This window comes from Scyliorhinus canicula, chromosome 26 (genome assembly GCF_902713615.1).
Source record: "Scyliorhinus canicula chromosome 26, sScyCan1.1, whole genome shotgun sequence".
Taxonomy (NCBI): domain Eukaryota; kingdom Metazoa; phylum Chordata; class Chondrichthyes; order Carcharhiniformes; family Scyliorhinidae; genus Scyliorhinus; species Scyliorhinus canicula.
Window position 1 is genome coordinate 10,805,578 of NC_052171.1, and position 62,585 is coordinate 10,868,162.

The window sequence follows — 62,585 nt, forward strand, 5'->3', positions numbered from 1 at the left end:
ATTGACTTCTCAAGCTAGCTACTTTGCGAAAGTCGGAAGCCCTTCCAGGATGGTGGAGCTTCAGGCAGCGTCGTTCTCGCTCTCTCGTCGTCTTGGCGAGGAATCCTCCAAAATACCTCGCTGTCCGTGTTCCGGGGAAATTCGATCCGGTCGCGCCTCTGCTGCAGTTATTGTTTCAGAACGTGCAATTGCGTTTTGTCCCAGAAAGTCCCAGGTTGTGTGTGTCAAAGTGTTTCCTAATATTAGTTCTGAGAGACTTGGCTCTTGTCAGACATCTTTGAAAAGTGGCGGAACCCCCCCCCCCCCCCCCCCACTCCCGCAAGGGGGTTGAGTGGCTTATTTTTCGTCCCATTTGGTGCAATGTGAACCGGCGTGTGTTGCAGCGGTGTCCGGGGAGTTTACCATCGTCTCCTGGGGGCGTCAAGCCCCTCCTCCTCACAATGGCCACCGCGAGGCCAACCTTGTGTCGGTTTGACGGACGTCGGCAAAGTGTGCGATGGGATGAAAGCCGCGGAGCGCGGACGCAACGCGAGCGGGAAAGCGATTCAAGGAATTGGAGAGTGCCGATGACGAAGGCTCAAATGACGACTAGCACCTGACGGAAGCAGGCAATATCTTCCAGGTTGGAGCGGACAAGGAGCGGAGGAGTGCAGGAGCACGTTAAAGAGGTTTCAAATGGTCTCACTACATGGGTTTATCAAACGCTGTTAGACAAGATACACCATGAGTGAGATACAGAATAAAGTTCCTTCTATTTTGTTCAGAAGGGAAGCAGCTAGGTAGATAGAGAGAAGTATTTTCCATCCTTGAAGGGTCAAGGATGAAGGTCATGGTCATAAAAAAAGAGCCAAGTCTTTCAGAACTAATATTAGGAATCACTTTGACACACAAAACCTGGGACTTTCTGGACCTGCCAATTAATTTTAAAACTGCGATTGATAGATGTCTATAGACTAAATAGATTTCGGGCCATTTGGTAAACTCCCTTTATAAATAGGGCGCCCATCAAACACGATCTACCTCAATGGCAAAATAGGGTTGTGGGGCTAAATGGCCTTTCCCTGTCCTTATGTTCCTATGTCCCATCAAACACTCCCAGGACAGGTACAGCACGGGGTTAGATACAGAGTAAAGCTCCCTCTACACTGTCCCCATCAACCACTCGCAGGACAGGTACAGCATGGAGTTAGATACAGAGTAAAGCTCACTCTACACTGTCCCCATCAAATACTCCCAGGACAGGTACAGCACGGGGTTAGATACAGAGTAAAGCTCCCTCTACACTGTCCCCATCAAACACTCCCAGGACAGGTACAGCACGGGGTTAGATACAGGGTAAAGCTCCCTCTACACTGTCCCAATTAAACACTCCCAGGACAGGTACAGCACGGGGTTAGATACAGAGTAAAGCTCCCTCTACACTGCCCCCATCAAACACTCCCAGGACAGGTACAGCACTGTGTTAGATACAGAGTAAAGCTTCCTCTACACTGTCCCCATCAAACACTCCCAGGACAGGTACAGCACGGGGTTAGATACAGAGTAAAGCTCCCTCTACACTGTCCCCATCAAACACTCCCAGGATAGGTACAGCACGGGGTTAGATACAGAGTAACGCTCCCTCTACACTGTCCCCATCAAACACTCCCAGGACAGGTACAGCACGGGGTTAGATACAGAGTAAAACTCCCTCTACACTGTCCCCATGAAACACTCCCAGGACAGGTACAGCACGGGGTTAGATACAGAGTAACGCTCCCTCTACACTGTCCCCCATCAAACACTCCCAGGACAGGTACAGCACGGGGTTAGATACAGAGTAAAGTTCCCTCTACACTGTCCCCATCAAACACTCCCAGGACAGGTACAGCACGGGGTTAGATACAGAGTAAAGTTCCCTCTACACTGTCCCCATCAAACACTCCCAGGACAGGTACAGCACGAGGTTAGATACAGAGTAAAGCTCCCTCTACACTGTCCCCATCAAACACTCCCAGGATAGGTACAGCACGGGGTTAGATACAGAGTAAAGCTCCCTCTACACTGTCCCCATCAAACACTCCCAGGACAGGTACAGCACGGGGTTAGATACAGAGTAACGCTCCCTCTACACTGTCCCCATCAAACACTCCCAGGACAGGTACAGCACGGGGTTAGATACAGAGTAACGCTCCCTCTACACTGCCTGGTGAAACACTGCCAGTTCATAACTGTACACAGTGAGTTCGACTGCAGGCCAGCCAATGTTGCTGTTCACCCTCCCTACTGAAAGTAGACTTAATCCTATAAACTCAAACTGCTCCCCTATCAGTTTAGCCCCGGTTCAGACACAGCATTCGGCAGCTATACTGTTAAATTTGTCTGTGGAACAGACGTGTTCAGTAGTTTCTCGACCAGTTTATGCCCCGGGGACTGGGAGCGTAAACCTGCCAGCCGGGTTGTTGCTAGGTGTGTACGGCTGGCAAGATGCTGCCGTGAATTATTTGCAAATGTACTCAGCTTCAGCCCTCATTAAAATGGTGGCCAAGGCAGCTGACGAACACACGAGCTCACAGAGACCAAAGGTCACAGTGCTCTCAATCACCCCCGTGACGGTTCACCCAAAATTGGCGGATGACAATGTTCTGGTCCAGTAAATGCGCGTGTTTGAAAACAGCTGCCCAGTCTCTGCTGGGAGCTGGAGGCACTAAAGTTAGGTGACTGGTTAGGGAGAGTGTCTGGTGACAGGCCGAAGCCTTGGGTTGCCTAGAGAGTCCCTTCAGAAGTGACATTCTTATTGAATTCGCCCTCCCTTTAGGGCAGGGAGTCTTTGGCACCCGGCCATTCTTTACCTGTGAGCCTAGACAGCGAGAATAGCACCTGTTTCAGAATCACCGGCAGGGTTCTCTAGCAATCGTGAATCACGATGGGGCGGGGAACAGCGCGCCGGCCGAAAATCGAGGCTGGGCGCTGGGGGTCCACTGGAATGCCATGCTCCAACGCCTCAATATCAGGGTGAATGCGCTCCGCGCTGCCCACCCCCCCCCCCCCCCCCCCCCCGCCAGTGTGGGCATGTAAATTGTACAGGAACGCCCGTCAGCGTATCAGAACCAGGCCCGACCCCGTATTCCCCGGCCTCCCGCAACCCTCCGCCTTCGCCAGGTGGGAGCGACGAAGCCACGGTCCACCTGTGGTGTTTAAAATCGAGAAACTTGGCCAACGAGGGAGCAATTCGAGGTAAGGCAAGAGACCGAAGGAGCAACGGTGGGGTGGCAGGAGTGGCAGGGTGGGGGTTGGGGGGCGATCGGCGGATGGGCCTGGGGTCAGGGTGCCCAGGTATGAACCGCCATTGCTACGGCCTGCAAGGCAGCCATCTGGCTGTGCGCCCCACTGACTGCCCCACTGTGGCTCGTGCACGTGGAACAAAGAACAAAGAAAAGTACAGCACAGGAACAGGCCCTTCGGCCCTCCAAGCCTGCGCCGACCATGCTGCCCATCTAAACTAAGATCTTCAACACTTCCGGGGTCCGTATCCCTCTATTCCCATCCTATTCATGTATTTGTCAAGATGCCCCTTAAACGTCACTATCGTCCCTGCTTCCACCACCACCTCCGGCAGCGAGTTCCAGGCACCCACTACCCTCTGTGTGAAAAAAACTTGCCTCGTACATTGTGACGCTAACAATTGCACACAAAGACTCGAGACATGTACAATCGAGGCTTTATTGCTGTGTGATGCTATTCCTCCGGCAGCAGCTGTAGAATAGGATCTCAGTGACTCACACGCATATTTATACACAAGCTCCCTGTGGGCGGAGCTAGCCGGCAGGGGCTTATGGGAGGAACCTGTATTACAGGTACAGCCATACATCCCCCTACTGCAAGTATGCATATCTACAGTGGTTATATCACCACATACATCTCCTCTAAACCTTGCCCCTTGCACCTTAAAGCTGTGCCCCCTAGTAATTGACCCCTCTACCCTGGGGAAAGGCCTCTGACTATCCACTCTGTCTATTCCCCTGATAATTTTGTAGACCTCGCCCCTCATCCTCCGTCGTTCCAGTGAGAACAAACCGAGTTTATTCAACCGCTCCTCATAGCTAATGCCCTCCATACCAGGCAAAATCCTGGTCAATCCCTTCTCGAAGGCCTCCACATCCTTCTGGTAGTGTGGCGACCAAGTGTGGCCTAACTGAGGTTCTATACAGCAGCAACATGGAGCCGCGCAGCGTGCCGCTGGCATGGGTAGTGCCAGCCACACTGGTACCCCTGCCAGCAGGGACAGGTGGCGGGGGTCTAAAGCACCCCCTTCCCGGGTGCCAGGCACCAACACAGGTGAGTTGCGGAGTGCTGTCAGGGGGCACGGCCGGGGGGGGGGAATCCGTTGGGGGGGGTATCCGTGGGAGAGAGGTTCGGGTGAAGGGGGGGTAACATGCGAGGGTAGAGGCACGGCCTCATGGGGGTACCCACCATGCCAACATGTCCGCCCTTTACCCCATTGCAGAGAATGGATATGGGCGTCGAGCCGGGAGTGGTTGGCCCCCGCCTGGCCCCCCGCCGCAGCTCTGGGGCCTACACGGAGGCCGGACAAGCAGGAGCTGCTCAGGGGGAGGCGCCTGCAGAACAGTAGCCTGCCCCAGAGGGTAGCCAGCTGGGGAGGATGGAGATCCGGCTGCCCGGGCAGGCCGAGGAGGAGGTGGGACTGAAAGACTTCGCTTCAGGGCCTCGTGTACACCCGTCGGGCAAGCGTGCCTCCGTCGACTGCGGCTGGGCAGGGAGACAGTGAGACGCCTGTGCCCAGATCGTGGCGGATCCGGAGCGGCGGGGCTATGGGTGGGCAGGCGGGGGGAGGACACCCGCACCCGGTGGTCGTCAAGGTAACGGTTGCCCTCAACCTGTTTGCAATGGGATTCTGCACACATGCGGCTGGGGCAACCTTTCGCCGGGTCCGGGACACACAGAGGTCATCCGAGGAAAGCATCGCAGCGCGCGCGGGTCTCCCCGCCTCCGTCTCCTGCTGAAACCACTGCGGTTACCTCAGCGAGCCGTGAACGTTGGAGCCCCGCGTGACGTGACGGTTGGTCGGCTGCAGGACTGAGGCAAGCCGGGGGGGGAAGTGACTGTGCACGAGAGCGACTGGTCAAACCGAACGGAACCTTGCGACAGCGAGGGCGTTCTGGGCATCTGAGATAACAGCGCTCACCGTTGCTGGGGGAGGGGGTTTCCACATGTCCCTCCCTCCCTCCTCCTCCTCCTCGGAAGACGCTCCGTGCCTTTGCCCTCCGACAGAACAAAACAAAATGAAAATGGCTTATTGTCACGAGTCGGCTTCAAATGAAGTTTCTGTGAAAAGCCCCTAGTCGCCACATTCTGGCGCCTGTTCGGGGAGGCCGGTACGGGAATTGAACCCGTGCTGCTGGCCTGCCTTGATTTAACCCTGTGCTAAACCAGCCCCGTAGGTTGTGCAGCCTTGCAACGTGCGCAGCACACCACGCCCATTCTTTTAAAAAAAAATGTATATTGTTACCAACATTTATCAAAACCAGTTACAACACATTGACATACTTCCCAGCAATCAATTAGACAGTCTGCACAATTTTTTTCCCTTTTCACCCCCCCCTCTCCTCCCCTGCGACAAACAGCTCCTCAAATATGGTCACAGCCATCCTCCACCTTTTCTCAAACCCCTCTGCTGAGACCCTTAACTCGTACTTTATCTTCTCTAACCGCAGGGAGTCGTACAGGCCACCCAACCATGCTGCCACCCCCCCGTGGCGATGCCGACCCGCCACTCCAGCAACATTCATCGCCGTGCAGTCAGAGAGGCGAAGGCCAAGACATCGGCCTTCTTCCTCTCCATGAGCTCCGGCTTCTCTGGTAGGGTGTTCTTTTGGTGGGTCAGTGCAGACTCGATGGGCCGATTGGCCTTCTTCTACACAGTAGGGATTCTATGGATACTATGTGTCCCCTGTCACCCCATCAGGCTCCTTGTAGCTTTCAATAAGATCGCTTCCAATTCTGCTAAACCTCACAGAATCCTTGGCCAGTCTATAATAATAATAATCTTTATTGTCACAAGTAGGCTGACATTAACACTGCAATGAAGTTACTGTGAAAAGCCCCTGGTCGCCACATTCCGGCGCCTGTTCGGGTCACAGAGGGAGAATTCAGGATGTCCAATTCATCCCAACAAGCACGTCTTTCGGGACTTGTGGGAGGAAACCGGAGCACCCGGGGGAAACCCACGCAGACACGGGGGAGAACGTGCAGACTCCGCACAGGCAGTGACCCAAGCCGGGAATCGAACCTGGGATCCTGAAACTGTGGAGCAACAGTGTTAACCACTGTGCCACCCATAGGACTACCCTCCCATGGACCAATCCAGCGAGCCACCTCTGCATCGCCTCCGAGACTATGTTGCAGTTGTACAAAACTCTGGTGCGGCCGCATTTGGAGTATTGCGTGCAATTCTGGTCGCCGCATGATAGGAAGGATGTGGAAGCATTGGAGAGGGTGCAGAGGAGATTTACCAGGATGTTGCCTGGTATGGAGGGAAGATCTTACGAGGAAAGGCTGAGGGACTTGAGGCTGTTTTCATTAGAGAGAAGAAGGTTATGAGGTGATTTAATTGAGGCATACAAGATGATCAGAGGGTTAGACATTGAGAGCCTTTTTCCTCGGATGGTGATGTCCAGCACGAGGGGACATAGCTTTAAATTGAGGGGAGATAGATATAGGGCAGATGTCAGAGGTAGGTTCTTTATTCAGAGAGTAGTAAGGGCGTGGAATGCCCTGCCTGCAACAGCAGTGGACTCGCCAACACTAAACGCATTCAAATGGTCATTGGATAGACATATGGACGACAAGGGAATAGTGTAGATGGGCTTTAGAGGGGTTTCACAGGTCGGCGCAACATCGAGGGCCGAAGGGCCTGTACTGCGCTGTAATGTTCTATGAGACAAGTATGTCTTCTTCAGATGTGGAGAGCAAAACTAAACACAGTACTCCAGATGTGGTGTCAATAAAGTCCTGTAACCACTGCAGTAAGACTTATTTTTCTAGCACTCCAAGCCCCACGCACTGAGGGCAATCTTTCATTTCCCTTCCTCATTGATTTAGAGAACAAAGAAGAATACAGCACAGGAACAGGCCCTTCGGCCCTCCAAGCCTCTCAACCTCCGTCGTTCCAGTGAGAACAGACCGGGTTAATCTACCCTCTCCTCCTAGCTGATGCCCTCCATACCAGGCAACATCCTAGTCAACCGCTTCTGTCCCCTCTCCAAAGCCTCCACATCCTTCTGGTCGCGCGGCGAGCAGAATTGGGCGCAATATTCCAAATGAGGCCTAACTCAGGTCCTGTCCAGGCAACATCCTAGTAAACCACTCCTGCACCCTTTCTAAAGCATCCACATCCTTCTGGTCGTGTGGCGACCAGAATTGGGCGCAATATTCCAAATGAGGCCTAACTAAGGATGATCCTTCTCTGCTTTGAACAGTGCCACATGCTTAACACCCCTCCTCCTCCCCCCCCCCCCCCCCCCCCCCTCCCCCACCACCACCGCTTTCAACAGGCAGGAAAGAAGTCTGGACTCACCAAACAGGAATCGGAAGACCCCCCAGAATGTGGCGACGAGGGGCTTTTCACAGTAACTTCATTGCAGTGTTAATGTAAGCCTACTTACATGGAGAAATATAGCGCAGAACAGGCCCTTCGGCCCACGATGTTGTGCCGAACTTTTGTCCGAGGTTAATCATAGATTATCATAGAATTTTGGACACTAAGGGCAATTTAACATGGCCAATCCACCCAACCGGCACATCTTTGGACTGTGGGAGGAAACCGGAGCACCCGGAGGAAACCCACGCACACACGGGGAGGATGTGCAGACTCCGCACAGACAGTGACCCAAGCCGGAATCGAACCTGGGACCCTGGAGCTGTGAAGCAATTGTGCTATCCACAATGCTACCGTGCTGCCCTTAAGAACAAATTAATCTACACTCCATTATTCTACCCTAATCCATGTACCTATCCAATAGCTGCTTGAAGGCCCCTAACGTTTCCGACTCAACTACTTCCACAGGCAGTGCATTCCATGCCCCCACTACTTATGTGCAGCACGGTAGCACAGTGGCCAGCACAATTGCTTCACAGCTCCAGGGTCCCAGGTCGGTGGGCCGGTTCAGCAGGCAGACAAATCGATGCCAGCTTTGCAGATGTGACAGCTCCTGTACCTAATGTTAACTTCCCATCCTCCTTGTATGAGTGCGCTCAAATTCCTCAGAGCGTCAGCATTTAGAAGTTTCATTCCTTTTAAAATGTCCTCTACTTGGTTATTCTCGTCACATGACTGATCGGACACCCTTTTTCCACTTGATGCCCACTCACTTAACCTGTTCGTATCTCTTTGCCACGTCTTTGTGTCCTCCACACAGCTTATATTCCCACCTACCTTTGTATCACCATTAAACTTAGATGGTTGTTTCCATGTCTCTTAATTCATCAGCGGCACAATGGTTAGCACTGTTGCTTCACAGCACCAGGGACCCGGGATCGATTCCCGACTCGGGTAACTGTCTGTCTGGAGTCATAGAATTTACAGTGCAGAAGGAGGCCATTCGGCCCATCGAGTCTGCACCGGCTCTTGGAAAGAACACCCTACCTAAACCCACGCCTCCACTCTATCCCCGTAACCCAGTAATCCCACCTGACCTTTTTTTTGGGGCACGAAGGGCAATTTAGCACGGCCAATCCACCTAACCCGCACATCTTTGGACTTGTGGGAGGAAACCGGAGCACCCGGAGGAAACCCATGCAGACACGGGGGGAGAACGCGCAGACTCCCCACAGGCAGTGACCCAAGCCGGGAATGGAACCTGGGACCCTGGCGCTGTTAAGCAACTGTGCTAGCCACTGCACTACCGTGTTGCACGTAAGTAGGCTTACGTTAACACGGCAATGAAGTTACTGTGAAAAGCCCCTCGTCGCCACATTCCGGCGCCTGTTCGGGTACACAGAGGGAGAATTCAGAATGTCCAATTCACCCAACAAGCACGTCTTTCAGGACTTGTGGGAGGAAACCGGAGCACCCGGAGGAAACCCAAGCAGGAATGGAACCCGGAACCCTGCTATTACAAAGCGACAGAGCTAACCACTATGCTACCATACCGCCCTGGGACATCTGAGCAGCTACACTCCTCAAAGAGGCGTCAATGTTTTCTTAAACAAATTCCTGCCCTTTGAACTCTTCAACGTCTATTTTTTTCACATTGTTTCTCAGACACGCCCTTTCCCCAGAACTTTTCAAACTCCTTTCTACCCTTTAGCTCTGATATTTAAAAAATAAAACTTACCCTATCAATTCGTACAACGAAAATAACCTAATCCTTTTATTGTGCCTGTAAATTGTTATTGAAGTTCCTCCTGGTTAATTAACATATTAAAACCACTTACGGGTGTTTTAGACTCCTAAATTTATCCAGTCTCCTAATCCACTGACAACAACAACACGCCCAACCAAACTGTTTTCAGTACATGACAGAAATGACAGTAACGTTACCAAAAGAAAAATATTATAATTCCTTGTCAAACAGGATAAAACCATGTTTTGTAAAATTATGTTGACTTGTTCTAATCATACTGTGCCTTTCTACGTTCAGTATTAAAGCTTCATTGATTCCCGTAGAATCCCTACAGTGCATAAGGACGCCATTGAGCCCATCGAGTCTCCACCGACCTTATCCCTGTAACCCCTGACCCCACCTAACCTGCACATCTTTGATCACTAATGGGTCATTTAGCACGGCCAATCCACCTAACCTGCACATCTTTGGACACTAAGGGACAATTTAGCACGGCCAATCCACCTAACCTGCACATCTTTGGACACTAAGGGGCAATTTAGCACGGCCAATCCACCTAACCTGCACATCTTTGGACACTAAGAGACAATTTAGCATGGCCAATCCACCTAACCTGCACATCTTTGGACACTAAGGGGAAATTTAGCACGGCCAATCCACCTAACCTGCATATCTTTGGACACTAAGGGGCAATTTAGCATGGCCAATTCACCTAATCTTTGGACTGTGGGAGGAAACCGGAGCACCCGGAGGAAACCCACGCAGACACGGGGAGGGAGAACGTGCAAACTCTACATAGACAGTCACCCGAGGCCGGAATCGAACCCGGGTTCCCCCCCCCCCGCCGTTCCAGCGTTTCCATGACACCTGCTGTTCGGCTAATTGGCCGATAGTTTCCCGTTTCTTTCTCCGTTCTTTACACCTACAAACTCCCTCATCCGCTGATAGTTCTCCGGAAGCTCGGGAATTTTGGGAAACCATCTCTCTCTGAAGCTTCCTGCTTTCCGGACGCCAGGATGGATGTCACCGGTCTGTGAGGATTTGATGGCTTTTGATAACCTTATGGGGTCCAGATTTGACAGGTCTCCCAGTCCATATACCAGCGTGCCATCACCTCCGGCATATACCAGGGGGTGGTGATGGTGGCGTGTGGGACTAGGTTCGTAAGGTATGATTCCGTCAGTATGACTGTCGCTTGACCAATCTGGGGGACGCCCCAGTTGTTAGCGAGGAGCAGGTGACAGAGACGCCAATTGCTGTAGACATTCCGAAGCCCGGTACTCCACCCCGTCTCCTCCCTTCGAGACCATTTCCCGGCTCATACAGCTGGGCGACTCGCCAGGCCACTTGAGGGGGCATTTCAGAGTTCACGCACCTCCGCCGCGTGTAGGCCAGGTAAGAGTAGTGAAACAGGCGGCTTTTTACCGCCATCGATAACCTTCTCCCCGTCATCTCCAGATTTTAAATTCTAGATTTCCCATTGAATTCCAATTCCATCACCTGCTGTGGTGGGATTCGAACCAGCAACAATACCATTGCGCCTTGATGTGACTGAAAAGGTAAACCAAGATTGAACATTGGAACATTGCACAACACACCTATGTGCACAGCATTGTGCAACTGGAGGAAATTACTCTTAGGATACCAGAAGTCTTGCGCAAACTTGCATAATTATTTTTTCCAATTACGGGGCAATTTAGCGTGTCCAATCCACCTACCCTGCACATCTTTGGGTTGTGGGGGTGAAACCCACGGAGACACGGGGAGAATGTGCAAACTCCATGCGGACAGTGACCCAGAGCCGGGATCGGACCCGGGTCCTCGGCGCCTTGAGGCAGCAGTGCTAACCCACTGTGCCACCAAGCCACACTAAACATCTTTTTTTTCCAACGGCCTTTCACTAAATTCTGCCCACTTTGTCGATCGCCAACATCACTCCTGAACGCTGGAACGACCCCCATATTTCTTCGTTTCCTCATCGAACCCCGCTTCCTTAAGGCTCAGAGGCTGCCTTGGCGTCGGACGTCGAAACGATTTTCCCAAATTTTCGGACCCGCTTTTGCAGGCTTTATCACAGCCCACTCAAAAACATCGGGTTACCGTGCAGAAAGGACCCTTGTACCCCTACCCGTGAAGATGAATTCCCCCAGCCCCCCCCGCTTGCCCACCCACCCAGCAGGACCATTTAGACGCATCATCATTCATCGTCCAGCTAATATTCATTTATAGGATGTGTCCGTCGCTGGTTACGCCAGCATTTATTGCCCATCCCTAATTGCCCTTCAGGTGGTGAGCCACCTTTTTGAGCCGCTGCAGACCTTGAGGTGTAGGTACCCCCACACTGCTGTTAGGGAGGGAGTGCCAGGATTTTGCCCCAGCGACAGTGAAGGAACGGCCGGTATATTTCCAAGTCGGGGTGGTGAGTGACTTGGAGGGGAACCTCCAGGTGGTGGGGTCCCCAGGTATCTGCTGCCCTTGTCCTTCTAGATGGTAGAGGCCGTGGGTTTGGAAGGTGCTGCCTAAGGAGCCTTGGTGAGTTGCTGCAGTGCATCTTGTAGATGGTACACACGGCTGCCACTGTGCGTCGGTGGTGGAGGGAGTGAGTGTTTGTGGATGGGGTGCCGATCAAGCGGGGCTGCTTTGTCCTGGATGGTGCGGGGCTTCTTGAGTGTTGTTGGGAGCTGCACTCATCCAGGCAAGTGGAGGGTATTCCCTCACACTCCTGACTTGTGCCTTGTAGATGGTGGACAGGCTTTGGGGGGAGTCAGGAGGTGAGTTACTCTCCGCAGGATTCCCAGCCTCTGACCTGCTCTGGTAGCCACAGTATTTATATGGCTGGGTCTAGTTCAGTTTCTGATCAATGGTAACCCCCAGGATGTTGATGGGGATTCAGCAATGGTAATGCCATTGAATGTGAAGGGGTGATGGTTAGATCCTCTCTTGTTGGAGATGGCCATTGCCTGGCACTTGTGTGGTGCGAATGTAACTTGTCAGCCCCAAGCCTGGATATTGTCCAGGTCTTGCTGCATTTGGACATGGACTGCTTCAGTATCTGAGGAGTCGCGAATGGTGCTGATCATTGTGCAGTTTTCAGCGAACATCCCCACTTCTGACCTTATGATGGAGGGACGGTCATTGATGAAGCAGCTGAAGATGGGTGGGCTTTTTGACTAGGTCTGTAGCTGGTACAGAGCTAGTGGAAACACTATGCTGTTGGAGGAGGTATGAGTTCTTCAGTCAGAAAGGGATGTGTGCTGGGTGGATTGAAAAGTCTCCGAGTCTGGGGGCTCTATCTCTCCTTATCTTGAACCGCAGAAGGACGGGGAGTTGGAGCGGAGGTGAAGCAGTTCATAGATTATTCGTAGACTGAAGAGAAGAAAGCCTTAACCATGGGTGCTCAGGGCTCAGTTCTCCTCCCTGATCCTCAGCTAGTGTCTGAGGTGGGCGCGCTTCACCGAGGAGGTCGTCACAAAACTCTGCCACCCCGTGGAAATAGGCCTAGAGTCTCAGAGTAGAGTGAGTATGGCACTGTTGCCCTGAATTCCTACCCGCACCCACTGTCGCAGCTTCCAAAGTCAGATCGGCCTACTTGAAAGGCCTCGGAAGGCAACGGGCCCGGACGGGATCCCGGGTCGTGCTCTCAGAGCCTGGGTGGACCAGCTGGCAGATGTGTTGTGGACATCTTTAACCTGTCCCTACTCCATTCCGAGAATCCACTACAATTCGTATACCGCCACAACCGGTCCACAGCAGACACCATTTCCCTGGCCCTACACTCATCCCTGGATCATCTCAACAACAAGGACTCCTACATCAGACTCCTATTTATTGACTACAGCTCCGCCTTCACCACCATAACCCCAGCCAAGCTCATATCAAAGCTCCAAAACCTAGGACTTGGCTCCTCCCTCTGCAACTGGATCCTCGACTTCCTGTCCCACAGACCCACAATCAGTAAGGATGAACAACAACACTTCCTCCACAATAGTCCTCAATACCGGGGCCCCGCAAGGCTGCGTACTTAGCCCCCTACTCTACTCCCTGTACACACACGACTGGGTGGCAAAATTTGGTTCCAACTCCATCTACAGATTTGCTGACAACACGACCATAGTGGGTCGGATCACGAACAACGACGAGTCAGAATACAGGAGGGAGATAGAGAACCTAGTGGAAGTGGTGCAGCGACAACAATCTCTTCCTCAACGCCAGAAAAACTAAAGAGCTGGTCACTGACGTCAGGAAGCAGAGTATCGTACACACTCCCGTCTGTATCAATGCTGCTGAGGTGGAGGTGGTTAACAGCTTCAAATTCCGAGGTAATAGCAAATTACTGCGGAGGCTGGAATCAGAAACCAAAAGAGAAAATGCTGGAAAATCTCAGCAGGTCTGGCAGCGTCTGTAGGGAGAGAAAAGAGCCAACGTTTCGAGTCCAGATCACCCTTTGTCAAAGCTAACAGACAGAGAAAGTGGGAGATATTAATACCACGGGGTGAGGGAATGAAAGATGAGTCATAGCCACAGAAACCCAGGGAAACGGGGTGCTAATGGCCACAGAAACCAAGGGGACAGAGTGTTAATGGCAGTCCCCAGAGAGAACAAAAGATGTGAAAGGCCAAACTGCAGAGAAACTAACATCAGAGGGTAAACTGTGACAGATGGACATGTGGGGGGAGGGGAAGGGGGAAGCAAAGGGGAGAAGGGGTAAGGAAAGGGGGGAATGAGATAGGGCGGAAAATTATGGGCGAAATTCTCCCCCCCCCACGACGGGTGGGAGAATAGCGGGAGGGCCTTCCCGACTTTTTTGACGCCCTCCCGCTATTCTCCCCCCCCCCCGCCGAAATCCCGACACGAATCGCTGCCGCCGTTTTTTTACGGCCGGCAGCGATTCACAGCTGTTAGAAGGGCCGAAGTCCCAGCCCTTTACGACCTTTTTACGAACGGCAAACACACCTGGTCCTGCCGTTCGTAAAAACGTCGTGACCACCTGGAAAAAAATAACCATGGCACCGATTGGCACGGCAGTACCACGGCCGTGCCAAGGGTGCCATGGGCCCGCGATCAGTGCCCACCGATCGCGGGCAGCGGGCCCGATGCCCGCGCACTATTTGTCCTTCCGCCGCCCCGCAGTATCAATACGCGGGGCGGCTGAGGGGCAACCCGGACCGCGCATGCGTGGGTTTAGCGCAAAAACGCGATGACGTCACCCGCGCATGCGCGGGTGGGGTCTTCCCACCTGCGCATGCGCGGCTGACGTCATATGACGCGTCAGCCGGCGCTAAGTCCGACAAGCGGGCTTAACGATTTTCGTTAAGCCCGTCTTGCCGGAGCCTCCGACGTCGGGCTGCTAGCCCCGACGGGGGACCAGAATCGGTCCCCCGTCGGGAAGGGGCGCGCTGCCGTAAAACCCGCCTGGGTTTTACGGCAGTTTGACGATTTCTCCCGTTTTGGGAGAATTTCGCCCTATATCTATATAAAAAAGGCAAGAAAGAAAGAAATGGTAGAAGACAGTTGAAATAAAATGGGATGAAAACAAAGGGGTCGAGGTGGGGCTGATCATCTGAAGTTGTTGAACTGGATGTTCAGGCCTGAAGGCTGTGGCGTGCCAGAAGATGAGATGTTGTTCCTCCAGTTTGCGTTGAGCTTCACTGGAACGTTGCAGCAGGCCAAGAACAGACACGTGGGCACGGGAGCAGGGTCTTGCGTTAAAATGGCAAGCAACAGGAAGGTCAGGGTCCTGAATGCGCACAGACCGAAGATGCTCAGCAAAGCGATCACCCAGTCGCCGTTTGGTCTCTCCGATATAGAGGAGACCACATTGGGAGCAGCGAATGCAGTAGACCAGATTGGAAGAGATGCAAGTGAAACGCTGCTTAACCTGGAATGAGTGTTTTGGGCCTGGGATGTTAGGCATGGACGAGGTAAAGGGGCGATGTATTTGAGGACATCTTCAACCTCCCCCAACACCGTTCCGGGGTTCCCACCCGCTTCAAGAAGACCACCATCATGCTGGTGCCAAAGAAGAACCAGGCACCATTATGACGTGCTTCGAGAGGTTGTCCATGTGACACATCATACTCCCAGAATCCATTGCAATTCACATACCGCCAGAACGGGTGACAGCAGAAGCGCTCTCCCTGGCCCTACACTCATCCCTAGAACAGCTCGACAACAAGGACTCCTACCTCAGACTCCTATTTATTGACTACCGCTCCCCCTTCAACACCATAATCCCATCCAAGCTCATATCAAAGCTCCAAAATCTAGGACTTGGCTCCCCAGTCTGCAACTGGATCCTCGACTTCCTGACCCACAGGCCACAATCAGTAAGAATGAACAACAACACCTCCTCCACAATAGTCCTCAATACCGGGGCCCCGCAAGGCTGCCTACTGAGCCCCCTACTCTACTCCCTGGACACACATTTTTTTAAAAAAAATTTTTTTAAATTTAGAGTACCCAATTATTTTTTCCAATTAAGGGGCAATTTAGAGTGGCCAATCTACCTATCTTGCACATCTTTGGGTTGTGGGGGTGAAACCCACGCAGACACGGGGAGAATGTGCAAACTCCACACGGACAGTGACCCAGGGCCGGGATTCGAACCCGGGTCCTCAGCGCCGTAGGCAGCAATGCTAACCACTGTGCCACCGTGATGCCCAGTCCCTGGACACACATGACTGCTGACGCCACGACCATAGTGCGTCAGATCTTGAACAATGATGGGCTGGATTCTCCGATTTGCAGACTAAATGCTGACGCTGGCGTGGGAACAGTGATGTTTTACGCCAGGAGAAAACGGCGCCAAAGCTGCATCGATCCCCCATCTGGTGGGGTGGGGGCTACCAGACATGCAGCGTAGCTGCGGATACGTCTGGAGAATGACCGGGTCCGTGGCCGCGCATGCGCAGAGCGGCGGCCGCGCTGTGCAACATGGCGGCGGCCGCTCGTGGTCCAGGCCTGCCTAAAAACTGCCACCCTGTAACCAGCCTCGCCATTGGCGGACCACCCCCCCCACCAGTGCCCACAACCGCCCCCCTGATGAAGGCGCCCTGCCCGCGGAACGGCTCCCCCCCGCCCCGACTGAGGCGACACTGCCAAACGTGATCCACTAAAAAAAAAGAGGACACGTGTTCCACACCGTCAGGTACTCGGCCCATCGGGCACGGAGTATCGGGGGAGGGTCTCAGGTGACGTCCTGAGGCCTACCCAAACGGCGTGCGGCGTAATCCTTGAGTACGCCGTTTCCGAGGGGGGGGTGGAGCATCGCGAAAGCATCACCGCCTCCGATTTGGCAGCAAACGGGGAATCTCCGGCTGATCGCCGAACGTAATTTCGTCTTCGGTTACCAGAGAATCCGGCCCCGTAAGTCGAAATCCAGGAGGGAAATGGAGAACCTAGTAGAGTGTAACAATCTCTCCCTCAATGTTGGCAGCACCGCAGCACAGTGATTAGCACAGTGGCTTCACAGCTCCAGGGTCCCGGGTTCGATTCCCGGCTTGGGTCACTGTCTGTGCGGAGTCTGCACGTCCTCCCCCCGTGTGTGCGTGGGTTTCCTCCGGGTGCTCCGGTTTCCTCCCACAGTCCAAAGATGTGCGGGTTAGGTGGATTGGCCGCGATAAATTGCCCTTCGAGTCCAAAAAATATTAACTGGGGGTTACTGGGATAGGGTGGAGGCGTGGGCTTCAATCGGGTGCTCTTTGTAAGGGCCGGTGCAGATTCAATGGGCCGAATGGCCTCCTTCTGCACCTATGTGCATAGCATTTTGCAACAGCAGGAAATTACTCTTAACGTACTAGACGACTTGCACAAACTTGCGTCACCATCTTGTTTCCTTTTACCAAATATTTTACGCAAGACATTTTCACATGAACACTCAAATGCAGAAGAACAACTAACACCCACTCCTCCCCCCTGTTCCCTTTATGACGCCCTCCTCCACAGAGGCCAAAACGTCGGCCTCCCTCGTAACACCTCCGGATTTCGTTACCTCTGGACTCGCGGCCACCTCCACCCTCAGCACCTTGGCATCACGCCCACGAACCCCGTCAGCTTCGGACAGGCCCAAAACATGTGGACGTGATTAGCTGACCTCCCCGGGCATTGCTCACTTGTCCTCTACCCTCTTAAAGACCCTACCCGTCCTTGCTACCGTCATTTGTGTCCCATGGACTGCTTTATACTGAATGAAGCTCAACCTCGTACAGGACGAGGATGCATCCACCGTCTGCAGGCCCGCATCCCGGCCTCCACCTCCCCCCCCAGCTCCTCCTCCCACTTACCCTTTAAGTCCACCACCTCCCAATCCACCAGCTCCTTGTCGACCTCGGACAACCTATCCCTCCCCCTGCGACAGTGCCCTATCCTGCCACCCCAGGGGTGGCAGCCCAGGCAAGGACGGTGTCTCTCTCTTCACCAAATCCCCGACCCGCAGGTACCTAAAACTGTTCCCCCCCCCCCCCCGGGCAGCTCGCCCTCTTCCTCCAGGGTCCTCCAACCTCGCAAACCTCTCCCCTACGAACAGGTCATCAAATCGCTCGATCCCTGCTCGTCGCCATCCAACCCCTCCTTGGCGCAAACCTACGATTGCCGCAGATCGGTGCCTACGCCCTCCAGCCAGAAATGCCACCTCCACTGCCCCCACGCCCGTTGGGCCGACACCACCACTCACGGAGCACCTGGCCGGAGAGAACGGCAGAGGCGCCGTCAACAAAGCCCTTCGCACCCGTCCCCCTCCACCGGTGATTTTCAAAGTGGGGGTCGAGACCTGCGGATGGGTCGCGGGATGGTGTAGAACGGGTTCGCACCGAAAATGATCCCCAAAGATGGCCTGCCCATTTTCTCCCTGGGTCACCTCTCTGCAGTACAGTGTATGGCCACATCAGGCCGGTGTAGACGCCGGGTGGCGTGGACTTCCTTGCTTCTCTGGGCCAGAGCAGCAGGGTAGCATGGTGGTTAGCATAAATGCTTCACAGCTCCAGGGCCCCAGGTTCGATTCCCGGCTGGGTCACTGTCTGTGCGGAGTCTGCACGTCCTCCCCGTGTGCGTGGGTTTCCTTCGGGTGCTCCGGTTTCCTCCCACAGTCCAAAGATGTGCGGGTTAGGTGGATTGGCCATGCTAAATTGCCCGTAGTGTCCTAATAAAAGTAAGGTTAAGGGGGGGTTGTTGGGTTACGGGTATAGGGTGGATACGTGGGTTTGAGTAGGGTGATCATGGCTCGGCACAACATTGAGGGCCGAAGGGCCTGTTCTGTGCTGTACTGTTCTATGTTCTATGTAGAGTGTGGTTGGGTCAGTTTGCAGTTAATGACCTGTAAAATTCTCTTTGGGTGGCATTTCTTGCTACCGTGTTCAGTGTCGGGGTCTGTATTTTTTCTCGAGTTCACTAACAAACCCCGTGTGTCTTGGATAAGTGTGAGGTTATTCATTTTGGAAGCAGAAACAGGAAGGCCGATTACTACCTGAATGGTTGTAAATTGGGAGAGGGGACTGTGCAGCGGGACCTGGGTGTCCTTGTGCACCATTCGCTGAAGGTAAGCATGCAGGTGTAGCAGACGGTAAAGAAGGCTAATGGTATGTTGGCCTTCATTGCGAGAGGTTTCGAGTATAGAAGCAGGGATGTGTTGCTGCAATTGTACAGGGCCTTGGTGAGGCCACACCTGGAGTATTGTGGGCAGTTTTGGTCTCCTTCTCTGAGGAAGGATGTTCTTGCTCTCGAGGGAGTGCAGCGAACATTTACCAGACTGATTCCAGGGATGGCGGGACTGTCATATGAGGAGAGATTGACTCGGTTGGGATTCTTCTCGCTGGAGTTCAGAAGAATGAGGGGGGGGGGATCTCACAGAGACTTATAAAATTCTAACAGGACTAGACAGGGTAGATGCAGGGAAGATGTTACCAATGATGGGTGTGTCCAGAACCAGGGGTCACAGTCTGAGGATTCAGGGTAAACCATTTTGGACAGAGATAAGGAGACATTTCTTCACACAAAGAGTGGTGAGCCTGTGGACTTCATTACCACAGGAAGTAGCTGATGCTAAATCATTGAATATATTCAAGAGGCGGCTGGATATAGCACTTGGGGAGAATGGGATTAAAGGCTATGGGGAGGAAGCAGGATTAGGCTATTGAGTTGGATGATCAGCCATGTTCGTGATGAATGGTGGAGCAGGCTCGAAGGGCCAAAAGGCCTCCTCCTGCTCCTATCTTCTATACGTATATATGTATGTGTCCTTTATCATTCTCCTATACAGAAGGCGGTGAATGTTGCAGGTGTATGGAATGGAATGTGTCTGCATGTTTTGCATATTGGTCAGCTGAGTTGTGCCCAGCATTGTTTCTTTCAGCATATTTTAAGCCTGTTACACATTTACCTGAGAAATGGTGCTGGCACACGCCCAGTAACACTCTCTCTGTGCTGTTAGTTCAGCCATTCGTGCTCCTGTTTCTGAAGTGGACGTTTCGAGTTTAATCTCCCAACCAAGGTCGTGTTAGGTTTCAAATGACGTTGATAAATCTGAGCAATTTTGGGGCCAGCGCGGCGGCGCAGTGGTTAGCACTGCTGCCTCACGGCGCCGAGGACCCGGGTTCGATCCCGGCTCCGGGTCACTGTCCGTGTGGAGTTTGCACATTCCCCCCCCGTGGGTCTCACCCTCACAACCCAAAGATGTGCAGGGTAGGTGGATTGGCCGCGCTAAATTGGCCCTCAATTGAAAAAGACGATAATTGGGTGCTCTAAATTTATTTAAAAAACTGATAAAACTGCAATATTGAGACGTCTGGTCGTGATGATTGATGGATGGGTTATTGGGAGTCGCTGCATTGAACCGTTTGTGAGGCGATGCATTTTGGTCAATCAAATTGAGGGCAGGATCTACTCAGTTAATGGGAGGGAGTTGGGGAGAGTTACAGAACAAAGAGGGGTACAGGTTCATCGCTCCGTGAAGGTGGAGTTGCAGGTGGACAGGGTGGTGAAGAAGCCATTCACCATGCGAGATTTCATGGGTCAGAATATTGAATACAGGAGTTGGGACGTCTTGTTGAAGTTGTACAAGACATTGGTCAGACCACACATGGAATACTGTGTTCAGTTCTGGTCACCCTATTATAGGAAGGATATTGTTAAACTAGAAAGAGTGCAGAAGAGATTTACGAGGATGCTACCAGGACTTGATGGTCTGAGTTATAAGGAGAGGCTGGGACTTTTTTCCCTGGAGCGTCGGAGGCTTAGGGGTGAACTTATAGAGTCTATAAGATAATTGTATTGATCTTTGCATGTACATAAGGGGTTAATGTGTAATCAGTAGCACCACATGACCACTAGAGGGCCGGACCTACAGGGGTATAAAAGCAACCGCATTTTGCCTCTCTCCCTCTCTTTTTTGATGTACTGTGACCAGGACAGGAGTATAATAGGCAGGTAAATATTGGTCCTTCAGAGGATGAGAAGGGAGATTTAATAATGGGAGATGAGGAAATGGCTGAGGAACTGAACAGGTTTTTTGGGTCGGTCTTCACAGTGGAAGACACAAATAACATGCCAGTGACTGATGGAAATGAGGCTATGATAGGTGAGGACCTTGAGATGATTGTTATCACTAAGGAAGTAGTGATGGGCAAGCTAATGGGTCTAAAGGTAGACAAGGCTCCTGGCCCTGATGGAATGCATCCCAGAGTGCTAACACAGATGGCTAGGGAAATTGCACTAGTGATAATTTACCAAAATTCACTAGACTCTGGGGTGGTCCCGGTGGATTGGAAATTAGCAAATGTGACACCACTGTTTAAAAAAGGAGGTAGGCAGAAAACGGGTAATTATAGGCCAGTGAGTTTAACTTCGGTAATAGGGAAGATGCTGGAATCTATCATCAAGGAAGAAATAGTGAGGCATCTGGATGGAAATTGTCCCATTGGGCAGACGCAGCATGGGTTCATAAAGGACAGGTCATGCCTAACTAATTTAGTGGAATTTTTTGAGGACATTATCAGTGCGGTAGGCAATGGGGAGCCAATGGATGTGGTATATCTGGATTTCCAGAAAGCCTTTGACAAGGTGCCACACAAAAGGTTGCTGCGTAAGATAAAGATGCATGGCATTAAGGGTAAAGTAGTAGTATGGATAGAGGATTGGTTAATTAATGGAAAGCAAAGAGTGGGGATTTATGGGTGTTTCTCTGGTTGGCAATCAGTAGCTAGTGGTGTTCCTCAGGGATCCGTGTTGGGCCCACAATTGTTCACAATTCACATAGATGATTTGGAGTTGGGGACCAAGGGCAGAGGATACTGGAAGTCTGCAGAGGGATTTGGATAGGTTAAGTGAATGGGCTCGGGTCTGGCAGATGGAATACAATGTTGAAAAATGTGTGGTTATCCATTTTGGTAGGAATAACAGCAAAAGGGATTATTATTTAAATGATAAAATATTAAAACATGCTGCTGTGCAGAGAGACCTGGGTGTGCTAGTGCATGAGTCACAGAAAGTTGGTTTACAGGTGCAACAGGTGATTAAGGAGGCAGATGGAATTTTGTTCTTCATTGCTGGAGGGATGGAGTTTAAGACTAGGGAGGTTATGCTGCAACTGTATAAGGTGTTAGTGACACCTGGAATATTGTGTTCAGTTTTGGTCTCCTTACCTGAGAAAGGACGTACTGGCACTGGAGGGTGTGCAGAGGAGATTCACTAGGCTAATCCCAGAGCTGAAGGGGTTGGATTATGAGGAGAGGTTGAGTAGACTGGGACTGCACTCGTTGGAATTTAGAAGGATGAGGGGGGATCTTATAGAAACATATAAAATTATGAAGGGAATAGATAGGATAGATGCGGGCAGGTTGTTTCCACTGGCGGGTGAAAGCAGAACTAGGGGGCATAGCCTCAAAATAAGGGGAAGTAGATTTAGGACTGAGTTTAGGAGGAACTTCTTCACCCAAAGGGTTGTGAATCTATGGAATTCCTTGCCCAGTGAAGCAGTTGAGGCTCCTTCATTAAATGTTTTTAAGATAAAGATAGATAGTTTTTTTGAAGAATAAAGGGATTAAGGGTTATGGTGTTCGGGCCGGAAAGTGGAGCTGAGTCCACAAAAGATCAGCCATGATCTCATTGAATGGCGGAGCAGGCTCGAGGGGCCAGATGGCCTACTCCTGCTCCTAGTTCTTATATTCTATCAGATTAGCTCAGATAGTTACTGTAATTAGATCGTGTTGCCCTTATCACTAATATCAATGTTAAAGTAAAGAACTCATGCAATTATTGTGGTAGTTACTCAATAAACCTTTAGTTACTACTGGATGAATTCGAGTCTTCTTCATCGAGATTCAGATGACCTCATCAGCAACCAAGGTTTGAGTAATACATATTACACTCCGTAGTATATGAAAACACGCAAAGAAGTGTAACAAAAGATGATACAGGAGTGTAATAAAAGAATAATGAAGGGCATAGATAAGGTAGATAGTCGATATCTTTTCCCAAAGATGGAGGGCAAAGGTTAAAGGTGAGAGGGGAGATGAGACCAGAGGGGTCATGTCTTCACACAGAGGGTGGTGAGTATCTGGAACGGGCTGCCAGAGGCAGTGGTAGAGGCGGGTACAACGGGCAGGGTGGGTATAGAGGGATATGGGCCAAATGCGGGCAAGTGGGATTAGCTTAGTGATAGAAACTGGGCAGCATGGACAACCTGGGCCGAAGGGCCTGTTTCCAAGCTGTAAACATCTATTTTAAAAAAAATACATTTAGAGAATCCAATTCTTTCTTTTTCCCAATTAAGGGGCAACTTAGCGTGGCCAATCCACCTAACCTGCACATCTTTGGGTTGTGGGGAAACCCACGCAAACACGGGGAGAATATGCAAACTCCACACGGACAGTGACCCAGGGCCGGGATCGAACCTGGGACCTCAGTGCCGCAGTCCCAGCGCTAACCCACTGTCCCACGTGCCTCCCTTGCTGTAAACATCTATGACTCTGTGACTAGTGGTGTGCTATTTGAAGGTGCAATGCACTGACCTTAACTGTTCTTGTCGTGTCATTAAACTTCTTCCAGTGTTATATTGCGATCCTTAGGGCTAGAAGCCCGGGCATTGACCTCTATGGCTATCTGTCTCATTGCTTTCCATGTGCTTGTCTGTACGGTCTCCTGCACGGCACCCCCCCCCCCCCCCCCCACCCTCCCCTCCGCCCGCTCCCCCACCACTGCCTCACCATTCCCTGTAGAAAGATAAACTCTCTCCACTTTTCGACCTCTACACTAAGTGCCTGCAATGCTGCCTCTCTGGTCTGCTGCTCCATTGTTCTGGGTCCGCCCTCTCAGATACTCACGGCAGCACAATGGTTAGCACTGTTGCCTCACAGTGCCGGGGACCCAGGTTCGATTCCCGACTTGGGTCACCGTCTGTGTGGAGTCTGCACCTTCTCCCCCTCCCCCCCCCCCCCCCCCCCGTGTCTGCGTGGGTTTCCTCCGGGTGCTCCGGTTTCCTCCCACAAGTCCCGGAAGACGTGCTTGTTAGGTGAATTGGACATTCTGAATTCTCCCTCTGTGTACCCAAACAGGGTATGTGGCGACGAGGGGATTTTCACAGTAACTTCATTGCAAAGTAAGCCTACTTGCGACAATAAACCTCTTCCAGCGCCGGAATGCACCTCCCTTTTAAGAGATGCACTTTATCTTTAAGGAATGTAGGCCAACTTTAATCGAGTGTTTGCCTCGCATGAGCCAACATGTTTAGTGCACAGCTGCATGTTGCAATCAGGGAGATGTGCGGTCGGCATTGAGCTGGTACCACTCCCATTGCTGCATGGGGTATATTGCGATCCCCTCCTTGTCTGAACAGCCCCCTGCATTCAATTTAGTTTAAAAAATAAATTTAGAGTCCCCATTTATTTTTGTCCAATTAAGGGGCAATTTAGCGCGGCCAATCCACCTACCCTGCACATAGAATATAGAACACTACAGCGCAGTACGGGCCCTTCGGCCCTCGATGTTGCGCCGACCTGTGAAACCATCTGAAGCCAATCTGACCTACACTATTCCATATTCATCCATATGTCTATCCAGTGACCACTTAAATGCCCTTAAAGTTGGCGAGTCTACTACTATTGCAGGCAGGGCGTTCCACACCCCTACTACTCTCTGAGTAAAGAAACTGCCTCTGACATCTGTCCTATATCTATCACCCCTCAATTTAAAACTATGTCCCCTCGTGTTGGTCATCACCATCTGAGGAAAAAGACTCACACTGTCCACCCTATCTAACCCTCTGAGTATCTTATATGTCTCTATTAAGTCACCTCTCAGCCTTCTCCTCTCTAACGAAAACAACCTCAATTCCCTGAGCCTTTCCTCGTAAGACCTTCCCTCCATACCAGGCAACATCCTAGTAAATCTCCTCTGAACCCTTTCCAAAGCTTCCACATCCTTCCTATAATGTGGTGACCAGAACTGCACGCAGTACTCCAGGTGTGGCCGCACCAGAGTTATGTACAGCTGCAGCATGACCTTGTGGTTCCGAAACTCAATCCCCCTGCTTATAAAGGCTAGCACACCATATGCCTTCTTAACAGCCCTATTAACCTGGGTGGCAACTTTCAGGGATTTATGTACCTGGATGCCGAGATCTCTCTGTTCATCTACACTACCAAGAATCTTGCCATTAGCCCAGTACTCTGCATTCCTGTTACTCCTTCCAAAGTGAACCACCTCACACTTTTCCGCATTAAACTCCATCTGCCACCTCTCAGCCCAGCTCTGCAGCTTATCTATGTCCCTCTGTATCCTATAACATCCTTCAGCACTATCCACAACTCCACCGACCTTCGTGTCATCTGCAAATTTACTAACCCATCCTTCTACACCCTCTTCCAGGTCATTTATAAAAATGACAAACAGCAGTTGCCCCAAAACAGATCCTTGCGGTACACCACTAGTAACTGAACTCCAGGATGAACATTTGCCATCAACCACCACCCTTTGTCTTCTTTCAGCTAGCCAATTACTGATCCAAACCGCTAAATCACCTTCAATTCCATACTTCCTTATTTTCTGCAATAGCCTACCGTGGGGAACCTTATTAAACGCCTTACTGAAATCCATATACACCACATCAACAGCTTTACCCTGATCCACCTGTTTGGTCACCTTCTCAAAAAACTCAATAAGGTTTGTGAGACATGACCTACCCTTCACAAAACCTTTGGGTTGTGGGGGCGAGACCCACGCAGACACGGGGAGAATGTGCAAACTCCATCGATTGCGAATAGATAGTCACACACAATGCAATCCAGACTTATTAAACTTGTTGTGAACTATTTCCCACACGCAAGCACACACACACAAACCCACTCACACACTTGTGACGATGGTTTGGCTCATAAAGGAATTATGTTATCACTTTAGTCCCAGCTAGGGATGTGAGGGGCACGAACAGGTGAAATTATCCCACCTAAAGTCACCCTTTCGGAGGGCATTAGGAATGTAGAGGACACTGGCAGACACAGTGTGGACACTGACACACACAGTGTGGACACTGGCACACACAGTGTAGACACTGGCACACACAGTGAGGACACTGGCACACAGTGTGGACACTGACACACACAGTGTGGACACTGGCACACACAGTGTAGACACTGGCACACACAGTGAGGACACTGGCACACAGTGTGGACACTGGCACACAGTGAGGACACTGGCAACAGAGAGGACACTGGCTCACACAGTGAGGACACTGGCACACAGTGAGGACACTGGCACACACAGTGTGGACACTGGCACACACAGTGAGGACACTGGCACACAGTGAGGACACTGGCACACAGTGTGGACACTGGCACACACAGTGTGGACACTGGCACACACAGTGAGGACACTGGCACACAGTGAGGACACTGGCACACAGTGTGGACACTGGCACACACAGTGTGGACACTGGCACACACAGTGGGGACACTGGCACACAGTGAGGACACTGGCACACAGTGTGGACACTGGCAGACACAGTGTAGACACTGGCACACAGTGAGGACACTGGCACACAGTGAGGACACTGGCTCACACAGTGAGGACACTGGCTCACACAGTGAGGACACTGGCACACACAGTGAAGACACTGGCACACAGTGTGGACACTGGCACACAGTGAGGACACTGGCACACACAGTGTGGACACTGGCACACAGTGAGGACACTGGCTCACACAGTGAGGACACTGGCTCACACAGTGAGGACACTGGCTCACACAGTGAGGACACTGGCAGACACAGTGTGGACACTGGCACACAATGTGGACACTGGCAGACACAGTGAGGACACTGGCACACAGTGAGGACACTGGCACACAGTGAGGACACTGGCTCACAATGTGGACACTGGCTCACACAGTGAGGACACTGGCACACACAGCGAGGACACTGGCACACACAGTGAGGACACTGGCTCACACAGTGAGGACACTGGCACATACAGTGAGGACACTGGCACACACAGTGTGGACACTGGCTCACACAGTGAGGACACTGGCACACACAGTGAGGACACTGGCACACACAGTGTGGACACTGGCTCACACAGTGAGGACACTGGCACACACAGTGAGGACACTGGCTCACACAGTGAGGACACTGGCACACAGTGAGGACACTGGCACACAGTGAGGACACTGGCTCACACAGTGAGGACACTGGCACACAGTGAGGACACTGGCACACAGTGAGGACACTGGCAGACACAGTGAGGACACTGGCACACAGTGAGGACACTGGCACACACAGTGAGGACACTGGCACACACAGTGTGGACACTGGCACACAGTGAGGACACTGGCACACACAGTGGGGACACTGGCTCACACAGTGAGGACACTGGCACACACAGTGAGGACACTGGCACACACAGTGTGGACACTGGCTCACAGTGAGGACACTGGCTCACACAGTGAGGACACTGGCACACAGTGGGGACACTGGCACACAGTGAGGACACTGGCACACAGTGAGGACACTGGCTCACACAGTGAGGACACTGGCACACACAGTGAGGACACTGGCACACACAGTGTGGACACTGGCTCACACAGTGTGGACACTGGCACACAGTGAGGACACTGGCACACACAGTGAGGACACTGGCACACACAGTGAAGACACTGGCACACAGTGTGGACACTGGCACACAGTGAGGACACTGGCACACACAGTGAGGACACTGGCACACACAGTGAGGACACTGGCTCACACAGTGAGGACACTGGCACATACAGTGAGGACACTGGCACACAGTGAGGACACTGGCACACACAGTGAGGACACTGGCACACAGTGAGGACACTGGCAGACACAGTGTGGACACTGGCACACAGTGTAGACACTGGCACACACAGTGAGGACACTGGCTCACACAGTGAGGACACTGGCTCACACAGTGAGGACACTGGCACACAGTGAGGACACTGGCTCACACAGTGAGGACACTGGCACACAGTGAGGACACTGGCACACAGTGTGGACACTGGCACACAGTGTGGACACTGGCACACAGTGAGGACACTGGCTCACACAGTGAGGACACTGGCACACAGTGAGGACACTGGCACACAGTGAGGACACTGGCACACAGTGTGGACACTGGCACACAGTGAGGACACTGGCAGACACAGTGAGGACACTGGCACACAGTGAGGACACTGGCACACAGTGAGGACACTGGCACACAGTGTGGACACTGGCTCACACAGTGAGGACACTGGCACACAGTGAGGACACTGGCACACAGTGAGGACACTGGCTCACACAGTGAGGACACTGACAGACACAGTGAGGACACTGGCACACAGTGAGGACACTGGCACACAGTGAGGACACTGGCACACAGTGAGGACACTGGCACACACAGTGGGGACACTGGCACACAGTGAGGACACTGGCACACAGTGAGGACACTGGCACACACAGTGAGGACACTGGCACACACAGTGAGGACACTGGCACACAGTGTGGACACTGGCACACACAGTGAGGACACTGGCACACAGTGAGGACACTGGCACACAGTGAGGACACTGGCACACAGTGAGGACACTGGCACACACAGTGAGGACACTGGCACACACAGTGAGGACACTGGCACACAGTGAGGACACTGGCACACAGTGAGGACACTGGCTCATACAGTGAGGACACTGGCACACACAGTGAGGACACTGGCACACAGTGAGGACACTGGCACACACAGTGAGGACACTGGCACACAGTGAGGACACTGGCAGACACAGTGTAGACACTGGCACACAGTGAGGACACTGGCACATACAGTGAGGACACTGGCACACAGTGAGGACACTGGCACACACAGTGAGCACACTGGCACACAGTGAGGACACTGGCACACACAGTGAGGACACTGGCACACAGTGAGGACACTGGCTCACACAGTGAGGACACTGGCACACACAGTGAGGACACTGGCACACAGTGAGGACACTGGCTCACACAGTGAGGACACTGGCAGACAGTGAGGACACTGGCACACACAGTGTGGACACTGGCACACAGTGAGGACACTGGCACACACAGTGTGGACACTGGCACACAGTGAGGACACTGGCACACACAGTGAGGACACTGGCACACAGTGTGGACACTGGCACACACAGTGAGGACACTGGCAGACAGTGAGGACACTGGCTCACGCAGTGAGGACACTGGCACACACAGTGAGGACACTGGCACACAGTGTGGACACTGGCACACAGTGAGGACACTGGCACACAGTGAGGACACTGGCACACACAGTGAGGACACTGGCTCACACAGTGTAGACACTGGCACACAGTGAGGACACTGGCACACACAGTGAGGACACTGGCACACAGTGAGGACACTGGCTCACACAGTGAGGACATTGGCTCACAGTGAGGACACTGGCACACACAGTGTGAACACTGGCACACACAGTGAGGACACTGGCACACACAGTGAGGACACTGGCAGACAGTGAGGACACTGGCACACAGTGAGGACACTGGCACACAGTGTGGACACTGGCACACAGTGAGGACACTGGCACACACAATGTGGACACTGGCTCACACAGTGAGGACACTGGCTCACACAGTGAGGACACTGGCACACACAGTGAGGACACTGGCACACACAGTGTGGACACTGGCAAATACAGTGTGGACACTGGCACACACAGTGAGGACACTGGCACACAGTGTGGACACTGGCACACACAGTGAGGACACTGGCACACAGTGAGGACACTGGCACACAATGTGGACACTGGCAGACACAGTGTGGACACTGGCACATACAGTGTGGACACTGGCACACACAGTGAGGACACTGGCACATACAGTGAGGACACTGGCACACACAGTGTGGACACTGGCACACACAGTGAGGACACTGGCTCACACAGTGAGGACACTGGCTCACACAGTGAGGACACTGGCACAGACAGTGAGGACACTGGCACACACAGTGAGGACACTGGCTCACACAGTGAGGACACTGGCTCACACAGTGAGGACACTGGCACACACAGTGAGGACACTGGCTCACACAGTGAGGACACTGGCACACACAGTGAGCACACTGGCACACAGTGAGGACACTGGCTCACACAGTGAGGACACTGGCACACAGTGAGGACACTGGCTCACACAGTGAGGACACTGGCACACAGTGTGGACACTGGCACACAGTGAGGACACTGGCAGACATAGTGTGGACACTGGCACACAGTGAGGACACTGGCACACAGTGAGGGCACTGGCAGACACAGTGAGGACACTGGCAGACATAGTGTGGACACTGGCACACACAGTGAGGACACTGGCACACACAGTGAGGACACTGGCACACAGTGAGGACACTGGCTCACACAGTGAGGACACTGGCACACACAGTGAGGACACTGGCACACAGTGAGGACACTGGCACACAGTGAGGACACTGGCTCACACAGTGAGGACACTGGCACACACAGTGAGGACACTGGCACACAGTGAGGACACTGGCACACACAGTGTGGACACTGGCACACAGAGAGGACACTGGCACACAGTGAGGACACTGGCACACAGTGAGGACACTGACACACACAGTGAGGACACTGGCACACAGTGAGGACACTGGCACACACAGTGAGGACACTGGCACACACAGTGAGGACACTGGCACACAGTGAGGACACTGGCAGACACAGTGACGACACTGGCACACACAGTGAGGACACTGGCACACAGTGAGGACACTGGCTCACACAGTGGAGACACTGGCACACAGTGTGGACACTGGCACACACAGTGAGGACACTGGCACAGTGTGGACAATGGCACACACAGTGAGGACACTGGCTCACACAGTGTGGACACTGGCACACACAGTGTGGACACTGGCACACAGTGAGGACACTGGCACACAGTGTGGACACTGGCACACACAGTGAGGACACTGGCACACACAGTGAGGACACTGGCACACAGTGAGGACACTGGCTCACACAGTGTGGACACTGGCACACAGTGAGGACACTGGCACACACAGTGAGGACACTGGCACACACAGTGAGGACACTGGCTCACACAGTGAGGACACTGGCACACACAGTGAGGACACTGGCTCACACAGTGAGGACACTGGCACACACAGTGAGGACACTGGCTCACACAGTGAGGACACTGGCACACAGTGAGGACACTGGCTCACACAGTGTGGACACTGGCACACAGTGAGGACACTGGCACACAGTGTAGACACTGGCACACACAGTGAGGACACTGGCTCACACAGTGAGGACACTGGCTCACACAGTGAGGACACTGGCACACAGTGAGGACACTGGCTCACACAGTGAGGACACTGGCACACAGTGAGGACACTGGCACACAGTGTGGACACTGGCACACAGTGTGGACACTGGCACAGAGTGAGGACACTGGCTCACACAGTGAGGACACTGGCACACAGTGAGGACACTGGCACACAGTGAGGACACTGGCACACAGTGTGGACACTGGCACACAGTGAGGACACTGGCACACACAGTGAGGACACTGGCTCACACAGTGTAGACACTGGCACAGAGTGAGGACACTGGCTCACACAGTGAGGACACTGGCACACACAGTGAGGACACTGGCACACAGTGAGGACACTGGCTCACACAGTGAGGACACTGGCTCACACAGTGAGGACACTGGCTCACACAGTGTGGACACTGGCACACAGTGAGGACACTGGCACACAGTGTGGACACTGGCTCACACAGTGAGGACACTGGCTCACACAGTGAGGACACTGGCACACAGTGAGGACACTGGCTCACACAGTGAGGACACTGGCACACAGTGAGGACACTGGCACACAGTGAGGACAGTGGCTCACACAGTGGGGACACTGGCACACACAGTGAGGACACTGGCACACACAGTGAGGACACTGGCACAGTGAGGACACTGGCTCACACAGTGAGGACACTGGCACACAGTGAGGACACTGGCTCACACAGTGAGGACACTGGCACACAGTGAGGACACTGGCAGACACAGTGAGGACACTGGCACACACAGTGAGGACACTGGCTCACACAGTGAGGACACTGGCACACACAGTGAGGACACTGGCACAGTGAGGACACTGGCTCACACAGTGAGGACACTGGCACAGTGAGGACACTGGCTCACACAGTGAGGACACTGGCACACACAGTGGGGACACTGGCACACACAGTGAGGACACTGGCACACACAGTGAGGACACTGGCACACACAGTGAGGACACTGGCTCACACAGTGAGGACACTGGCACACACAGTGAGGACACTGGCACACACAGTGAGGACACTGGCTCACACAGTGAGGACACTGGCTCACACAGTGAGGACATTGGCACACAGTGTAGACACTGGCACACAGTGAGGACACTGGCTCACACAGTGAGGACACTGGCACACAGTGTGGACACTGGCACACAGTGAGGACACTGGCACACAGTGAGGACACTGGCTCACACAGTGAGGACACTGGCACACAGTGTGGACACTGGCACACAGTGTGGACACTGGCACACACAGTGAGGACACTGGCACACAGTGAGGACACTGGCTCACACAGTGAGGACACTGGCACACAGTGTGGACACTGGCACACAGTGAGGACACTGGCACACAGTGAGGACACTGGCACACAGTGAGGACACTGGCACACAGTGTGGACACTGGCACACACAGTGAGGACACTGGCACACAGTGAGGACACTGGCACACAGTGAGGACACTGGCACACACAGTGTAGACACTGGCACACACAGTGTGGACACTGGCTCACACAGTGAGGACACTGGCACACACAGTGTGGACACTGGCACACAGTGAGGACACTGGCACACAGTGAGGACACTGGCACACAGTGAGGACACTGGCACACACAGTGTAGACACTGGCACACACAGTGTGGACACTGGCTCACACAGTGAGGACACTGGCTCACACAGTGAGGACACTGGCACACACAGTGTAGACACTGGCACACACAGTGTGGACACTGGCTCACACAGTGAGGACACTGGCTCACACAGTGAGGACACTGGCACACACAGTGTGGACACTGGCACACACAGTGAGGACACTGGCACACAGTGAGGACACTGGCACACAGTGAGGACACTGGCACACACAGTGTAGACACTGGCACACACAGTGAGGACACTGGCTCACACAGTGAGGACACTGGCTCACACAGTGAGGACACTGGCTCACAGTGAGGACACTGGCTCACAGTGAGGACACTGGCACACACAGTGAGGACACTGGCTCACAGTGAGGACACGCACACAGTGAGGACACTGGCTCACACAGTGGGGACACTGGCACACACAGTGTGGGCACTGGCACACGCAGTGAGGACACTGGCACACACAGTGGGGACACTGGCACACAGTGGGGACACTGGCTCACACAGTGTGGACACTGGCACACACAGTGAGGACACTGGCACACAGTGAGGACACTGGCTCACAGTGAGGACACTGGCACACTGTGTGGACACTGGCACACACAGTGAGGACACTGGCACACAGTGAGGACACTGGCACACAGTGAGGACACTGGCTCACACAGTGTGGACACTGGCTCACACAGTGAGGACACTGGCACACACAGTGAGGACACTGGCACACAGCGAGGACACTGGCACACACAGTGAGGACACTGGCTCACAGTGAGGACACTGGCTCACACAGTGAGGACACTGGCTCACACAGTGAGGACACTGGCACACAGTGAGGACACTGGCTCACACAGTGAGGACACTGGCACACACAGTGAGGACACTGGCACACAGTGAGGACACTGGCTCACACAGTGAGGACACTGGCACACACAGTGAGGACACTGGCTCACACAGTGAGGACACTGGCACACACAGTGAGGACACTGGCACACAGTGAGGACACTGGCTCACACAGTGAGGACACTGGCACACACAGTGAGGACACTGACACACACAGTGAGGACACTGGCTCACACAGTGTAGACACTGGCACACACAGTGGGGACACTGGCTTTGGAGAGGGTGCAGAGGGGATTCCCCAGGATGTTGCCCTGGGCTGGAGCGTTTCAGCTATGAAGAGAGGCTGGTTAGGCTGGGGTTGTTTTCCTTGGAGCAGAGAAGGCTGAGGGGGGACCTGATTGAGGTGGACAACATTATGAGGGACACGGATAGGGTGGATAGGGAGGAACTTTCCCCTGAGTTGAAGGGTCAGTTATGAGGGGACACAGGTTCAAGGTGAGGGGCGGGAGGCTCAGGGGATGTGAGGAAAAACCTTTTTCCCCAGAGGGTGGGGAGGGTCTGGAACGCACGGCCTGGGAGGGGGGGGGGGGGGGGGTAGAGGCCTCACATCCTTTCAAAAGTACCTGGATGAGCACTTGGCCCATCATAACATTCAAGGCTACCGGCCAAGTGCTGGCAAATGGGATTGGGTTGGCAGGTCAGGTCTGTGCAGACTCGATGGGCCGAATGGCGTCTCCTGCGCTGTGTTATTCTGTGATTTGCTGACCAAGGCATTATGACTGGACCTGAAAGGTGCGGTGGGTGGACGATACCGAACACTGAGGCCAGAAGTACTTGTACAGTGTGGCCAGACGGACGTGAGCTTTCACCCACCCAGTGGTTGAACTGCGCCACCTGGTGCGCATGAAGATATCTGCAGGTTCGGCCTTTGCAAACAAGAGGACTCACCAGATACACGCACGTGACATTTGCACCACACAAGCAGTATCTCCACTTGCCTGGATGAGTGCAGCTCTCAACAACACTCAAGAAGCTCCACACCATCCAGGACAAAGCAGCCCCGCTTGATCGGCACCCCATCCACAAACATTCACTCCCTCCACCACCGACGCACAGTGGCAGTCGTGTGTACCATCTACAAGATGCCCTACAGCAACGCACCAAGGCTCCTTCGGCATCCAAACCCATGACCTCTACCATCTAGAAGGACAAGGGCAGCAGTAACCTGGGAACCCCACCACCTGGAGGTTCCCCTCCGAGTCACCCACCACCCCGACTTGGAAATATATCGGCCGTTCCTTCACTGTCGCTGGGTCAAAATCCTGGAACTCCCTCCCTAACAGCACAGTGGCTGTACCTACACCACACGGACTGCAGCGGCTCAAGAAGGCGGCTCACCCACCCACCTTATCAAGGGGGCAATTAGGGATGGGCAACAAAGACCGGGACGGGATAAATATTGAGTTTGGCGATTTCTCTTCATAATCTTACAACGTCAATGAGGTCATCTTGAAGTCTCCAAAGAAAACAAGTACTTATTGTATTCTCAGAACCCAAATTCCCGATATCCAGATTAATTTCTGCCGCTATCTTCTGAAGGACAAAGTTTATTTCCCCTGATTAGGTGCCCGGAACTGTACTGGGGTCTGACCAGTGTTTGTTACAAGACGGTCAATAGAGAGCCAGTGATTAAATATTTGGAACCTTGTTATCGTGCTTTGAGCTTCCCGCCACCTCCCCGTGGCATCACCCAGACCATATCGCCCATCCTGGCCCCACTGCATCTCACCTCCTGCGTGGAGCCCTCGCTCATGCCTTGGTAACCTCTGGACTCGACCATTCCAACACACCCCTGGCTGGTATCCCACAGTCTCCCCTCCATAAACTTGAGCTCATCCAAAACTCCACTGCCCCCCCGTGTCTTAACTCGCCCCCCCTCCCCATTCCCCACTCTCATCTCCCTGACCCGCACAGGGCCAATTTAGCGTGGCCAATCCAAATACCCTGCACACCTTTTTGGGTTGTGGGTGGGGAGGAGGGGGGGGAGGGGTTTGAGACCCACGCAGACACGGGGAGAATGTGCAAACTCCGCACGGACGGTCACCCGGAGCCGGGATTGAACCCGGGTCCTCGTAGCCATTGGGCGGAATTCTCCGCTCCCCACGTGGCGTGGAAGAATCGTGGGAGGGCCTCCCGACATTTTGTACGCCCCCGCGATTCTCCCCCCCCCCCCCCCCTCTCGGAAAAATCGCCGCTCGCTGTTTTTTACGGCGATTCTCGGAGCCCGACGGCCGGCCCTTCACGCCCGTTTCACCACGGCAGCAACCACACCTGGTCGCTGCATTCGTGAAACGGGCGCCGGATGCCCGTTTGGGGAATCTAGGGGCCCGATTGGGACGGGAGCACCGCGACTGTGCTCCGGAGGGGACAGGCCCGCGATCGGTGCCCACTGATCGTCGGGCCTGCGTCCAAACCGGACGCACTCTTTCCCCTCCGCCTCCCGGCAAGATCAAGCCGCCACGTCTTGCCGGGCGGCGGTGGAGAGACGGCACCGCGCATGCGCGGGTTCGCGACGTCTGCGCACTGATGTCATCCGCGAAGCGCCGTTCAGGCGTCATTTCCGGTGGCCGGGAACGACGGGGGCCCGCTCCGAGCTCCCCGGGTGGGGTTGAATTAGGTGCGGGGAGCGGGCCCCGAGGCTGTCGTGAACCTCGGCCGAGTTCACGACGGCCTCCGCGATTTTGGCCACCAGCGGAGAATTCCGCCCATAGACTTTACAGTGCAGAAGGAGGCCATTCGGCCCATCGAGTTTTCACCCGCCCTTGAAAAGAGCACCCGACTTAAGCCCCACGCCTCCACCCTATCCCCGTAACCCAACCTTTTTGAACACTACGGGCAATTTAGCACGGCCAACCTGCACATCTTTGGACTGTGGGAGGAAACCGGAGCACCCGGAGGAAACCCACGCAGACACGGGGGAGAGAACGTGCAAACTCCACACAGACGGCGACCCAGAGCCGCGAATTGAAGCTGGGAGGCAGCAGTGCTAACCACTACGCTGCCCCAAATTTGATATTCTCATCCTTCTTTTCGAATCACCTCTGTGCCTCACATCTCCCCATCATCTGTAGTTGCCCCCGCCGCCCCCAAGTCCAACAACCCTCCACGGTTTCTGTGCACCCTTAGTTCCCGTGTCTTCTGCATCCGGGATTTGAATTGCTCCCTCCGTTGACGGCCTGACCGTCAAGTGACGGGAAACTCGAGCTCTGGGATCCCTTCCTTAGCTCCTCCACTTCCCTTCCCCCCTCGAACGATGGTCCTCGAAACCTACCTCACTGCCCAAGCCTTTCGTCCCCTGACCTAACAGCAGGGCTATAGCACGGCTCAGCTTTCTGGCATTCCTGTGAAGTGTCCCGGAATGTGTAAAAGGCACTTTGGAAATATGTTCTTGTCACTGTGGGTGACAAGACGTTTGGGTTGGAAAGCCTTTAGATTTGAGAAGACAAAAACAGAGAAGGGCGGGGAGAGGGCTTCCTGAGCAAAAATTGAGGATAGAATCCCTCTCGCGCAGAAGGAGGCCATTCGGCCCATCGAGTCCGCACCGGCCCTCCGCAGGCCCACTCCTCCGTAGCAGGTCCACAGATCTTTGAAGGTGGCAGCACAAGTGGACAAGGTAGCCAAGAAAGCAGACGGAATGCTTGCCTTCATTGGACGGGGCATCGAGTATAAAAACTGGCAAGTCATGCTGCAGTTGGATAGAACCTTGGGAAGGCCGCACTTGGGAATATTGCGCACAATTCTGGTCGCCACACTACCAGAAGGATGTGGAGGCTTTGGAGAGGGTGCAGAGGAGGTTTTCCAGGATGTTGCCTGGTCTGGAGGGTGTTAGCTATGCGGAGAGGCTGAATAGACTCGGACTGTTTTAGAACATAGAACAGTACAGCACAGAACAGGCCCTTCGGCCCTCAATGTTGTGCCGAACAATGATCACCCTACTCAAACCCACGTATCCACCCTATACCTGTAACCCAACAACCCCCCCCCCCCAACCTTTACTTTTTAGGACACTACAGGCAATTTATCACGGCCAATCCACCTAACCCGCACATCTTTGGACTGTGGGAGGAAACCGGAGCACCCGGAGGAAACCCACGCAGACACGGGGAGGACGTGCAGACAGAAATATGGAGGTTGAGGGGCGACCTGATTGAGGTCTACAAGATTATGAGGGGCATGGATAGAGTGGATGGGCAGTCTTTCCCAGGGTGGAGGGGTCAGTCACCAAGGGGCATAGGTTTAAGGTCCGTGGGGCAAAGTTTAGAGGAGATGTGCGAGGCAGGTTTTTTACACAGAGGGTGGTGAGGGCCTGGAACGCGTTGCCAGGGGAGGTTGTGGAAGCAGATACATTAACGGCGTTCAAAAGGCATCTTGACAAACACATGGATAGGATGGGTATAGAGGGATACGGCACAAGGAAGGGCTGAGGGTTTTGGCCAAGGGTGGGATCATGGCCGGTACAGGCTTCATAGAATTTGTTATTTCATAGATTTTACAGTGCAGAAGGAGGCCATTCGGCCCATCGAGTCTGCACCGGCTCTTGGAAAGAGCACCCTACCCAAGGTCAACACCTCCACCCTATCCCCATAACCCAGTCACCCCACCCAACACTAAGGGCAATTTTGGACACTAAGGGCAATTTAGCACGGCCAATCCACCTAACCTGCACATCTTTGGACTGTGGGAGGAAACCGGAGCACCCGGAGGAAACCCACGCACACACATGGGGAGGATGTGCAGACTCCGCACAGACAGTGACCCAAGCCGGAATTGAACCTGGGACCCTGGAGCTGTGAAGCGATTGTGCTATCCAGAATGCTACCGTGCTGCCCCCTTGGAGGGCCGAAGGGCCTGTTCCTCTGCTGTATTGTCCTTTTCACCTTCAGACACGGAGGAACCACTCCACCTAACCTGCACGTCTTTGGACTGTGGGAGGAAACCGGAGCACCCGGAGGAAACCCACGCACACACGGGGAGGGGAGAACGTGCAGACTCCGCGCAGACAGCGACCCTGTGGCCGGGAATCGTGTGGTCAGACCAGAACTGCAAAATGTGTGAGGATTGCGGCTTGCGGAAGGCGGGTCAGATCTCGCGTCAGCCCTTCGTGGCAGCATTGACCATTCTACAGACCGGTACGGCAATGTAAACCTTTTGGAAAGATAGAAAGTTTATTTGACACTTGGCAGAGCGCCGGGGTTCCGGAGGAACGAGAAACAAATTCATATCGGAACAATTTTCTGCACCGAGCGAGGATCAAAACCCCCCCCGCGACCAAATAAAATCATTAAATACGTTCAACAGACAACCGAGGTCTCAGCCAAGACGGAAGACGGTGGTCGGAAAAGACTAACGTGCATTTCGCTAGCCTCTGCCACCAGCAGGGCATGTTCCAAAGTGCTTTGCGACGAGCCTGTGTCACCGTTACAATGTAGGAAAGCACCAAGAAACAACAGTCGTTGAGCTAATACGTCAGAGGCGGCTTCGAGACATTTCTGCAACTGGTTCTTCTTTCACATCTGGTTCCGACCGAACACTGAAACCAGACGTTTGGCACAGCGACGCACTGCTGGGTGGCGGAGAGGATACAAGACACTGGGTTAGGTGAACCAATCGAGTTCCCTGTTGTCCATCGTAACACTGAGGGTCCCAGGTTTGATTGTCACACAATTTACAGTGCAGAGGGAGGCCATTCGGCCCATCGAGTCTGCACCGGCTCTTGGAAAGAGCACCCTACCCAAGGTCAACACCTCCACCCTATCCCCATAACCCAGTAACCCCACCCAACACTAACGGCAATTTTGGACACTAAGGGCAATTTAGCACGGCCAATCCACCTAACCCGCGCATCTTTGGACTGTGGGAGGAAACCGGAGCACCCGGAGGAAACCCACGCACACACAAGGGGAGGATGTGCAGACTCCGCACAGACAGTGACCCAAGCTGGAATTGAACCTGGGACCCTGGAGCTGTGAAGCGATTGTGCTATCCACAATGCTACCGTGACGCGGAGTTAGTGACTCTCAAGTGATAGGTAATACCCAAAGAACCCCACGATTGCCAACAAGAGGGTTCAACAGGATTCTCGCAATCTTAGCACCTCATCCCAAGTAGCTCGAACTCAATACAAACCTGACTCTCGGGGGTCCATCGACCCACTGTGCCGTCGGGGAAAGAGGGAACAGCACTCACTGTTGATGGGAGTCAACATTTATCCCACTTGATCTCTGCCGAGGAATACTGTTGGGATTCAGCTCGCCTGGAGTAAAAGATTTGCTCCGCGTGAATTGCGGAGGATCGATTCCCGTTGACTGGGCAATGACATAGCGGTGGGAGCCCATTCTCTGTCCGGTTGTGTGTGGTGACCTGGGACATATCCACTCTGTGACACAGCGGCGGACTCCCGACAAAGCCGCACGCAGTGAACGCAGAGAAACTTTGTGGCTCTTCTCGTATGCTTTTTCAACGAAATGTTCCCCGGCCCTGGCTCCTCTTCGTCCCTCTCGCCATTCCTATCTCCATGTACAAGCCAAAACTCTGCCAGTGCTTGAGACGCAGCCGGCAGCCCTTTGTTAGTTGCTGGGGGGGGGCTGAAATCCCGCTCTCTCTTTCCCCGAACACTTGTCGCTGCTGGGAGCGGCAGGAAAGGGAAGAGAGAGGCTCGCCTTGTGGGACCGGCAGGCGAACCTGTCCGAGCGTCGATCGCCGGGCAGAGCTGTTCCAGGCCCGACGGCTGGAGTCAACCACGTACGGTGATCGGAAAACCCTCCCTTACGCTGCGCAGGTCCCACACATTATTCACGGCCACACTCTCCTTGTTCCTTTGTACCTAGCAGTCAGCAATCGAGCCAGAGAGTACCAAGACTTTAACTATCTTACAATCCCTTTGTTCCAGCACCTACCAAATTACAGGACAGGGCGATGTGGATGGCCGGCTCATTCTCTAAGATGCGGAGATACCAGCAGATGCAACCCCAACACTTTTGCAGCAATCATTAATCCCAAAGGAAATACTGGACCGTCCGCTTATTGTTTGTTTAACACTGTGCACGGTGAATTGTGGATCCTGTCTTAAATACATATCCACTCGTATTTGGCAGTCTGTCGATCCCGGGATCCTCGAATCTCTCCGCGTTCCCGTCTGGAATCGGGGAGGGGGGGGAAAAAAAAGAAGAAACAACACAAAAACGCAACAAAACCACCCCCCTCCCCGCCAAAGCTGGAGCAGCATGCCAAAGCCACGCGCAACGCTTGGAGATCCTCTTCTCGATTTCCTCCTGGATTCGCACCCTCAGCGCCTCCTTCATCAGCGGCTCCAGGCTGTTCTTGGTCCCAATTTTTTCCGCCACTTTCTCGGGATCGTCGCCCTGGGGGGGGGGAGGGAAAAGATAAAGGCGTCAGTGTGTTTGCGTCTGCAGTGTGCTCGCGCATGTGTGTGCGCGCGCGTGTAGCGTGTGTGTAGTGTGTTGGTGCGTGTATCTGCGTGTGTGCACGCACACGTGTGTGTGTGTAGTGTGCGTGTGTAGTATGCATGTGTGCGTAGTGTGTGTGTGCGTAGTGTGAGTGTATCTGTAGTGTGTACTGTGTGTGTAGTGTGTCTATGTAGTGTGTGAAGTGTGTGTGTGCACAGTGTGCGTGTGTAGTATGTGTGTGTACGTGTGTTGTATGTGTGTAATTTGTGTGTAGGTGTGTATGTGGTGTGTGTGTATGTGGGCAGTGTGCGTGCGTGTGTTGTGCATGTGTAGTGTGTGTGTATCTAGTGTGTGTATGTGTATTGTGTGTGTGCAGTGTTTATATGTGTGTGTGCGCGTCTGTGTGTATGTGTGTGTCGTCTGTGCGTATGTGTGTGTAGTGTGTATGTGTGTCTGTGTAGTATGTGTGTGTATGTGTGTGTCTGTAGTGTATGTGAAATGTGTGTATGTGTGTGTGTTGTGTGTAGTGTGTGTATGTGTGTGTCTGTAGTGAATGTGTGTAATGTGTCTAGTGTGTGTGTAGTGTGTAGGTGTGTGTGTAGTCTGTATGTGCGTGAGTGTGTGCATGTGTGTGTCTGTAGTGTGTGTGTGTTGTGTGTATCTGAGTGTGTGTTTGTGTGTATAGCGTGTGTGTGTGTGTATTGTGTGTCTGTAGAGTGTATGTGTCTGTAGTGTGTGTGTGGTGTGTGTATGTGAGAGTGTGAGTGTGGGTGTGTAGTGTGTAGGTGTGTATAGTGTGTGTGTGTCTGCAGTGTGTGTGTCTGTAGTGTGTGTGTTTGTGTGTGTGTGTGTAGCGTGTGTGTCTGTAGTGTGTGTGTTGTGCGTGTGTGTGTGTCTGTAGTTTGTGTGTGTGTGTGTATGTGTGTCTGTAGTGTGTGTGTCTGTAATGTGTGCGTGTGTGTGTTTGTGTGTGCGTGTCTGTAGTGTATGTGTGTCTGTCTGTGTGTCTGTAGTTTGTGTGTGTGTGTATGTATGTCTGTAATGTGTGTGTGTGTGTCTGCAGTGTGTGTGTCTGTAGTGTGTGTGTTTGTGTAGCGTATGTGTGTAGCGTGTGTGTCTGTAGTGTGTGTGTTTGTGCGCGCGTGTGTGTGTGTGCATGTGTGTGTAGTGCCAGTGTAGTGTGTTTGTGTGTGTGGGTGTGTCTGTAGTGTCAGTGTGGAGTATGTGTGTAGTGTTTGTGTGTGTCTGTAGTGTGTGTGTCTGTAGTGTGTGTGTCTGTAGTGTGTGTGTCTATAGTGTGTGTGTTGTGCATGTGTGTGTGTCTGTAGTGCGTGTGTGTGTGTGTGTCTGTAGTGTGCGTGTAGTGTATGTGTGTGTGTCTGTAGTGTGTGTGTCTGTAATGTGTGCATGTGTGTGTTTGTGTGTGCGTGTCTGTAGTGTATATGTGTCTGTCTGTGTGTGTCTGTAGTTTGTGTGTGTGTGTGTGTATGTGTGTCTGTAATGTGTGTGTGTAGTGGGTGTGTGTGCGTGTCTGTAGTGTGTGTGTGACTGTCTGTAGTTTGTGTGTGTGTGTGCGTGTGCGTGTCTGTAGTGTGTGTGTATGTCTGTAGTGTGTGTGTGTTTGTGTCTGTAGTGTATGTGTGTGTCTGTAGTGTGTGCGTAATGTGTGTGTGTGTCTGTAGTGTGTGTGTGTCTGTAGTGTGTGTTTCTGTACTGTGTGTGTGGGAGTGTGTGCTTGTAGTGTGTGTATGTGTGTGTCTGTAGTGTGTGTGTCATGTGTGTGTCTGTAGTATGTGTGTGTGTGTAGTGTGTGTGTGTGTTTGTGTGCGTGTGTGTCTGTAGTATGTGTGTGAGTGTGTGTTTGTGTGTGTGTGTTTGTGTGTGTGTAGTGTGTGTGTGTCTGTCTGTAGTGTGTGTGTGTGTGTCTGTAGTGTGTGTGTGTCTGTAGTGTGTGTGTGTCTGTAGTGTGTGTGTCTGTAGTGTATGTGTCTGTAGTGTGTGTGTGTGTCTGTAGTGTGTGTGTCTGTAGTGTGTGTGTCTGTAGTGTGTGTCTGTAGTGTGTGTCTGTAGTGTGTGTGTGAGTGTGTGTTTGTGCGTGTGTGTGGGGGTGTGTGCAGTGTGTGTGTGTGTCTGTCTGTAGTGTGTGTATGTGGAGTGTGTGTGTCTGTAGTGTGTGTGTCTGTAGTGTGTGTGTGTCTGTAGTGTGTGTGTTTGTGTCTGTAGTGTGTGTGTGTGTAGTGTGTGTGTGTAGTGTGTGTGTGTCTGTAGTTTGTGTGTGTCTGTAGTTTGTGTGTCTGTAGTTTGTGTGTGTGTGTCTGTAGTGTGTGTGTGTCTGTAGTGTGTGTGTGTAGTGTGTGTGTGTCTGTAGTTTGTGTGTGTCTGTAGTGTGTTTGTCTGTAGCGTGTGTGTCTGTTTGTCTGTAGTGTGTGTGTCTGTAGTGTGTGTGTGTGTCTGTAGTGTGTGTGTCTGTAGTGTGAGTGTGTCTGTAGAGTGTGTGTGTCTGTAGTGTGTGTGTGTCTGTAGTGTGTGTGTCTGTAGTGTGTGTGTCTGTAGTGTGTGTGTGTCTGTAGTGTGTGTGTCTGTAGTGTGTGTGTGTGTCTGTAGTGTGTGTGTGTGTGTCTGTAGTGTGTGTGTCTGTAGTGTGTGTGTGTCTGTAGTGTGTGTGTGTCTGTGATGTGTGTGTCTGTAGTGTGTGTGTGTCTGTAGTGTGTGTGTCTCTGTAGTGTGTGTGTCTGTAGTGTGTATGTCTGTAGTGTGTGTGTTTGTGTGTGTGTTTGTGTGTGTGTTTGTGTAGCGTGTGTGTGTAGCGTGTGTGTCTGTAGTGTGTGTGTTTGTGTGTGCATGTGTGTGTAGAGTCAGTGTAGTGTGTTTGTGTTTGTGTGTGTGGGTGTGTCTGTAGTGTCAGTGTGGAGTATGTGTGTAGTGTGTGTGTGTGTCTGTAGTGTGTGTGTAATGTGTGTGTGTGTCTGTAGTGTGTGTTTCTGTACTGTGTGTGTGGGAGTGTGTGCTTGTAGTGTGTGTGTGTATGTGTGTGTGTCATGTGTGTGTCTGTAGTATGTGTGTGTGTAGTGTGTGTGTGTTTGTGTGTGTGCTTGTGTGTCTGTAGTGTGTGTGTGAGTGTGTGTTTGTGTGTGTGTGTTTGTGTGTGTGTAGTGTGTGTGTGTGTGTCTGTCTGTAGTGTGTGTGTGTTTGTGTCTGTAGTGTGTGTGTCTGTAGTGTGTGTGTGTCTGTAGTGTGTGTGTGTGTGTCTGTAGTGTGTGTCTGTAGTGTATGTGTCTGTTGTGTGTGTCTGTAGTGTGTGTGTGTCTGTAGTGTGTGTGTGTGTGTCTGTAGTGTGTGTCTGTAGTGTGTATGTGTCTGTAGTGTGTGTGTGTCTGTAGTGTGTGTGTCTGTAGTGTGTGTGTGAGAGTGTGTTTGTGCATGTGTGTGGGGGTGTGTGCAGTGTGTGTGTGTGTGTCTGTCTGTAGTGTGTGTATGTGGAGTGTGTGTGTGTCTGTAGTGTGTGTGTCTGTAGTGTGTGTGTGTCTGTAGTGTGTGTGTTTGTGTCTGTAGTGTGTGTGTGTCTGTAGTGTGTGTGTGTGTAGTGTGTGTGTGTCTGTAGTTTGTGTGTGTCTGTAGTTTGTGTGTGTGTCTGTAGTGTGTGTGTGTCTGTAGTGTGTATGTGTCTCTGTAGTGTGTGTGTGTCTGTAGTGTGTTTGTCTGTAGCGTGTGTGTGTGTCTGTGTGTCTGTAGTGTGTGTGTCTGTAGTGTGTGTGTGTCTGTAGTGTGTGTGTGTGTCTGTAGTGTGTGTGTGTGTCTGTAGTGTGTGTGTGTCTGTAGTGTGTGTGTGTCTGTAGTGTGTGTGTGTGTCTGTAGTGTGTGTGTGTGCCTGTAGTGTGTGTGTCTGTAGTGTGAGTGTGTCTGTAGAGTGTGTGTGTCTGTAGTGTGTGTGTGTCTGTAGTGTGTGGGTCTGTAGTGTGTGTGTCTGTAGTGTGTGTGTGTCTGTAGTGTGTGTGTGTCTGTAGTGTGTGTGTCTGTAGTGTGTGTGTGTGTCTGTAGTGTGTGTGTGTGTCTGTAGTGTGTGTGTGTGTCTGTAGTGTGTGTGTCTGTAATGTGTGTGTCTGTAGTGTGTATGTCTCTGTAGTGTGTGTCTGTAGTGTGTGTGTTTGTAGTGTGTGTGTCTGTAGTGTGTGATTGTGTGTGTGTTTGTGTAGCGTGTGTGTGTAGTGTGTGTGTCTGTAGTGTGTGTGTTTGTGCGCGCGCGTGTGTGTGCATGTGTGTGTAGTGTCAGTGTAGTGTGTTTGTGTGTGTGTCTGTAGTGTCAGTGTGGAGTATGTGTGTAGTGTGTGTGTGTGTCTGTAGTGTGTGTGTCTGTAGTGTGTGTGTCTGTAGTGTGTGTGTCTGTAGTGTGTGTGTTGTGCGTGTGTGTGTGTCTGTAGTGCGTGTGTGTGTGTGTCTGTAGTGTGCGTGTAGTGTATGTGTGTGTGTCTGTAGTGTGTGTGTTTGTAATGTGTGCGTGTGTGTGTTTGTGTGTGCGCGTGTCTGTAGTGTATGTGTGTCTGTCTGTGTGTGTCTGTAGTTTGTGTGTGTGTGTGTGTGTGTGTGTGTGTCTGTAATGTGTGTGTGCAGTGTGTGCGTGCCTGTAGTATGTGTGTGCCTGTCTGTAGTTTGTGTGTGTGTGTGTGTGTCTGTAGTGTATGTGTGTGTCTGTAGTGTGTGTGTAATGTGTGTGTGTGTCTGTAGTGTGTGTGTCTGTAGTGTGTGTGTGTGTCTGTAGTGTGTGTTTCTGTACTGTGTGTGGGAGTGTGTGCTTGTAGTGTGTGTATGTGTGTGTCTGTAGTGTGTGTGTGCCGTGTGTGTGGCTGTAGTTTGTGTGTGTGTAGTGTGTGTGTGTGTGTTTGTGCGTGTGTGTCTGTAGTGTGTGTATGACTGTGTGTTTGTGTGTGTGTGTTTGTGTGTGTGTAGTGTGTGTCTGTCTGTAGTGTGTGTGTTTGTGTCTATAGTGTGTGTGTCTGTAGTGTGTGTGTCTGTAGTGTATGTGTCTGTAGTGTGTGTGTCTGTAGTGTATGTGTCTGTAGTGTGTGTGTGTCTGTAGTGTGTGTGTGTGTCTGTAGTGTGTGTGTGTCTGTAGTGTGTGTGTGTCTGTAGTGTGTGTGTGTCTGTAGTGTGTGTGTCTGTAGTGTGTGTGTCTGTAGTGTGTGTGTGTCTGTAGTGTGTGTGTGTGTCTGTAGTGTGTGTGTGTGCCTGTAGTGTGTGTGTCTGTAGTGTGAGTGTGTCTGTAGAGTGTGTGTGTCTGTAGTGTGTGTGTCTGTAGTGTGTGTGTGTGCCTGTAGTGTGTGTGTCTGTAGTGTGAGTGTGTCTGTAGAGTGTGTGTGTCTGTAGTGTGTGTGTGTCTGTAGTGTGTGGGTCTGTAGTGTGTGTGTCTGTAGTGCGTGTGTCTGTAGTGTGTGTGTGTGTCTGTAGTGTGTGTGTGTCTGTAGTGTGTGTGTGTCTGTAGTGTGTGCGTCTGTAGTGTGTGTGTGTGTGTCTGTAGTGTGTGTGTGTCTGTAGTGTGTGTGTCTGTAGTGTGTGTGTGTGTCTGTAGTGTGTGTGTGTCTGTGATGTGTGTGTCTGTAGTGTGTGTGTGTCTGTAGTGTGTGTGTCTCTGTAGTGTGTGTGTCTGTAGTGTGTGTCTGTAGTGTGTATGTCTGTAGTGTGTGTGTTTGTGTGTGTGTTTGTGTGTGTGTTTGTGTAGCGTGTGTGTGTAGCGTGTGTGTCTGTAGTGTGTGTGTTTGTGCGCGCGTGTGTGTGTGCATGTGTGTGTAGTGTCAGTGTAGTGTGTTTGTGTTTGTGTGTGTGGGTGTGTCTGTAGTGTCAGTGTGGAGTATGTGTGTAGTGTGTGTGTGTGTCTGTAGTGTGTGTGTAATGTGTGTGTGTGTCTGTAGTGTGTGTGTCTGTAGTGTGTGTGTGTCTGTAGTGTGTGTTTCTGTACTGTGTGTGTGGGAGTGTGTGCTTGTAGTGTGTGTGTATGTGTGTGTCTGTAGTGTGTGTTTGTGTGTGTGTTTGTGTGTGTGTTTGTGTAGCGTGTGTGTGTAGCGTGTGTGTCTGTCGTGTGTGTGTTTGTGCGCGCGTGTGTGTGTGCATGTGTGTGTAGAGTCAGTGTAGTGTGTTTGTGTGTGTGGGTATGTCTGTAGTGTCAGTGTGGAGTATGTGTGTAGTGTGTGTGTGTGTCTGTAGTGTGTGTGTGTAATGTGTGTGTGTGTCTGTAGTGTGTGTGTGTCTGTAGTGTGTGTTTCTGTACTGTGTGTGTGGGAGTGTGTGCTTGTAGTGTGTGTGTGTATGTGTGTGTCTGTAGTGTGTGTGTGCCGTGTGTGTGTCTGTAGTATGTGTGTGTGTAGTGTGTGTTGGTGCGTGTGTGTCTGTAGTGTGTGTGTGTGTGTGTTTGTGTGTGTGTAGTGTGTGTCTGTCTGTAGTGTGTGTGTTTGTGTCTGTAGTGTGTGTGTCTGTAGTGTGTGTATGTCTGTAGTGTGTGTGTGTGTCTGTAGTGTGTGTGTCTGTAGTGTGTGTGTGTCTGTAGTGTGTGTGTCTGTAGTGTATGTGTCTGTAGTGTGTGTGTGTCTGTAGTGTGTGTGTCTGTAGTGTGTGTGTGTCTGTAGTGTGTGTGTGTCTGTAGTGTGTCTGTAGTGTGTGTGTGTCTGTAGTGTGTGTGTAGTGTGTGTGTGTCTGTAGTGTGTGTGTGTCTGTAGTGTGTGTCTGTAGTGTGTGTGTGTCTGTAGTGTGTGTGTCTGTAGTGTGTGTCTCTGTAGTGTGTGTGTGTCTGTAGTGTGCGTGTGTGTCTGTAGTGTGTGTGTGTCTGTAGTGTGTGTCTGTAGTGTGTGTGTCTGTAGTGTGTGTGTCTGTTGTGTGTGTGTGTCTAGTGTGTGTGTGTGTCTGTAGTGTGTGTGTCTGTAGTGTGTGTGTGTCTGTAGTGTGTGTGTGTGTGTGTGTCTGTAGTGTGTGTATGTCTGTAGTGTGTGTCTGTAGTATGTGTGTGTCTGTAGTGTGTGTGTCTGTAGTGTGTGTCTGTCGTGTGTGTGTGTGTCTAAGTGTGTGTGTGTGTCTGTAGTGTGTGTGTCTGTAGTGCGTGTGTCTGTAGTGTGTGTGTGTGCCTGTAGTGTGTGTGTCTGTAGTGTGAGTGTGTCTGTAGAGTGTGTGTGTCTGTAGTGTGTGTGTGTCTGTAGTGTGTGGGTCTGTAGTGTGTGTGTCTGTAGTGCGTGTGTCTGTAGTGTGTGTGTGTGTCTGTAGTGTGTGTGTGTCTGTAGTGTGTGTGTGTCTGTAGTGTGTGTGTCTGTAGTGTGTGTGTGTGTGTCTGTAGTGTGTGTGTGTGTGTCTGTAGTGTGTGTGTGTGTCTGTAGTGTGTGTGTGTCTGTGATGTGTGTGTCTGTAGTGTGTGTGTGTCTGTAGTGTGTGTGTCTCTGTAGTGTGTGTGTCTGTAGTGTGTGTCTGTAGTGTGTATGTCTGTAGTGTGTGTGTTTGTGTGTGTGTTTGTGTGTGTGTTTGTGTAGCGTGTGTGTGTAGCGTGTGTGTCTGTAGTGTGTGTGTTTGTGCGCGCGTGTGTGTGTGCAGTGTCAGTGTAGTGTGTTTGTGTTTGTGTGTGTGGGTGTGTCTGTAGTGTCAGTGTGGAGTATGTGTGTAGTGTGTGTGTGTGTCTGTAGTGTGTGTGTAATGTGTGTGTGTGTGTCTGTAGTGTGTGTGTCTGTAGTGTGTGTGTCTGTAGTGTGTGTGTGTCTGTAGTGTGTGTTTCTGTACTGTGTGTGTGGGAGTGTGTGCTTGTAGTGTGTGTGTATGTGTGTGTCTGTAGTGTGTGTTTGTGTGTGTGTTTGTGTGTGTGTTTGTGTAGCGTGTGTGTGTAGCGTGTGTGTCTGTCGTGTGTGTGTTTGTGCGCGCGTGTGTGTGTGCATGTGTGTGTAGAGTCAGTGTAGTGTGTTTGTGTGTGTGGGTATGTCTGTAGTGTCAGTGTGGAGTATGTGTGTAGTGTGTGTGTGTGTCTGTAGTGTGTGTGTAATGTGTGTGTGTGTCTGTAGTGTGTGTGTGTCTGTAGTGTGTGTTTCTGTACTGTGTGTGTGGGAGTGTGTGCTTGTAGTGTGTGTGTGTGTATGTGTGTGTCTGTAGTGTGTGTGTGCCGTGTGTGTGTCTGTAGTATGTGTGTGTGTAGTGTGTGTTTGTGCGTGTGTGTCTGTAGTGTGTGTGTGTGTGTGTTTGTGTGTGTGTAGTGTGTGTCTGTCTGTAGTGTGTGTGTTTGTGTCTGTAGTGTGTGTGTCTGTAGTGTGTGTATGTCTGTAGTGTGTGTGTGTGTCTGTAGTGTGTGTGTCTGTAGTGTGTGTGTGTCTGTAGTGTGTGTGTCTGTAGTGTATGTGTCTGTAGTGTGTGTGTGTCTGTAGTGTGTGTGTCTGTAGTGTGTGTGTTTGTGCGCGCGTGTGTGTGTGCATGTGTGTGTAGTGTCAGTGTAGTGTGTTTGTGTTTGTGTGTGTGGGTGTGTCTGTAGTGTCAGTGTGGAGTATGTGTGTAGTGTGTGTGTGTGTCTGTAGTGTGTGTGTAATGTGTGTGTGTGTCTGTAGTGTGTGTGTCTGTAGTGTGTGTGTGTCTGTAGTGTGTGTTTCTGTACTGTGTGTGTGGGAGTGTGTGCTTGTAGTGTGTGTGTATGTGTGTGTCTGTAGTGTGTGTTTGTGTGTGTGTTTGTGTGTGTGTTTGTGTAGCGTGTGTGTGTAGCGTGTGTGTCTGTCGTGTGTGTGTTTGTGCGCGCGTGTGTGTGCATGTGTGTGTAGAGTCAGTGTAGTGTGTTTGTGTGTGTGGGTATGTCTGTAGTGTCAGTGTGGAGTATGTGTGTAGTGTGTGTGTGTGTCTGTAGTGTGTGTGTAATGTGTGTGTGTGTCTGTAGTGTGTGTGTGTCTGTAGTGTGTGTTTCTGTACTGTGTGTGTGGGAGTGTGTGCTTGTAGTGTGTGTGTGTGTATGTGTGTGTCTGTAGTGTGTGTGTGCCGTGTGTGTGTCTGTAGTATGTGTGTGTGTAGTGTGTGTTGGTGCGTGTGTGTCTGTAGTGTGTGTGTGTGTGTGTTTGTGTGTGTGTAGTGTGTGTCTGTCTGTAGTGTGTGTGTTTGTGTCTGTAGTGTGTGTGTCTGTAGTGTGTGTATGTCTGTAGTGTGTGTGTGTGTCTGTAGTGTGTGTGTCTGTAGTGTGTGTCTCTGTAGTGTGTGTGTCTGTAGTGTGCGTGTGTGTCTGTAGTGTGTGTGTGTCTGTAGTGTGTGTGTCTGTAGTGTGTGTGTCTGTAGTGTGTGTGTCTGTAGTGTGTGTGTCTGTAGTGTGTGTGTGTCTGTTGTGTGTGTGTGTCTAGTGTGTGTGTGTGTCTGTAGTGTGTGTGTGTGTCTGTAGTGTGTGTGTGTGTGTGTGTCTGTAGTGTGTGTGTGTCTGTAGTGTGTGTCTGTAGTGTGTGTGTGTCTGTAGTGTGTGTGTCTGTAGTGTGTGTCTGTCGTGTGTGTGTGTGTGTCTGTAGTGTGTGTGTGTGTCTGTAGTGTGTGTGTGTGTCTGTAGTGTGTGTGTGTGTGTCTGTAGTGTGTGTGTGTCTGTAGTGTGTGTGTGTGTCTGTAGTGTGTGTGTATTGTGGTTGAGCTGGTAGCATTCTTGCCTCTGAATTCACAAAGGTTCTGGGTTCAGCTCCCACTCCACGGCTCAAGGACAAACGAAAATCAAGGCCGAAGCCACCCTGGTGGAGATATTATCTTCTGGGTCAGCCAAACTCCCATCCGCCTGCTAACCCCGGTGACCCTGTTAATCCTTCAATTAATTAAAATAGTAGCATAGTGGTTAGCACTGCTGCTTCACAGCGCCAGGGTCCCGGTATCAATTCCCCGCTGGGTCACTGTCTGTGCGGAGTCTGCACGTTCTCCCCCCGTGTCTGCGTGGGTTTCCTCCGGGTGCTCCGGTTTCCTCCCACAAGTCCCGAAAGACGTGCTTGTTAGGGTGAATCGGACATTCTGAATTCTCCCTCCGTGTACCCGAACAGGCGCCGGAATGTGGCGACGAGGGGCTTTTCACAGTAACTTCCTGGCAGCGTTAATGTAAGCCGACTTGTGACAAGGTGAGAGGGGGAAAGTTTAAGGGAGATGTGCGTGGAAATTTTTTTACGCAGAGGGTGGTGGGTGCCTGGAACGCTTTACCAGCGGAGGTGGTAGAGGCGGGCACGATGGCATCATTTAAGATGCATCTGGACAGATATATGAACGGGCGGGGAACAGAGGGAAGTAGACCTTGGAAAATAGGAGACAGGTTTAGATAAAGGATCTGGATCGGCGCAGGCTGGGAGGGCCGAAGGGCCTGTTCCTGTGCTGTAATTTTCTTTGTTAATAAAGATTATTAAAATAAATTAACCAGCGTTAACGAAAACAAAAATCAGATGATCTAACCGTGATCACGCCGCTGTTTGTGAGAGCTTTCTGTCAGCGAATTGGCTGCCGAATTCCCGATATTAAAACAGCAACGTCAAAAAGCGCCCCCCCCCCCCCTCCCCAAAGTGGCCACTCTTCCCGTGTGACCCCAGAAGGAGACTGAGGAACGGGTACAGCGGGGATCCCAGTCGGTTCAATTCTGTCGGGCTGTGAGCAAGTCCCCGAACCGTAGCCTCGGCCAGGAACAGCAGAGCGCTCGAATCGAAGCCGGGAGGGCGGGCGATCTTTGTGACCCGCGTGAGTGCCCTGCCGCCCAAATGCCAACTCACTTGATGAATAACAACTGACGTGACAATTTTGTCAGCGGCTTGGTAATCCAGGCAGAAGAGCTCCGTGTTCTCCGACTCCGTCGCGGCGTCTGGGTCCGTGCCTGAGCTGCTGCCGTTTGACTCCTCGTAGTCAAACCCCGAGGAATTCTCGGCTCCGTCTGCAAAGGATCAAACCAGAACGGACTGTTCCTGTCAAGACCCAACCTCACTCTTTCAAATAACCGCCAAGCGCGTCTCGCTTCGACCACCGCAGGCCTCCCAACTGAGGCACAGCAGCATCAGCTGCCTTGATATTGCTATTGTGGGCCTTCAGGTCAAGGACGAACAAGGGACAAAGAACAATACAGCACAGGAACAGGCCCTTCGGCCCCCCCAAGCCTGCGCCGGTCATGATGCCTGCCTAGGGTGGCGCAGTGGCGCAGAGGTTAGCACTGCTGCCTCAAGCCGCCGAGGAATTCGATCCCGGCTCTGGGTCACTGTCCGTGTGGAGTTTGCACATTCTCCCCGTGTCTGCGTGGGTTTCGCCCCCACACAACCCAAAGATGTGCAGGGTAGGTGGATTGGCCATTCACATTGCCCCTTCATTGGAAAATAAATGATGCCTGTCTAAAATAAAACCGTCCGCATTTCCGGGGTCCGTATCCCTCTATTCCCATCCTATTCATGTATTTGTCAAGTTGCCCCTTAAACGTCACTATCGTCCCTGCTTCCACCACCTCCTCTGGCAGCGAGTTCCAGGCACCCACTACCCTCTGTGTAAAAAACCTGCCTCGTACATCTCCTCTAAACCTTGCCCCTCGCACCTTAAACCTATGCCCCCTAGTAATTGACCCCTCTACCCAGGGGAAAAGCCTCTGACTATCCACTCTGTCTATGCCCCTATTTTGTAGACCTCTATCAGGTCGCCCCTCAACCTCCGTCGTTCCAGTGAGAACAAACCGAGTTTATCCGACCTCCCCTCATAGCTCCAGACCAGGCAACACCCTGGTAAATCTTTTCTGTACTCACTCCAGGTCCCAAGCTCTGGGACTCCCACCCTAAACCTCCCTTTAGTCCTTAAGGTGCTCCTTAAAACATACCCCTTTGACCCAGCTTTTGATCACCTGACCCAACAGAACATGGAACATACAGTGCAGAAGGAGGCCATTCGGCCCATCGAGTCTGCACCGACCCACTTAAGCCCTCACTTCCACCCTATCCCCGTAACCCAATAACCCCACCTAACCTTTTTGGACACTAAGGGCAATTTAGCGCGGCCAATCCACCTAACCTGCACGTCTTTGGACTGTGGGAGGAAACCAGAGCACCCGGAGGAAACCCACGCAGACACGGGGGAGAAGGTGCAGACTCCGCACAGTGACCCAGCGGGGAATCGAACCTGGGACCCTGGCGCTGAGAGACAGCCGTGCTAACCACTGTGCTACCGTGCTGCCCACATACCTCCGTACGTGGATCAATGTACCAGTCAAGTGTCGGGACGTCTTATTAAGTTGAAATTGCCACAAAAATGTAACTTGCTACTGTTCCCTAACACTGCATCCGAGGGTGGCTCGGTAGCACAGTGGTTAGCACAGTTGCTTCACAGCTCCAGGGTCCCAGGTTCGATTCCGAGGTTGGGTCACTGTCTGTGCGGAGTCTGCACGTTCTTCCCCGTGTCTGGGTGGGTTTCCTCCGGTTTCCTCCCACAGTCCAAAGATGTGCAGGTTAGGTGGATTGGCCGTGATAAATTGCCCCTTAGTGTCCAAAAAGGTTAGAACATAGAACATAGAACAGTACAGCACAGAACAGGCCCTTCGGCCCTCAATGTTGTGCCGAGCCATGATCACCCTACTCAAACCCACATATCCACCCTATACCCGTAACCCAACAACCCCCCCTTAACCTTACTTCCTTGGACACTACGGGCAATTTAGCATGGCCAATCCACCTAACCCGCACATCTTTGGACTGTGGGAGGAAACCGGAGCACCCGGAGGAAACCCACGCACACAGGGGGAGGACGTGCAGACTCCGCACAGACAGTGACCCAGCCGGGAATCGAACCTGGGACCCTGGAGCTGTGAAGCATTCATGCTAACCACCATGCTACCCTGCTGCCCCTAGGGTGGGGTTACTGGGATAAGGTGTGGGCCTGGGTAGGGTGCTCTTTCCAAGAGCCGGTGCAGACTCGATGGGCCGAACGGCCTCCTTCTGCACTGTAAATTCTATGATTCAAAAATGATCCTTTAATTGGGGCCTCACGGTAGCATGGTGGTTAGCATCAATGCTTCACAGATCCAGGGTCCCAGGTTCGATTCCCGGCTGGGTCACTGTCTGTGTGGAGTCTGCACGTCCTCCCCCTGTGTGCGTGGGTTTCCTCCGGGTGCTCCGGTTTCCTCCCACAGTCCAAAGATGTGCAGGTTAGGTGGATTGGCCATGATAAATTGCCCTTAGTGTCCTGTAAGGTTAAGGGGGGGGGGGGGGGTTTGTTGGGTTATGGGTATACGGGTTACGTGGGTTAAGTAGGGTGATCATTGCTCGGCACAACATCGAGGGCTGAAGGGCCTGTTCTGTGCTGTACTGTAAATTCTATGATTCAAAAATGATCCTTTAATTGGGGCCTCACGGTAGCATGGTGGTTAGCATCAATGCTTCACAGCTCCAGGGTCTATGTTCTAATTGTCACTTCCCTCTGCGTTAATATTCTCCAATTGCTCCCAGAGAATGTTGTGAATAACCGACGGTGACACTCACTCCTGCGTCGAGGGTGATACATCTGCAGGTCAGGCTTGCGAGGGCGTACTGGAGCTGGCGTCTGTCTCTTCTTCTGTTTCTCCTTGGCCTGCCTCACCTCCTTGTCGTAATCATCTCTAGAAAAACAAAAGGGACCGCTTGAAAGCTCTTTATTCATTCTCTCCAAAGATAGGGGAGTTTGGAACTAGAGGGCAAAGGTTAAAGGTGAGAGGGGAGATGAGACCAGGGCCTGTTGCTATGCAGTAAACATCCATGACCGTATATGGAGGGTAGGTGGATTGACCACGCTGAAGGTGCCCCTTAATTGGAAAAAAGGAATTGGAGACTCTAAATCTTATTCTTTTTAAGCTACCACCAGAGTTCAGCAGAGGTTCCCCGCGACATGTTCGGGCGCGCACTCGAATACGTCGCCCTCAAATCCGGCAGCTCACAGGAGGCAGCAACGGCTCACCGATACCTCGCTTCCTTAGATAGCAGGCGCCCCTTCACCCCTGCGAGGCGCACGCAGACACGGGGAGAATGTGCAAACTCCACACGGGGTTTGAGACCCGGGGCCGGGATCGAACCCGGGTCCTCGGCGACGTGATGCAGCAGTGCTAACCACTGCGCCCCCCGAGCCGAGAAGCCCAGTTCTAAGCGGACAATGCAACGTAACCCCAGTCTCAAGTACAGAAGCAACATCATTCCCTATAATTACGGAGAGGGCCAATGATGTCAATGCCTCCCAAGAAAATAGACGCGCACTAGCAGGAGTGGGTCACAGGATAACAAGAGATCTGGACCCAACCATGGGTCTCTAGTCCCCCCCTGGGCCCCACCCATCACCGTTGAGAGAGAGAGAGGGAAAACAAAACTGTTCAATTAAATAAAAAAGTGTCCTGATCCAGGACCCATGTACAGAAGAATCCCCTCAGGAAGTGTCTTCCAGATGTGACGTCCCAATCTCCAGTGGGCAACAAGGTACAAACCACAGGCCGGTACACTCCGACACACAAACGTCAACGCCCCCAGCACACCCCAAAAATGATTAAAAAACCCCATCCGGCTAGCTCCAACTGGGGAGCGATCCTCAACCTCAAGTGAGGGCTTAACTAACCCTAAAACCACAACTCCACGCTAACCATTCACCCGTCACGCGCCATGGCTCCATTCATCTTCGCCATGAACGAGACACGTGTCCAACATACATGCCTCCCGTGCCCTTGCAGAAGAACGGTCAACACGAAACAATCAGGATTTTAATGGCGTCCATTTTGCCTGAAAAGGTCAAACGCCATGACAGGATCATCGAACACTCCTCAGGATTTTCCGAGGATTCCATCGAATGACGTGCGGTAGTATGACTAGAGGTACTACGGTACCTGGGAGTGTGAGCTACCATTGGTGGAGAAGGCTCGCTGCTCATTGGCCCAAGTGTTTGCATTTCATTGGTCGGAACGTAAGGTAGCTCCGCCCAGTGAGGCGGGGTATAAGAACCCGTGTTTCCCAGCAGCCGGCCTTCTTTCTGTACTCGAGCTGCTGGGGAAACATCTTGTTGATTAAAGCCTTCGATTCGGACTACTCCTTCGTTTCTGTAGTTATTGATCGCGCATCATGAAGCACCTTCACTTAACAGGGCGCTATGAGGCCAGCAGTCGCGTGGGGCGGGGGGGGGGGCTAACCGATCATAGGCCTCGAAGGCCGGACACACGGTGCTCCATCGCAGCTGAGCCGGCCAGCTTCCAACTCAGGATCACGGCGGCCAATCTTCAAACTCGGAGTCGGGGAACTCACCTCCCGCCAGAAACCCGACTCACGGACATTCCTGGCCCAGTCCCTGCCTCCCGAACCCGCCAGGAAACGCGACACGCCATGCGGCAGGAGGTCACTGAACCAGAGGCGGGCCCCTCATCGAATGCACGGTTCCTCCCCTGCGCCCCCCCCCCCCCCCCCCTCAAAGATGCTTTGCGCTTCCTCAAGGTGAGCTCCGAGGTCCTGCGAAGAAGTCCCGGCCGTCATGGAATTGAACCCGCGCTGCTGACGCCGCTCCGCATCACGGACCCGTCGCCCGGCCAACTGAGCCAAACCGGCCAATGGATTGGCCAATTCAGGGACAAGAGCAGGCGAGTGGATGTTCCCCAGACGTTGCAGGTTCCTAATCCCACACCCCGCCCCCCCCCCCCCTGCCCCATTTGGTTCCTGAAGCCGACATGAGACACACGCTTCCAACAAATCAGGCAGACAATCTTGATTAAGACGACTAGAATTCTGAGGGAAAAATCGAGGCGCCATCAAACCGTTCAGGTGGATATCAAAAGGTCTCCTTGTACCTTTCACGAAAGAACAGCACGTTCTGGAGCTCGGGCCAACATTCATTCCCTTCCTCAAGCCAGACATAAATTCATGAATAATTCACCTCATGGCTGTTAAAGAGATTATCCCGTGTCCAAAATGGCTGCCGGGTTTGCCTGCACAACGGCAAGGCAGTTTATATGCAAATTAAGCGTTTAAGATGTTTGTGCCTTTCACAAGGGTTTCTCAAAGCCCTTTGCTGCGAATAAGTAGGAAGCCACAAATATATATGACCAAATGCTCGATGAACAACAAGGACCCTGGAGAAACGTTCTCTTCTCTTTCTTGACGGGCCGCCATGGGTATTTTTATATCCGCCTCACATTACAGACCCGGGGCCTCCTGTTATCGTCTCGTCCAAAAGGTGTCACCTGCGGCAGTGCGGAACCCTCCACAGCGCTGCACAGAAGTGGGGCCTAAACTCACAGGCTTCTAATTGAGAGGCCTCGTGAGCCAAGGTACACACTTGACGTGAGCGAGCGCGGAAGTCTGTCTTTATTTTGTTGACGCAGCGACATTTTGCCTTCACGTTTTCTTTTGAACGCTGCATAGCCATCTCAAGCAAAGAACAAAGAATAGTACAGCCCAGGAACAGGCCCTTCGGCCCTCCACGCTTGTGCCGACCTTGCTGCCCGTCTAAATTAAAATCTTCTACACTTCCGGGGTCCGTATCCCTCTATTCCCATCCTATTCATGTATTTGTCAAGATGCCCCTTAAACGTCACTATCGTCCCTGCTTCCGCCACCTCCTCCGGCAGCGAGTTCCAGGCACCCGCTACCCTCTGTGTAAAATACTTGCCTCGTACATCTCCTCTAAACCTTGCCCCTCGCCCCTTAAACCTATGCCCCCTAGTAATTGACCCCTCTACCCTGGGGAAAAGCCTCTGACTATCCACTCTGTCTACGCCCCTGATAATTTTGTAGACCTCTATCTTGTCGCCCCTCAACCTCCGTCGTTCCAGTGAGAACAAACCGAGTTTATTCAACCTTTCATAGATTTCATAGAATTTACAGTACAGAAGGAGGCCATTTGGCCCATCGAGTCTGCATCGGCTCCTGGAAAGAGCACCCTACCAAGGTTAACACCTCCACCCTATCTCCATAACCCAGTAACCCCACCCAACACTAAGGGCAATTTTGGACACTAAGGGCAATTTATCACGGCCAATCCACCTAAACCGCACATCTTTGGACTGTGAGAGGAAACCGGAGCACCCGGAGGAAACCCATGCACACACGGGGAGGATGTGCAGACTCCACACAGATAGTGACCCAAGCCGGAATCGAACCTGGGACCCTGGAGCTGTGAAGCGATTGTGCTATCCACGATGCTACCATGCTGCCCGTTATTCAACCTCTCCTCATAGCTAATGCCCTCCATACCAGGCAACATCCTGGTAAATCTCTTCTGCCCCCTCTCCAAAACCTCGACACTCTTCTGGTAGTGTGGAGATCAGGGCCGGGATTCTCCCCTACCCGGCAGGGCGGGGGGGTCCCGGCGTGTTGGAGTGGCGAGAACCACTCCGGCGTCGGGCCTCCCCAAAGGTGCAGAAGTCTCGGCACCTTTCGGGGCCAGGCCCTCACATTGAGGGGCTAGGCCCGCGCTGGAGTGATTCCCGCTCTGCCGGCTGGCGTGGACGGCCTTTGGCGCTGAAAGGACTTCGCCGGCCGGCGTAAGTCCACGCATGCGCCGGAGCATCAGCGGCTGCTGACGTCGTACCGGCGCATGCGCAGGGAAGGGGGTCTCTTCCGCCCCCGCCATGGTGAAGACCATGGCGTAGGCGGAAGAAAAAGTGTGCCCCCAAGGCACAGGCCCGCCCGCCGATCGGTGGGCCCCGATCGCGGGCCAGGCCACCGTGGGGGCACCCCCCAGGGTCAGATCGCCCCAGGCCCCCCCCCCCGGACCCCGACGCCCGCCCGCGCTGCCAATCCTGCCGGTCAGGTAGGTGGTTTAATTCACGCCGGCGGGAGAGGCCTGTCAGCGGTGGGACTCCCCCCCCCCCCCCCCCCCCGAATCTCGGGGGGCAGAGAATTCGGGACACGGCGGGGACGGGATTGACGCCGATTTCAAGTGCGGCCTAACTGAGGTTCTGTAACAACTGCAGCAAGGGAGCTGTGAGTAAAACTACCACAGGAACAACTTAGCTTCCTTCAGTGGTGTCTGGAACTCCAGGGCGTGGAAACTGAGGCAAAGTTCCCCCACCTCTGCTATTTTGGGAAGGCGGTATCATTATGGTAGTGTCAGCGGCCCGGGCTGATGATCTGGGGGCCACGGGTTCAAATCCCACCACGTCGGCTGGTGGAATTTCAAATTAAATTCATAAAATTTGTAATTAAATACAGGTCGAATGCTGATCATAAAACTACTGTCGATTGTCATCTGATTCACTATTTAGGGAAGGAAATCTGCCGTCCTTACCTGGTCTGGCCTATGCTGATCTGGCCTAAAAGCACCTTAAATTTGTCCCCCCTCCCGGTTCCTCCAATGGGGTAACAACTTCTCCCCATCGCCACTTGTCCCTTCTGCTTTGAACACTTTGATCGTAAGATATAGGAGCAGAATGAGGCCATTTGGCCCATCGACTGTGCTCCGCCATTCGGTCATGAGCGGACCCCATCCTGGCCTCAACTCCATCCACCGTCCAGCCCGTTGTCCGTAACCCTCAACCCATTGCCAATTAAAGATCTGTCTAACCGCTCCTTAACTTGACTCATTTTCCCAGCATCCACCACACTCTGGGGTAGCAAATTCCACAGATTCACAACCCTGTGGGAGAAGTAGGGCGCGATTCTCCGACACCCACACCGTGTGGGAGAATCGCGGGAGCGCCGGGCGATTCCCACCACGCCGCCCTGGCACCCCCCCGCGATTCACCCCCCCCCCCCCCCCATAGATGCAATTGGCGGAATTTGGTCCCAGGTAATGCTCTGGGATGCAATTCCTGCATTGCGCCTTGGCTGGAGACTTTGCAACCGGTGTATTTAATTATTATTCTTTTGGAGAGTTTGCAGGTTCCCATGGGGTTTGACACATTTCCCAAGGTCTCCCCAGTCCAGACACATCTGGAGGGAACACGTGCTGTGCCCAGCCAGCCAGCCTGTCAATCATCCAGTGTGACGCAGGGCCGTTCCAGGCAGCTTCGTTTCCCATTGGCCAGTCAATCAAGGATGGCGCCGCCCTGGCTCCCCGAGAGGCCAGTCGGTCTGTCAATCATCCATTGTGACGCAATACCAGAACTCCCGCCCCCTGGCCACACGGTCTGTCAATCATCCATTGTGACGCGAGGACCCGAGCCGCACCATTTCCCATTGGCCGGCCCGGCTGACAATCAGGGAGGGAGCCGCCCCCGATCCCTGATAGGCCAGTCGGTATGTCAATCATCCATTGTGACGCACGACCAGAACTCCCGCCTCCTGGCCAGCCCGACCTGTCAATCATCCATTGTGACGCGTAAACGTGGCCGCCCCGTTTCCCATTGGCCGGGCCCGCTGTCAATCCGGGAGGGCACCGCCCATAGTGACGCACTACCGGAACCCCCGCCCCGTTCTCCATTGGCCGGGCTGGATGTCAATCAGTGGGGGCGACACCACCCCTGCTCCCTGACTGGCCCAGGCGGCCGTCAATCACGCAGCCACTTCCGGTCCCTCCCCTCACCCCGGCCGGCGGCCACTCACCCACCTGGCGATCTGGTTGCGGCGGATGTGGCGGACGAAGCCGTGGCTCATGTCGAGCCGGGCGGATTTGGCCGCCGCCGCCGCGGCGTCCCGGGAAGCGGGGCCCTGGTCCTCCAGCTCCATCCGGGCCGGCGTCCGCCTCTCGGAGCGCCCGGGGGGGGGGGGGGGGGAGAGAGATGGCCGAGCAGCTGCTATCCCGGAGTGATGGCCGAGCAGCTGCTATCCCGGAGTGATGGCCGAGCAGCTGCTATCCCGGAGTGACAGCCACAGTCCCTGCCCAGGGCTGACAGCAGCCACAGTCCCTGCCCCCTGCCCAGGGCTGGCAGCACAGTCCCTGCCCCCTGCCCAGGGCTGGCAGCAGCCAGAGCAGGAGTCTGTGGATCAAAGAACAAAGAAAGGTATAGCACAGGAACAGGCCCTTCGGCCCTCCAAGCCTGTGCCGACCATGCTGCCCGTCTAAACTAAAATCTACACTTCCCGGGTCTGTATCCCTCTATTCCCATCCTATTCGTATTTATCAAGATGCCCCTTAAATGTCACTATCGTCCCTGCTTCCACCACCTCCTCCGGCAGCGAGTTCCAGGCACCCACTACCCTCTGTGTAAAAAACTTGCCTCGTACATCGACTCTAAACCTTGCCCCTTGCACCTTAAACCTGTGTCCCCTAGTAATTGACCCCTCCTGGGAAAAAGTCTCTGACTATCCACTCTGTCTATGCCCCTCATAATTTTGTAGACCTCTATCAGGTCGCCCCTCAACCTCCGTCGTTCCAGTGAGAACAAACCGAGTTTATTCAACCTCTCCTCATAGCTAATGCCCTCCATACCAGGCAACATCCTGGTCAATCTCTTCTGCACCCTCCCTAAAGCCTCCACATCCTTCTGGTAGTGTGGCGACCAGAATTAAACACTACCCCATCTCACTGCCCACAGCCCCTGCCCACAGCTGGCAGCAGGCACTCACTCACCCACTTGCACAAACGTGGGGCCTCTCCTGGAGAGTTCACAGAACACAATCCCGGTGCTCAGGATTGCTTCCCTTTGCCGACATTCCTACAATTGGCCAGGTCGGAGCCCCAGCCCCAAGCTCTAACCCGACACTGCCGTGCCCGGGGAGGGGGGAGTGCGACAGTGGCAGAGGTGCCACCTTCCGAATGAGCCTCCGCTGCACCACTCTCGGGAGGGGGGGAAGGAATCTGCAGCGTTGCTTCTAAAAAGAGTGAGGCGGCACGGTTAGCACTGCTGCCTCACGGCGCTGAGGACCTGGGTTCGATCCCGGCCCCGGGTCACTGTCCGTGCAGAGTTTGCACGTCTCCACCCCCCCCCCCCCCCCCCCCCCCCGTGTCTGCGTGGGTTTGCTCCCACAGTCCAACGATGTACGGGTTAGGTGGGGTTAAAGGGATAGGATGGGGGAGTAGGGGGCTCTTTCAAGAGTGCAGACTCGATGGGCCGAATGGCCTCCTTCTGCACTGTAAGAATTCCATGGTTCTGTGCCATTCGAACGCAAATCCATCTTGTTAACACAAGTGCAAAGCTCGCTCTCCGATTGAATGTCCACCTTTACCGTCTCGGCACATTGTGAAGGATTGCACCCCCGTAGAATTCTCATTCCTAACATCTTTGTGATGACTGCAGGATTGCAACTCACTCAACCCACCTGAAGAAACATGCTCCATTGAGAACAACATTCACAAATGCTGCAAATCAAAAATTCGATTGTTTAGTTGTCGCTACTTCCAGGGAGATAGACGGGACTTGCAGATTCCCGGCCATTTCCTATCGTGCTCACAATTGTACAACCCGTGTTACTCCAATACAGAATTCACAGCTCAGGCTTTCGATCTTGTCTCGTTCTGTACCACTCGTGCCCGATTTCGAAGTCTGTGGCTTCGCGGTCCACTCGAGAGTAGAGCTCACAATCGCCACCGGAACCCGAGGTGCAGTTCGGAGACGCTATCAGACACGCCATTTTTGGAATGAGATGGAGCAGTGGGTTAGCCCTGCTGCCTCACGGCGCTGAGGACCCGGGTTCGGTCCCGGCCCTGGCT

The 62,585-nt window shown here is 52.8% G+C and overlaps 1 protein-coding gene across 1 annotated transcript; it reads right to left on the minus strand.

The window, feature by feature from the left end:
- Nucleotides 1–39,568: 39,568 nt before the first annotated feature.
- c26h2orf68 (chromosome 26 C2orf68 homolog) lies at nucleotides 39,569–60,695 on the minus strand. The gene is made up of 4 exons (XM_038785592.1): nucleotides 60,543–60,695; nucleotides 54,533–54,648; nucleotides 51,800–51,957; nucleotides 39,569–41,048 (listed from the first exon to the last, which is right to left on the minus strand). The coding sequence occupies exons 1-4, from the start codon at nucleotides 60,659–60,661 to the stop codon at nucleotides 40,719–40,721; spliced, it is 723 nt and encodes a 240-aa protein (XP_038641520.1). The 5' UTR covers nucleotides 60,662–60,695; the 3' UTR covers nucleotides 39,569–40,718.
- Nucleotides 60,696–62,585: the final 1,890 nt, after the last annotated feature.

Coding starts and splice junctions, on each gene's coding strand:
- c26h2orf68 (XM_038785592.1), bottom strand. CDS start 60,661: ATGGAGCTGGAGGACCAGGGCCCCGCTTCCCGGGACGCCGCGGCGGCG. Junction 54,649..60,542: donor CGCCGCAACCAGATCGCCAG/GTGGGTGAGTGG, acceptor TTGTTTTTCTAG/AGATGATTACGACAAGGAGG. Junction 51,958..54,532: donor GTATCACCCTCGACGCAGGA/GTGAGTGTCACC, acceptor GATCCTTTGCAG/ACGGAGCCGAGAATTCCTCG.